The 72,089-nt window shown below is 42.5% G+C and overlaps 1 pseudogene; it reads right to left on the bottom strand.

Moving 5' to 3' along the window:
- Positions 1-2,318: 2,318 nt before the first annotated feature.
- LOC148525480 (uncharacterized) lies at positions 2,319-41,529 on the bottom strand (annotated as a pseudogene).
- Positions 41,530-72,089: the final 30,560 nt, after the last annotated feature.

A 72,089-nucleotide genomic window follows, 5' to 3' on the forward strand; every position in this document is an offset into this window, starting at 1 on the left:
ATCTCCAAGATTTATTAAATCTCCCTCGTAGGTACTTTTTCTTATTTGTTTCCTGTTTTCAACACTTTACCACGTTTACAGTCAGTAGCTGTAAGAATATGATAAGGAGATGAATGTGCTGGTTGCCCTATTACCAATGGTAATATTATACAGTATCATATGTTTTTTTGTAAATGAAAAATATTATTCCTAATAGACATTCATTTTCCAGGTGGGCATCACTGTGCAAAATACAGTGGCTGTGGCATTAACACACCTTCTCAGTTCTACTGTGTAGTCACTGTCCTTACAGGATTTCCAGCCACCTCCTATTCAGGCCCTTTGTCCTTCATTAAAAATGGGTTGGGTTTGGATTGCCGGTGGTCGGGATGCCGCTGGTCAGAAAACCAACAGCGCCATCCCAACAGTCAGAATCCCGACATCCATAAAAAAACAAGATAAGTCTAACCCTAACCCCTTACCTAACCCTCCCTGCCAGGTGCCTAAACCTAAACTCCCCCTCTAGTGCCTAAGCCTAATCACCCCCTCACTGTACTCTAAACCTAACACTCACTCCCTGGTGCCTAAACCTAACCTCCCCCATAGTGCCTAAACCTAACCTACCCCTCCCCGTACCCTAATCATAACCCTCCCTACCTAGTGCCTAACACTAACCCTCCCCCTAGTTCCTAACTCTAATCCCGCACCCTAACCCTCCCCATAGTGCTTAACTCTAATCCTAACTCTCCCTTTAGTGCCTAACTCTAACTCCGCACCCTAACCCTCCCCATAGTGCCTAACTCTTACCCTCCCCCTAGTGCCTAATTCTAACCATAACCTTCCCCCTAGTGCCTAACTCTAACCCTCCCCCTAGTGCCTAACTCTAACCCTTCCCCTAGTGTCTAACTCTAACCCTGCACCCTAACCATCCCTTAACTGGCGATACTCACCTTAGGGATGCCGGCAGTCGGGATACTGGTGCCAGGATCCCGACACTGTCCCGGCACTGAATACATCCCATTAAAAACACCTGGGTACATAGGTATTAAAAGGCTGATATATTAATAATCCCAGTTTTAAATTAAAATACAGTTTTAGTGACATCGCATACAAACACGGCATGGGGCTGTAACCTCCTCTCTTGACTGTTGTTTGACTTCCGCACTTGTGATAATATGGATTTTTTGTGAACTTGTTGTAATTGTTATTTTGCACATAGAAATTTGTGGATGTGCGTTCTGAGTGTAACTACACATAGGTCACATATCAGAAGATTACATTATAGAAGCAAAATAGAACAAGGCATGCCACTTTAACCCAGCTGGTCTGTTTGTGTCTACTATATGGATGTTCCTTTTGGGCCAATATGACCCGTATTATAAAATTACGCTTTTCATTATAATTATACCAAAGAGTTTTTTTTTTTTAAAAACTGTTATTGGGTTAAATAAAGATATTATTCTTTAATAAAATAAATAAAAACAAAATACAAACATTTTGGAAAAATTGTTTAATGTAGGTATTAAGGGCCTGATTCAGCAAGAATCGCTACTGCGATTATGCACGCAGTCCCACTTCGAAAGTATGCTAATGTCTATGTTTGCTATGCTGTCACAGCCCAATATAAGAATGTCCACTTCCCCCTACTTATGTCCTTAATACCTTGCAAGTCTGCAAAAACATCAGAAACATCAAGTAACATCGGAAAAGGTCAGTCATTACTCAGAAATTGCTAACCGTTCTGTATGCAGTGAGAGCTCAAGCTGCGTATGCCATTGCAATGGCTAATTTATGCACTGTAATGGCGTTCACAGGCACTGACACACCTGCATTTCGCTGACCACCCCCCCCATCATCACCCCCAAGTGCTCATTTCCTGTCAATAACTCTGAGATGGGTCTGCGTGATGTCAGCAACAGCAGTACGCTCGCAGTGGTGCCATCGCATGCACAGAAAGCAATAATCGTCCAACTGTGTGCGTAATCGTTCTTGTGATACTTGCTGAATCAGGTCATTATTTGTTTTTTTACAATTTGGGCAGTAATATGTAACATGGGATTTACAAATAGGTTTGTTGCACTTGGTACATGTAATGTTTGTTTTATTACAATTTTCCAGTACAAAAATTTTTATCTGACATGTTTAACTGCTTCAACTCTCCCAGCAGAAGTTCCTGGTTGAGGATCATATTGCAATTTCAGTACATATGCTGTCTTGGGGTATATTTACTGAAGTGTGAATTTTTAGAAGTGGAGTTGTTGCACATAGCAACCAATCAGATTCTAGCTATTATTTTCTAGAAGATACTAGATAAATGATAAGTAGAATCTCATTGGTTGCTATGGGCCACATCTACACTTCTGAAAACCCGCACTTATAAATAAACCCTTAATATCACACAAAGTCGAGATTTTCACATCATATTTCGCTGGCTTCACCCTCAAAATCCAACTAATTATTCATCTACGCTACGGTCACATTTTCAAATGGGTTTTATAATTTTGGTAGAACTTTAATCCATTTTTCCCAGATTTTTCTTACAGCTGCAAGTTTGTCTGTGCATCTTCTTGCAGGACAGCTAGATTTGTCATCAAAGTTTAAGGAATGTGTCAAGCGACATAAATTTTATGAAAATATTGGGACCAGTTTCACTACTCCCCAAGCTTTTCATTGATTCATCATAATTTTTTATATATTCCAGCCAATAATAATAGCCCAACGTAAGCTTGAAACATAACATTGACCAAATGTTGGCGCTTTTCCCCATAAACATGGTGTCTTTCAATATTTGTGGATTTTATTATATAATTTCTGATGAAACTAAATATAACATAGAATGCATTTTCTCTATCATTTATTCCTGCTATTCCATATCCTGTTACACCAGGAGTATTCTTGATGACATAGGCTTTACAGATCTTACCAGTAGGATGTCGAGGAGAATCAAGTTCCCATTTCATTTGACCATCTTTGGAAAGGAGATATGGAGCTGTAGCGACAATTTGATCTCTAATGTCATCCTCATTGTCGGAATCATCACCTTTACTTTCATGACTTGTATGATTTTCTTCCTCAGATACATCTTTGCTATCAGATGCTTCAACAAGCACTTGAATCTCAGCCTCAGTCAAACATTTTCAATAAGCCATAGTGGATATTGATTGTATACAGAGCAATTGCAAACTGAATCGGAGTCACTTCAAATAGTGGACTTGATGCATGATGCATCGTATTTGGGATCTGATGCATCCCGTCACCCTTCCCATGTATGCCTGCATTAGCAATGCTGGGATGGATGATAAACACTGGAAAGGACCATTCTATTAGTAATAGTGGCCCTTTGTGATGGAGGGACTTCCAGGTCTACCCAACCAGAAGCCTCTATGGTGTCCATCTGCGCATCTGAGCTCACATATTAAAAACATTACTGATGTTCCTTCATAATTACCTTAAGGGGATGCAGTTATTGTACCTACAGCTGGCATCCCTGTTGACGAAATCCTGGCACCGGAATGGCACTACTCAGCTAGAAGACTGGCGAAGGAATAGCAACAGTAGTGAAGATGCCTACATTGGAATCTCGACAGCCGGGATACCGATCATAAGTATAGCGGGGCTGGTTAGGTCTTAATACTTATTGAGCATTATTTAGGGTACATAAACCATTTTTATTTTATATTACCCCTTCATCTAAAGTACTGTACCTTTTTTAATCTTTAAATTGAAGTTTAGGATTTTACCTCAGATGTGTAACTATTAAGTCCATTGAAGCACAATAAATGAATGAATGAGGAGAGAAGGAGGGAGGGGATCAAAGAGGAGAGGGGAGAGGAAAGTGCAGATCAGAGAGTGGAGGTGACAAAGGCCAATAAGTAAGGAGAGGGGAAGGGAAAAGCCAATCAGAGAATGCCAGTGACAGAAGCCAATAAGAAAAGGAGAGAAGAGGGATGGTGACAGAAGCCTATAAGAAAGGAGAGGAGAGTGGTGGTGACAGAAGCCAATAAGAAAAGGAGAGGAGAGGGGCAAAGAACCAATCACAGAGTAGAGAGGGGAGGGAATTAAAGATGAGAGAAATTAATGTAATTGATCCGACAGGGAAGAGGAGGTGACAGAAAGATGTTCACAGAGGAGGGAGTGCTGGAGGGGAGGTAATCTGGGCAGCTCGAGGGAGCATGAAATGTAGAAGCAGAATTCAGATGTGTAACTTATTTAGGATATAGAGCAAATATAGAGCAAACAAACCAAGATAAAACTAACAGCCGTCCGTCACACTGTGCAGCGCCCCATGAATTCCACAACCCTGGATGGTGCCCTCAGTCCATTTTGGAGCTGGGAGCTCATGCTCCACTGGAACCACTCTCGCTACACCCCTGCATTCCAGGCTGCTTATTAGCAGACAGAGCACTTCCAATGGAAATCCCCTCCCCTGCTATAATGGCAGCCCTCTCTGGTTTCTAGGGGCTACAGCCCATACAAGGCATGATACAGCATGGATCGCAAGACTGCACAAGCATGCTCCCAGCCGCTGCAAAAAAAATGCTAATTAATTAATTTGCACTGCCACCACAGTACAAGATGCAGATGCCCAGCACAACATAAAGCTGGCCCCTTACCTTTACTCACAGCCTGAATAGTTAGCTAGACAGCAAAAACATGAGTAACATCGAGAACCATCGGAACCATATGCAAAATAAGGGAAGCCGGCGGTCGGGATTCCGTCCGTCTGCTTCCTGACTGCTTCCCTTATTGTGCATATGTCTAATCCTGGCATGGAAATCCCGATGCCTATCATTAGACCTATGCCAGGAGCCCGACATCCGGCTTACCAATCGAAGGTAAGCCAGGCACCAGGCACGGACAGCCGAGGGGGGAGGGTTAGGTTTAGGGCTCCAGGGGACAATTAGGGGTAGGCATCCCCATGGAGGTAAGGGTTAGCAAGGGGAAGGGGGGGATAGGGTTAGGCACCCCCAGGGGGAGGTTAGGTCACCCCCTCAGGGGATTTAGGTTTAGGCGTTGGGGAAGGGGGGTTAGGGTTAGGCACATAGAGGGGGGTTAGGGTTAGACACTAGGGGGTTATGGTTAGGCACCCCTAAGGGAGGATTAGGGTTGGGGGGGAATTAGGTTAGTATATTAACCTTAATGGACGATCGGGATTTCCACCTCTATTGGGCTGTCACTGTCGGGATTTGAATGGCTGGTCATGCGGCCGGTGGTAAATCATACCAATCCCGAACAATAGTGGTTGACCAGACCTCACTCGGGATTTGGGCCATTTCCTGTGTGCAACTAGAACTCTGGCTGCATATGCTGTCGCACAGGCTTAATTAGGCAAGCCCCTGTAACGGCGTCCAAACGCACAGGCACGCCTGCATACGGCTGACCTCCCCCCCGTCAACCCCCTTAAATGGTCACTTCCTGGCAATCACTGTGTGCTTGTTCTGCACATAACCTGCGATAACTTCCCGATCAAAGCGGTGACTTCATGCGAGCATGCGCAGTGCAATGCATATGCATGCGCAGAGCGAAGACATCGATGGGTGTGTGCAAATTCACATCTGTGTTCCTTGTTGAATCAGACCCAAAGTCTCTAGAAGCCTGGGATGCTTGTCCATTTGTTTGCATATGAGGGATCATGATCATGAGCAGTAAAGCAGACTGCACAAAGGTTACAGATAGCAGCTGTTGCAGTTACATTGCATTAATGCATCGCTGAGCTGCACCATTATTTACTGTAGGTATGTACCCTGCTTAATGCATTTTGAAAATGTTAACTAGATATTATTAGCCAGAACCTCTGCTCAGCTTCCTGCTTACTCTGATATGACAAACTTGTGAAAATAAGGGTAACAGCAATTTACTGTAAGTTGGAAGATTTAAAATTAGATAGTGTAACCTGTAAATAACCACAAACTATTTATTTTATTTCAGCTTCCAGGTGATTACTGAGAAATATTTTTCTTACTGTAAAACTTTAATTCCCTTCCATTTTCCTTTATTAAGTTTGATACACTCCTTATTATTATAATACACAAGTATTTATTAGCAGAACATTTAGTAAAGCAAATCCACTGTTTCTATTACTCTCTCTCTTACCCTGAATGAGAAATGTGCGCTACTCCCACCGCTTCTGCAAATTTTTAGCAGCAGCTATGCAAAGATGCGCAAATGTCACAGTCGGCAGCATTGCTATTGAGGCACTCACCCATGGCTTCTCAAATCCAAAAGACTTTTCAAATACAAAGACGCAGCTCTTCTAAATAACCCTATGGTTGGGCAGAAAGGCAGAGGGAACTGAGCTGCAGGAGCCAGTTTCACAGCGTACGGTTTCACAGTCTCAGGCAGGGACACACGCAGGAAAATGTCTGTGAAACGACTGCATTTGAGTCACCCCCTTCCCATTGCCATCCACAAATGGTCCCCCCCCTGTCAGTCAGTTTGCGAATATTCACTGCGCGCAACAATGAAAATGAAACTTGATGCATGTGCTGTGGTGACTCATAGTTTGCACAGACCACCAATAATCACTCAACTGTGTACACATCATCATCATCATCATCTCCATATCTGCATCAGGACTATAATTTAGTTTATTTAGATTTTACCTTTACTCCCTTAGAATAATAATTTTTGAATGAATCTCAATTAGGACACATATCAGTCAGTGGTTACTGACCTTGTATATATCAGGCACTTTTCTCTCCCTCTGCACTTAGTTGAGGAAGCAGACAGAGGTCTGTGAAATGCATTTAAATTGAATAGTGAAAAAGTATTTGATTCTATTTATCTATTGGCATCTTATATGCTTATACATCTATAAAACTTTAATCCTAAACTTATTATACTAATAATTAGGACACAGAATCAGATGTGGCATTTAAACTGGTCTGCCTTATTAATAATTATCAATCCATAAATAACTCTACTATGATGGAGACCAAAAAAATAGCAGCTGTCAGAGATCAATGACTACCAATCAGAAGACTAGAAAAAGTATGCAGGGCCAATTGCACACTCAGCAAGTCCATAGGCCACACAAGACTCTCCCGTACCTTCAATGCCTGGTTAGCCAACCAAGGCTGCTGAACCCAGTGGGTACAATCAGCCAAAAACTATATCAAAGGGGAGTGATCTATTTATCTGTTCACTGACCCACTGGATGAAGTTCTTTCCCACCATGTGAGGCACCAACCAGGAGTTAAGCTCATCACCAGCAAACAAACTAAATTGTCCAAAACTTCAAAAATACTCTCCAAGAAAATATGAACAACCACTTCTGTCAAATGGACCTGATCAGCTTGGAAAAGTTGAGCATCAGTGTAGCATAATCAAAGCAGTCACCATTCTAGCCACAAATTAACTGACATTTTGTCTAGCTTTTTTCACTACCACATCAGCATGTCCACCATGCCACTGTTCACATGGAATGATAGATGACCAAACCAGTGAACACCAAGGCCATCACTGAACAACCAACTCCATCTCACGAGCAATCAAAAACCACAAGTCAAGACACAACCGGGTCCCTAAATTGTTCCCACCATGGTGTATCACCAACACCACTGGTGGTCCAAATTGCTCAGCCACCCTACACAATCTAGGTTAAGGTGACTTCCAACACATATCTCACTGACCCTACCACCACACAATGGAGACCACCATGGACAAAGAGGATGAAAAGATCAAAAATGGTTCTAGCAGCCAAATAAACATAAGAATGCCTTATAAATCACACAGAGCAATCATTCAAATGGCCACCTGTAACAAAATAAGTAAAAGTCATAAACAACCACACAATAAAGAAACAGCAAAGCAAGGAGGAATGGGGAGGGGGAGGCAGACTAGGCCCAAGGTAAAAACCTAAAAAAACAGCTTTGAGTACAGTAGCCAATCAGTCTCATAGCTATCATGGCAAAAAAAGAGCATCATCTCTCTGGGCCCCCTCTGAGAATGGTGATGAGTGACAAAAGTGTTCCCAAGTCAAAACAAAATACAGAGCAACTACAAAAACCCCCACAGCAAATCAGCAAATATATTGCTTATATGCATTGGATTTCAAATGTCCAAGAGCATGGATCTCAGACATTGAAACTGTGAAAAGTGGCATCAGTGGCAACCTCTATCTGAAAAGAATGCATACTGTAATTTTGAGGGGACAAATAGAGCAACTGGAAAAAACTCTGAAAGAACAATTAAAACTGAAAGACAGTAACTGGGGAGCCATCGAGATGCATCAATGAGGCACCCTCAACCTGTGGCTTGACCAACACGTGTGGGCATCAATTTTAATTAACAAAGGAACAGTAGTCAAAATAGTGGAACGCACATATATATTAGCATAGGCACAAAAATAAATCACTAAAACTTAATCTTTATTAAATATTAATTATTAAACTGTATTTTAAAATCAGCAAAGTAAAATTACATAAAACAGTGGTGAAAATTTAAAACAAAGGGCTGAAATGATATCTGCGTCCCACTTGTCATTAATTTGGCTGTATTCATTGGATAACCATTAATCCATATCTTGTTGCTATTATCATACAACAGGTCTCAGCAGATACCAGCTATTGTAGGTTGTACAAGAATATTATTGTTACGTTTTATTTTATTAAGGCAGTAATGTAAATTCACTACCCTATATTTGTTTAAATAAAGATAGATTAATCCCTTGTGTTGTTCCCAGGATTATATATCTTAATTGTGTGCATACAATATCAGTATTCAGCAAGTACCAGATAAATACTCTGATGGACACATACTGTATGTAACTTATTGCTCATATAAACTAGAGATGTGTGCCGACCCCATGTTTTGGTTTTGGATCTGGATCTCCCCTGGTTTTGGATCTGAATTGGTATTGCCAAAACTTCACCTCCATGCTTTGTTTTTCGGTATTGGTTTTGGATCTGGATTTTTTCTTAAAAAATCATAAACACAGCTAAAATCACATAAAATTGGCCTGTTTTTGTTACTACAGTATTATTAACCTCAACAATATTTATTTCCACTCGTTTTCAGAAAATTTTGACCACCTCACAGCTCACTATATTGTTTTCATCCAGTTTAGGCACAAAATTTGCACCAAACTAGCTGGCTGACAAAACTATGCGGCAACAATGGGCGGCACAAAAATGTAGCAGTTCAACTGCCAACTTGGCACATCAGGAAACAAATGTTTTTATTATTCAAGAGAGGCCTGAGTGGGTTGGAGTATGTATGTAGTTGAAGGCAGAGACAGGAAGGGTTTGGTAGTAAATGGAATTTCTTTTTTTATTCTGAAGTAAATGTATGAGGGTGAAGGGGAGGGGAGGAGGGATTTACAAAACAATATTTTACTCATTCACATCAGTCCTTGCCCCAGAAGAATCCTTGAGTGCCATGCCTGCTGCTGGGAGTGGTTTTTATCATCCCAGAAGGGGACCAGGAAAACTACTAGTAGTGCTTTCCACATGAAAAAGCAATTCACAACCTGTACAGGGACTTTAAAAAAATATAGTTAGTGACCTCCAAGCTGCTAATTAACCAGCACAAATATATTAAGGGGTAAATTTAATTTACTAAAGTGATAGTTTTTAGAAGTGCGTTTTAGAAGTGATGTTGCCCATAACAATCAATCAGATTCTACTTAACATCACTTTCTAGAAGATAATAGCTAGAATCTGCTTATTTTCTATGGGCAACATCACTTCTAAAACTCACTTCTAAAAACTCTCACTTTAGTAAAATAAATTTACACCTTAAGGTCTTATGTTCCGTCTTTCTTGAGAATACTGTGCCAACTTCTGCTGCTAGGTATGGATTTTCATCCCATAAGGGGACCAGGAAAACTGAGTTCCAAAACAATTGACTGTAAAATAATCCTTTGCAAAGCTTCCACATTGAACATTTCCCAACCTGTACAGGGACATTAAAAAAATAAAGTTAGTTATTGGCCTCAAAGTGCCACTTAACCAGCACAGATATGTGGACAAGCGTAAGATCTATGATTTAAGGCAGGGGTAGCCAACCCTGGTCCTCGAGAGCTATCAACAGTGCATGTTTCCAGGTCTCCTCACAGAATCACAACTGTAATAATTAACTCCACCTGTGGATCTTTTCAAATGTGGTACTGAGTAATGAATACACCTGTGCACCTGCTAGGTGGTCTGGAAAACATGAACTGTTAGTAGCTCTCGAGAACCGAGGTTGGCTACACCTGATTTAAGGCCTTATATTTTGTCAATCTTGAGAACCCTGCGCCTGCTTCTATGGCTAGGAGTGGATTTTCATCCTAGAAGGGGACCATGAAGAGTGCTTCCAAAAAACAATTGACTGTTAGATAATCCTTTACAAACCTTCCAAAAAAGCATTTCCCAACCTGTACAGGGACATTAAAAAAAAACATAGTTAGTTAGTTGCCTTCAGTTCAAACTACTGTTGTACCCACTGTCCACTTAACCGAAGCAGATATTGTGGACAAGCAGAACAGAGTAGCAAATGCAACATTTAAGATCTAAGGTTTAAGTCTTACTTTGTGTCTTGTGTGCCAACCTGCTGCTGGGAGTGGATTTTCACCCCAGAAGGGATGAAGACATTGCTTTTTTTTTTTAACATACACAGATCTGAAGAGATGTAAATAACTACTAACAGGAAAAAGAGGCAATTTGGAGGCCCTTACACAAAGCTGCCTTTGCTTTACTTGAGCTGCTCACCCACCTTCCAGTGTGAACTCAGAAACAGTTTTCAGCACAAACAGGAACCTTGTCAGTGATCAGCCTGAGACTACTCTCCCAAAATGTGGAAATGATGATGCCCATCAAAATGAACTACACATTCTACGAGAAAAACCTTTACCGTCAATTATGTGCAAAAATTACAGAGGCACCTGTAATGCTGGATTCCAGTGGGAACAAATTAATATTGTGTGAAGAAGATGATGTATATATCACCCCAGATTATACCATCACCCAAGCCTATATCATCATCCCATCCTGTGTTGTGTATAAATTACAGCTGCGCTCCCTGTTAGTTTTGGGATTCATTGTCCACATTAGTGGATGTCAGCTCCATTTTAGTCCATATCATCACCACACCCCCTACACATCTTCTGACCTTGGCTACAGGAGGAGCAGCTGCACTCTGGAATATGGTTGCATAGAGTTGCCCCTCTGCCTCACTGAAATTCAGGTAGAAGGGCCATGGGTAGGGAGTAGGGACACTTTAATTAGAGAACACAGATTTAGCTGCTTTATTCCATTTCTTAAACCATATCCTCTAATTTCATATTTGAAAATGTTTATGCAAATCTCAGCAGAGGCGTTTTGTGATGCCATGGCTAACGCGCGCACACACACAAAACAAACATAACGAATACATTTTTGGGGGGCACTTGGGAGGGAAGGCACCCGAACGAGACACCAGCCTCTTCTTAAATGATGCAGGCAGCACCCCTGACACACACAAAAAAAAACAGATTGATTGATTGAATTGAATTAATTTTTTTTTTGCACTTGAGAGGGAGAGCACCCGAACGAGGCACCAGCCTCTTGATAAAAGACACAGGCAGCACAACATCCCTGTGCAACTATGTTGCTGATAACTGTGGCTAACACGCACACACAATAAAATAGTTTTTATTTTCAAACTGGTGGTGTGACTAACATGGACACACCAAAAATTGTTTTTATTTTCACTGGTGGTGTGGCTAATACGCAATTACGCTCACACAAAAAAAAAAAATTTCACTGGTGGTGTGGCTAACATGACCACACAAATAATTACTTTTATTTTTTCACTGGTGGTGTGGCTAACAGCCACACGCAAACATATTTTTTTTTTATTATTTTCACACTGGTGGTGTACATAAAAAAAAATATATATATTTTTCACACTGGTGATGTGGCAGGCTAACACACTAAAAAATGTTTTTATTTTCACATTGGTGGTGTACACACAAAAAATTGTTTTTATTTTTTCACTGGCGGTGTGACTAACTTGCACACCAAAAAATAGTTTAGCACCCCCTGGACAACACAGCTGAACAGCCAGCAAGCCCCTATGGACTACAGCCAGCCAGCTAGCCCCTATGGACAGGACAATAGCCAGCAACAGCCAGCCAGTTAGCCCCTATGGATAATAGCCAGCCCCTAAGGACAGGACAACCTCAAAGCAGCCAGCAAGCCCCTATGGATAACAGCCAGCCAGCCCCTATGGATAACAGCCAGCCAGCCCCTATGGATAACAGCCAGCTCGCCCCTATGGACAGGATAACCTCAAAACAGCCAGCCCCTATGAACAACAGCCAGCCAGCCCCTATGGACTACAGCCAGCCAGCCAGCCCCTATGAACAGGACAACAGCCAGCAATAGCCAGCCAGCCTCTATGGATAACAGCCTGCCAGCCCCTATGAACAGAACAACCTCAAATATGCAGCACAGCTCCTAGCAAAACCTAATAGTAGTCACAAGTCACAATGCAACACAGCAGCCACACAGCAGTACAGCAAAGCTCCCAGCTCCCTCCCTCTTCACTCTCCACAGATGGAATGATAAATGGCAGCGATCCTGGGACCTTTATAGAATCCTAAACCTGCAAGAATCCGACAGCAGGATTATGACGTTTTGCATCGTTTTGAGATCCGAATCAGGTGGAAAAACCCGAGCCGACTCGAATCTGACTCTGATCCCCTAAATTCGGGTGGGTTCGGATCTCTGAGATCCAAACCTTATCATCTCTAATATAAACAGAAGAGTTCTGAAACAAATGTATCTAGTCTCTGATTCTAATGCTGGCCACACACATAGCGATTTTTTACCCGATTAGGCAGATTTCGATGAATTGTGATGACAAATCGTGAAAAATATGCCCAAATCATGAGTTTCTACTCACGATCACAATGCCAATGCACGTCCCCACTTGTCGTACATTGCATCTTCAAATCTGCCATGCTGTAGGGAAGATTTGCCAATCTGGGACACAATGTGATCCAAATCGTGGGTGTTTTTTACTCACGATGTATCTCACAATTCATTGTACATTGGGGAATTTGACTGACAGGAGCCTGTACATGCCCAATCGCCATCTTGTCCAGCATCGTGGATAGAAGAAGAAGGAAGCACAATAGAGCCTGCACACCTGAAGTCTGGATTGCAGCACTTTGGTGAGTATTGGTACTGTATTTAATGCAACCCCACTGCGCCCACCAATGTGTGCCACCCACCTACACACCAATGCATGCTACCCACTAATAAATGCATGACCCAGCCACCGCCTGCCAGAATTAGGCAGGTGTTTTCTGGGTCATGCATTAACCTCCCACTGCCCACCACTGTATGCCACCCACCCACACACAAATGTGTGCCGCCCACTTATAAATGCATGACCCTGCCACCACCCACCTGAATGAGGTGGGCGGTGGCTGGGTCATCCATAAACCTAACACTGCCCACCAATATGTGCCACCCACCTACCCACCAATGTGTGCCACCCACTGCATAACCCAGCCACCACCCACCGGAATGAGGCAGGCGGTGGCTGGGTCATACATTAACCTCCCACTTGCCACCAATGTGTGCCACGCACCTACTCACCAATGTCATGGGCCACCTAATAACTTCAAAATAAAAAAACAATCTAAATACTTTAAAATTGAATTCAAAATGTAGTTCAACAACAAAAATTAAAACATTACAACAACATCAATACATATCTAAAATGTTTTTTTGTTGTTGTGATACATTTGTTTATGATGTTTGAATATGCCACCATAAACAAATGTATGTCAACAACAAAAAACAAATATATTGCAACAACAAAAATAAAACATATTACATTATAATAAAATACATTCAAATCATGAAAAAAACCTAAAAATACATCTAAAAACATATAACATTCCTGTAAAAAAACCATATTAAAACACAATATAAATACATACAATTCCTGAAAATAAATATATTAAAATACATATAAAAACACATAACATTCCTGTAAAAAAACATATCAAAATACAATAAAATTACATAACAATCCTGAAAAAAACATATTAAAATACATATAAAAAATACATTACATTCCTGTAAAAAAAATATACAAATAAAAACATTAAAAAAAACTTTAAAAAATATATAAAAACATCTGGAAAACTGTATAAATATACATTAAAAATGTACAAAACAATTAAAATTTGTAGATTAATACAATGTTCTTATTATTTTTTCTAACTAGCAATGTCTATGGATAGTGAAAGTGAGTTTGTGACGGGATTCCTAGAAGTCCTCCAGTCAAAGGAGTGTCTATGGCAGATAACCTATCAACAGTACCACAGTCAGTTGCATAAATTGGCATCTTTGGGGGTGTTGTTGGAATACACCAAAAAGTTAATTGAGAATGCTGACCTAAAAGCAGTATGCAGAAAATCCAGAACCTGCCTACTGTCTACATAAAGGAAAAGAGAATAGTAGACGATTCAAAAAGCTCTGGTGCAGGCACCGATGATGTGTACCAGCCATCACTGTGGTACTATCACCTAATAAGCTTCATAAGCGAACAGGAGCCACAACACCTTCAGTTGTCCTGTTGGCTGAGCAAGAGGGAAAAGAGGAGGCGGCAGAAGTGAGTGGACCGTCTGTGACAATTTTGGTAAGTAGAGACACAGTTCTTAAACCAAAACCTTTTAATGTTTTTGTAGCCCAATCCCAATTGTCCACTATAGTCATTTATCTCACAGAAAGTCCTCCTGCCATGGCACCGCACCTGGTCCATCGAAACAGGCCAAATACTCCTCCCTCACTTCTTTGGCATGTGCTGTCAATGTTGTTGGATTTGGTGGTGCAGACACTGATGAAAACTGGGCAATCTCCTCCGGATGTCCTGCATCTTTTGGTCTAGTTGGGACTGGTCCTCATTGTGCATTTTTCCTTCACAGAAAGTTATGCAGCACACAGCATGCCATCATGACCCAGTCTATCTTCTCCACATGTAGGTTTATGGTGGTGTGGAAAATGTGGAACCGGTTACTGAGTATTCCAAAATGCATTTTCCACAATGCACCGCACCTGGGATAGACAATAGTTGTAATGCAAAAGCCTCATCTGCAACGAAAACTTAATTTAGGCCGTGCTTTGTCTTGTCCAGTGATGGCAAGTGGAGGGTTTTGTTGGTGAGTATCTGGTAGAAAGCAGTCTGTTTGAAGGACCACCATCAGAAGCACGGCCATTTTTGGTGACATCCACAAACAAATATTCATAGTTGGCATTCACCACTGCCATGAGATTGATGCTGAAGAAGCCTTTGTAGTTGTAGTAATATGATCTGGTGTTGGCAGGTGGGTTGATGCGGAAGTGTTTTCCATCGATGGTTCCTCCGCAGTTAGGGAAATTCCAACATTGTTTAAATTCTTCAGCAATGCTCTTCCACTCTAACACGGTGTTAGGAAACTGGAAAAATAGAAAAAAAAGTTTTAAAACATGACTATAATATTGCTTTACTTTTTTTTTCCTATATAGACTCCCACCCAAGATCCTGATTTGTCCACCATGCCGGACCTTTTGCTCGGGGACAGCGAGGTGGAAAACTTGACCCCAATACCACAGGCTCGTCTATGAGCTTCTAATTAGGTCACTCAACAGCAATTTGCATGACTCCACCTACATTGCAGACCCACTGCTTTATTTGCCTGCCCCAAGTGCCTATGTCAGGCCCCCCCTAGCCCAGTTGGAGATTACTCCCCCACCCAGCACCCCTACCACAAGCCAGAACATTTATAATGCTCTGCTGGAGTTAGAGGAAGATTTGCCGTGTTACTCTTCATGTTTTTTTCTTTGTCTTGCCTGTTATCACTCCCAATAGGTGCTGGCTGTATGCTATATGGTGGTGATGACACTAATTGGACAAGGTCACTATACACATGGCGCAAGTACAGATTGCTGGAAGCCGGGGCCACAATCTGTACTTGTGCCATGTGTGTATTGGCCTCTTCAATCTGGTGTCTGACCCACCTTAAAACATACAGCAGGCTACCTAATGGGATTGATAAAATTTGGTGATAATGCTGTTTTGTACAATTTATTTACATGTTTATTTTATATATTACAAATAACATTGTGTACTGTTGTTGCCACACAAATGTTCATGACTGCTATGCAGCACAGTCTTGTTAATGCAGCCTTATTGGCTGTCTCAGTTATTATAAAGAGTTAAATTGAAAAAAAAACAGAAAAAGAACAAAAACTTTAATCTTTCACAAGAAACAAATGTGTAGTGTGATTTTTTTCTTACCTTGCAATACTAGTACTGCAGCACTTCAACAATAAATGCAATTTGATAGATGCGCTAGTATTTAACTAAATAAAATCTATATGGTGCTTAGCTGACCAATGCATCTAAGATGAAGTTCATGTGCAATAAATATCTATAGATATGGGTATGGAAATGTCAGAACTGATATCAAAAGAAATAATATATAAACATAAATAAACACAATGAAAACAATGACAATTATTATTAAAAATGTGTCTATAACATGAAATAAGGGTGTTTATAGCTCTTTTCATGAAAATATGCATGTTAGTCCAGGTCTCCTGTATCACCTTGATAAAGTCAACCTGACAAAATGCGTTGATGTAAGAAGGACCCCATACTGATGTCAACACAGAGTGGACATGGGCACACGAGGCAGCAAGAACTCCCAACTTAAACAGTGGCTCTCTGCTTAGAGCCTGGGAGAGGACCTAGTCTGGACGAGTGAAATCAGAAGTCAGACGGGCCATTTACACAGCAGACTGAGCCCGTTCTGACTGCTGCAAGACTCCAGCAACCATCAGCTCATACCGCCGCTAGGGAAAGGTAGGTTGAGTTAATTAGCCGGTGCTCCAGACACAGCCTCATTGTCAGTTACGGGAGACCTGGACTAACGCATATTTTCACAAAAAGAGCTATAAACTCCCTTGTTTCATGTTATGTATTGAGTCCACTGTATATTCAGACATTGCCAGTCCTAGAGACATTTTTAATAATATTTTTTTATTGTTTTCATTGTATTTATTTATGTTGATATGTTTTTTTTTATATCAGTTCTGACATTTACATACCCATATCTATAGATATTTATTGCACATGATCTTCATCTTAGATGCATTGGTCAGCTAAGCACCATATAGATTTTATTTAGTTAAATACAAGCGCGTCTATCAAATTGCATTTACCATATATTTTAGTCAGTGTTTCTGATTAAACTAATAGACAGCTGCTCACACAAATAATGGGAGTGCAAGATACCACAAATCCAGCACTTTAACGATAGCCTTGCAGGTCTCTGGAATGATGACGCCCAAGGACTGACGTGAAATGAGTGTCCCCAGCTTGGGTGACCAACACTCTATATCGATAGGGATCCATCAACATAGAATTCAGGAACAGGATAGAGTGCAGGTAGCACACACTTGCAGGTAGAAGACACCTTGTAAAGTGCAAGCCAAATACAAAGAGCACAGAAGCAATGAACAGGTTTCAGCAGGTATACACCTAGCATCACTAGTAGCAGAGCAGAATTTGCACAGGGTTAAAATGTTTAATTTAAATTTCCCACCAATCTTCTGTTGTTTTGCAAAACTCACGATTTATCATGCAGAATCTCAAGATGCGTACGATCCAATAGATCGTGAGATTGGAAGTTAAATTGGCAGCTTTTTTGACCTAATCATGCTCACGACTGCCGGGGAGCTCCCGGGGAGAGTTCACGGGAAATCGTACATGATGTTGTATCGTGAGCACATCGCTATGTCTGTGGGCACCTTAATTAGTTCTATCTCTGTATGAATAACTTCAGAGAAATATGAAGCATCTTATGGTGCGTACACATGGTCAGATAACCTGTAGATTTGTACGATAATGATCCTATTGTTATCGTTAAAATCTGACTGTTCCTGACTCCTGCAAACAACCAAATGACCAGGGTTTTTGGTAGAAAATGGGTATAAGTCACCAACCTTATTCATCAATGAGCAGATCAACTTTAGTTTGTTCCTCCATGGTACTGTATGCCAAGCAGAAAAGAGCTTCCATGTTTGAAATTTGTTGCTTAGGATCGAATTCAATCAGATACAGTATTTACAGACTCTTTGAAAAAGCCCCCATACTGTGGTGCGAAATGCGTCAGTGCTAACTACAGGACTCACTGTGTATACTCTCTGACACCTGCTGTTTCCTGTGGAGCCCGGAGATTTGGCTGCTTTATTGCTCAGCTGGATGCATTGCTGCTGTTGTCCTAGTGGAAACTGGGCTTATAAGGAGATCCACAAGATCGTGCACACCTGTCTATTGTGGAGCCCTGGAGACATAGACATTGTACTGCACAGCTGACACATTGTTGCAGTTGAGGTTGAGGTTGGGCACAACACATGAGTTACAGGACTGTACTTATCTGACAGAAAGTTGATGCCTGGTGCCTCTGTTTGGGGAAGTGCCTCCCTTTGTCTCCCTCTGTCCATATATTGTGTTCACAGCATATGATTATACCTCAAAGCCAGCATTGCTATTACAGATGTCCACAGAACTCCACAGTACCTTGATTGAGTTCTATTGAACTAGCTATGGGACTTCAAACATATTGCATCAATTGATGTAAAATTACATTCTTCGAGTATCACACATTACAATTTCCATACTGATAATACCAGTTTTTTAGGATCCACCTCCTTTAGGTTTTATTATGCATTGTAGTGTAATATTGATTTATTTAGCTTATAATAATTTTCTGTAGTTAATACTATTATTGTCTTATATGTGATATTTTATGACCGGTCATATTGTTGTTTTAGGATATTAAATTTCCTTTTATATTTTGACAAATTATATTGTGTTTTATTTCAGTCAGGTCTTCTTTTCATTCCAATTAGTGCAGAAAATACAATTATCAGATACAGTAATTTACCATGCTGAGAAGATTGTGGTAGCCCAGCGCTATACAATTACAGCCCCTTTCCTTGTGCAGTAAATTATCTACCAGTGCACATTAACAGTTATCGGTTAACACTTTAGAGGCATCCGTGATCAGGGCATTTAACAGTAATTTCTGTTCAAGTCTCCTCAAGCTTTAAATAAATCTTGTGTTAATTAAAGATTGCGTGCTATATTTGAATAGCCCTGGCAGATCAATAAGTATTTAGCTGCTGCTAAATTAATCTGTTCCTTAGTGTCTCTTAGGCATCTTGACTATTGGCTGAGCTGAGCCAGTGTTATAGCAATACAATCTTTAAAACGGTGACTTCTAATTTCTCACCTAGGAGTGGACCCATGTCCACAGCAATATCCATAGATTTAATTTATGCAAAATTACTGATTCTTGCCTACTGCAACTACTGTACATTTTTCATGCAAATTTAATAGACATTGCAAAAGCAAGGAGGCAAGACGCTGCCTTCAGATGCCAATCAAAGAATAAGATGAGGAATGCCACTATGATGGGAAAAATAGGAAGCAGATTTGACATTTTATAGCGATGGTAGGAGTTTGTAGTATTACCTCTGAAAAAGTAACAAGTCACCAGGGCTATAGCTAGGGTAGTGCGGCCGGTGCCATCGCACAGGGCACCACAGGTCAGGGTGCGCTGTTTGGGTATGTCAAATTTCTGTTTATTATCATTCTTGCTTGTAGCTTCCTCTTATTTCATCCTCAGCATCTCCTGGTATCTCATTTCTCTTCCCCTGCCCTTCCCCATGAAGCCATGGCCCTTTTTTGGGTGCATTATGTCCTTTTGAAAAATGAGGGGGGCACCAATGCTCTTTCTGGTACAGGGCACCAAAAAGTCTAGTTACGGCTCTGCAAGTCACCAATTATTATCAAACTTCTATAAATATCAAAGATTGTACAATAGTTCAATGAATGATCGCTGACAATCACACGTTGAAGAATTGTAAATTAAAGAACAATTTCAGAAAGGTGTAATATTATAGTTGGTCAAAAGATGGAAGTAAAATGATAGCAGTAGAGTAGGCACAGAACACATAAGAAGCTGCACAATAAATCTGCAGATCATATGACTGGTGATGGAAACAATTACAGAACAAACACAGTGGTGTCAATTCAGAGGAATAAAAATACACTATGACTTCCTGTAGATCTAAGTGAGAGGAAAGGGTGGGTGTGGAGCTGGACTGAACACACTAATTTTAAAAAATAATAATAGGCACTACCATGCTAGGACTTGTAGTACCATGCAGGAAGATGTAATGCAGGTGCACACTCTAAGCACTAAGATTCGTGATTTGATCTTGGTTTTGGCAAAACAACCCTCAATTGTTTTGGTTTTATTTAAAATTCATAAAAATCATAAAACTGCTAAAATCATGTAATTTGGATCTGTTTTTGTTCCTACAGTATTAGTAATATCAATAATAATACTTTCCAGTAATTTTCAGTCAACTTTGACTTCCTCACAGCTTACAGTACTGTTTTCACCAATATTCACCAATATTGGCCAAAGGCTGCAGCGAGGTTGGCTGGCTAAATGTGGCATATTGAAACATAGTGGCAGAGCAGATAGGATGGCAGTTTCATACCTTCCAACCATCTCAATTTCAGTGGGACCCACTTTTTGGGCACGGTCACGCTGTCCAGCCATGGGCTCTAGTTTACAGTGAGTAGGGGGATGTTGGGAGGCACTCAATGATGTGTACATGCTAGGATTTGGTGGGGGCTGCCCAGCAACTCCGGTGCACTGGTCAAGCCTCCAGCAAGATGAGAAACTGGGGTGTGACACAAAGTTCCACCCCCAAAATGTCATGCTTGGGGGAGTGGCCATGGTGTTACAGAACCATGAGCTCATGCCTCCTTTCCAGTACACATGCGTCTGTTTCTTCTGGCTATAGCATCTGCCCATAGGCTATCGGATTTATGGGGCGCTTCCCCTTTTTCGATATTTCATCAGGATAGGGCTGGTCTTAGAACACATCCAGGTTTCCTTCCCAAGGTGGTTTCTCACTTCCACCTGAATGCAGAAATTGTGGTTCCGGCCTTTAATTCACCAGACCTCTCAGTAGGTGAGGCATCTTTGGATGTGGTCCATGCTCTAAAGATCTACATGGACTGTACTACTTCCATCAGGAAATTGGACTCCCTCTTTGTCCTACTGTATATAGATTCCCCAAGAAAGGATGGCCAGTTAACAAACAGACTCTGGCCAGATGGATTTGCATGACTATCTCACAGGCTTACATGCAGATGGGCCTTCCTGTGCTGACTACAGTCTCTGCTCATTCTACTCACTCTGTGGGTCCCGCTTGGGCAGCCTGGCATGGCGCCTCAGCTGAACAGATATGCAAAGTCTTCTGTCCACACCTTTCTTAGGTTTTATGCCTTTGATACATTTGTCTCTCAGGATGCTTGCTGCAGGTGTAGGGTTCTCCTATCAGTTCAAGAGCATTACCGCCCTTGAAACACTGCTTTGGGACATCCCCAATGTCTCTATGTGGAGCCCTATGGACCCAGAAGAAGAAAATGAGAATTATGGAAAAGCTTACCTTTAATAGCTCTATTTCTTAGTTGTCCATAGGGTTCACAGGGCACACCTGGCTCCTAAGGATTTCTTCTCTGTGTGAGAGTGTGATTCCTCAGTGTACCAGTCTTCTCTCCTATCCTGCTCCTGCTTTGGGTTTGTTAACATGGCTGAGGTGCTCTCATGCTGTGGGCAAGGTGTGGGGGGAGGGACTGGGGCATCCTGGGATTGAGGGTTTTGCTGTTGGTGTCTGATCCTCCAGGTCCCACCTCCACCCCAATGTCTCCCTGTGGACCATATGGACTTTGAAGAAAGAGTTAAAAAAGGCAAGTTTTACCATAACACTAATTTTCTTTACATTCTGTCCAGAAATAACTTACTTAAAACTCACCATGTACTATACATTTTCTTTCATCAAAACACTCCATTGTATTTTCTCTAAGGATACAACATCCTTAACTCTCCCTGCATCTCACCTCTCTGTGCTCAGCCATATTGATTCACTCCCCTCCTCTAAAATCTCATGAGCTTTCTTTTCATCATACATTTACTATTACAACCTCATTGTGTCACCATAAAAGAACTTTTACACACATCCTACAAATATATTTACTTCACTCTCCATCTGCTTTTATTAGCTGATGACATATCACCAAGTCCAAGCCCCACACACATACAGCGGATTTATTATAGGATTAAAATCTTCAATCAAAAAATATGGTAGTTGCTCAATCAGCTTAATGATATAATACAGGAGCTTGTAAAGGGCGGGGTTTACACTGAACACAGAAAAAAGGAATTTGCCCCCCAGCACACTGCAGCTAAATCTAAAATACTTGAATCCTACATGATAATAGAAATTCAGAGGTATTGGTTACATACATTTGCAAAGCTGGGCTGACGTCAAGGCTCCTCTATACCAGCATCCCTAACATTAAGGGGTTCACATCCGAAAAGCAAGGCACCCCAAAAAATTCCAGCCAAGGACCATTCCCAGGGCATCACACGAAAAGGGAAAAAAGGTGATAGTGAAGTGTAAAAGGATAGATGTGTAAAGATAAATCAATAAGTGTTAATGAAATATAAAGGAATTAAATGCCATAATTAATATACAAATGAATAGAGAAGTGAAAAAATATTCTTTGTGAATTAGGTGGTGATGCCATATATTTGCAAATGTATGTAACCAATACCTCTGAATTTCTATTATCATGTAGGATTCAAGTATTTTTGATTTAGCTGCAGTGTGCTGGGGGGCAAATTCCATTTTTCCAGGATTAAAATCTTGCAAACCTCATACACCATGTGTCTTCCATTGACCCTAAAAATCAATAAATGTGCCTTATGGAATCCATACTGTGTCACAACTTACCATTATTTTCAACAACTGATCACCTCTCCACAACTGCTGTCTCCAATTTCTATATTCACTGCTCCTGAGACTGCTGCTTCACACCTTAACCAAATTCTTTAAAACGACCTTTATGAAGTGACTCCAGCTATCCATCACACCTCACGTAAAGTGAAATGACAGCTGTGGCTTTCCATAGTAACAAAACACGTACAAAACTCTCAAGTAAAGTAGAATGTCAGTGGCATAAATCTTACTCCTAATGACTTCTTCACATACTTTATAGAAGGAATCCAACCATCTCTCATCCTAACCCTCTGTCTCTAGCTCATTGTCTACCCCATCTGCTTCACCCCTGTCTGTCTGCCCCTACCCTTTAGATTGTAAGCTTTAACAAGCAGGGCCATCTTCCCTCATATGCTTTTTAATCTTATATTGTTATCTACTCTATACTAGAGATGAACAGGTTCAGTTTCCAGAGATCCAAATCCACCTGACTTTAGCAGAACCGAGTCGGATCCAAGCAGGCTCAGAGTTTCCCGCCTGACTCAGATCTCAAAACCGAGGCAAAACCATAGAGTCGGAAATCTTGCGGTTTGCAAGCTATCGTCTCTATGATCAATGTAGTATATAAGGGACCATGCGATGGATGCCATTTCACTCCGGCTGTGGAGACTGAACAGGAAGGGTGGGTAGTGTAGGACTGGGAGAGGTGCTGGTGCTGTCTGCTGTGTCCTGGGCTGGTGACTGCTGATCCATTCTGGGCTGCTGGTGGTGCTGTCACTGTGCTGTCTGCTGTGTCCATCTGGGCTGTTGCTGATCCATCTGTGCTGTCTATGCTGTCTGCTGTGTCCTGGGCTTGTGTTTTTCATGTCTATCGTGTCCATCTGGGCTGGTGCAGAACTGCAGATATATCTGGGCTGGTGCTGTGTCCATCTGGGCCCAAGTTCTGGACTCAAAAAACTAAAAAATAACAAATAAAAATATACAGTCAAATAAAAATAAACCAAAGTGTCTTTTATTTTTATCTGTGTGTGTGTGCCTGTTAGGCTTAACCACAGTACCACACAAGATCCAGCCAGCAACGCAAGTTTCAAGCAAGTGCTGCCCGACTCCAGTCGTGCTAAAAAAAAAAATCAATAAAAGTGTCTTTTATATTTTTCTGTGTATGTGTGTGCATGTTAGGCTTAACCGCAATGCCGCACAAGATCCAGCCAGCAACGCAAGTTGCAAGCTAGTGCTGCCTGACTCCAGTCGTGCTAAAAAAAAAAAAATCAATCAAAGTGTCTTTTATACTTTTCTGTGTGTGTGTGTGCGTTTGTGTTAGGCTTAAGCGCAGTACCGCACAAGATCCAGCCAGCAACGCAAGTTTCAAGCTAGTGCTGCCCGACTCCAATCATGATCAATCTGTGCTCTGGGCCCAAGTTATGGAGCATAAAAAAATTAAAAACAATTGTCTTTTTCTAGTGTTGCCCGACTCCAGTCATGATTAACCTGTCCAAGATCTGGAGCTGAAAAAAAATTAAAATATATTGTCATTTTTTTGTCAATTTGTTTTTGTGTGCGTGTCAGCCACACCTGGCTGTCACTGTCATCATTGTAGGAGCACAGGGGTGCTGTGCTCCTGTCTGTCGAGGGGCTGCTGCCCAAAATAATATATAAACAATTTTTACTGTGTGCATGTTAGCCATACCTGTCATCGGCGTAGCTGCACAGGGGTGCTGTGCTGGTGTCTGTCAAGGGGCTGCAAGAATATTGCAATGAAAACTTCTTTTTTTAAGTTATTGGGTTACAAAAAGTTTTTATTTTAATCTTAAACATAGCAGAAATGTTATACTAACAGCTTATAAAGTTATATGCTCTAAAAAACTAAAGCCTATATTTATTTGCAAACCTATATAGATTAGAGTAGACATCCTAAATTCTATAACTGTTCTATTCAAAAACGTAAACAAAAGTCAGGAGAGGCCTCAGAGAACATGAAAAAAGATGCTCTAGTTGCTGTACTTCAAGGGATTTCTCCATCATGTTCATTCACAAGTTTTCTATAAAGCAACATGTGAATGTTGAAAGTTACAGCCTTCAAAGTGTCTGGCTGTAACACCCACCTTTGCCAGGAATTACCAAAGATTATTACAAGCAAAGGGCTCATCTGTCCGGAATCTGTCTGGGAATTCATGGATCATATTTGGCTTGATTGCAGTAAGACATCCAGTGATTCTGTCACTGTGTTCTATAGCCGACTTTATTCTTACCTGATTCGCAAGCTGAAAAATGGAATAGTAAGCACAAACAACATGGAGGCCTCTGTTATTCCGCTGCCTGCATGCCAACCAATACTTCCCTGACTACACCCACTGGGGGGACCAAGTCTTGATAATGACCATCCCCATCTGTTGCTAGGCCTTCTTCCAAACCATCCTGGACTCCCTGTGCAAAAAGGCTGAGCAGTGTATAGAAAGAGGAGCTAGATGTCCCCAATGACATTTTTTTTTCTTCTATAATAGATGATGTGGAGAGATAAGAGCTACAGATGTTGGAAAAGGGGCTCCCACCTATTTGGCTTTCCTCCAGAGAACAGAGCTCTGTTCCTCAGTAAGTGTTTATGCCTGAGCTAATAGGTAGGTAGTCTCTGTCTGTTGGTAAACACCCTTCAGTAGATGGCAACCCAAAATAACAACAATTATAATAATGTGTCCACTGATGATAACTAGCCTAATCCCTTTACTGCAACATACCCCATATGGCCAGCTCATAACATGACACCCAGTTTGTAGCCTATTCTACCTTATGACACTAATCCAGTTGCCATGGTTGATCAATCAGCCATGTGTGGTCTACCCAACCTTTGGCTTCTACATTCTAGCATTCACATATTTAAGAAGTGGTCAGTGGGAACAATGGCAATTTGAAGACCACTAACTAACACTGTTTATTGTAATGTCCCTGTACAGGTTGGGAAATTCTGTTACAGAACAGAAGGTTTGCAAAGGATTATTTGAGTCAATTGTTTATTTAGTTTTGGAAAGCATGCTTCCTGGTCCCCTTCTGGCATGAAAAAAAATCAACTCCCAGGAAGCAGGCATTACCCATTTTATGCGATTGCAGTTGTTTTTTTAATTTTTAAGAAAAAATCCATATCCAAAACCAAAACACGAAAACAAAACATGGAGGTGAGGTTTTGGCAAAACCAGTCCAGATTCAAAACCAGGGGAGATCCAGATCCAAAACCAAAACATGGGGGTCGGTGCACATCTCTACTATATACTCCTTACAACAGCACCTAAACCTTGAATTTTGCCATCCTGCTACTGTTGCAGTAATGTTTATATCAGTGGCATAAGTAGGGCAGGGCTGCCGGGGCATGTGCCCAGAGCACTGTAGAACAGATGGTGGGGCACCACCAGCCATGATACGGGCCCATCCGAGATAACCAGTGTAGCGCTGACCACAGTGTGTGTGGTCAGTGCTACACATTTACACAGGATTGGTGCTAGGCTTCCCTGAGCCCAGCACCATCCTATGCTGCACAGACGAGCCCCTTGCCTCCCCCTGAGTACTTACCCAATAGCACCAGGAAGAGGGTGGGAGGCGGGCTCAGGCTAGTGCATTTTTACACACACATCACCGCCAGTGCAGCGGCGATGTGTGGGTTAACCAGCAGCCAATGAGAGTCAGTCAGACTCTCATTGGCTGCTGCTGCTGCACACACATTGCTGCCTCGCAGTGGCAATGTGTGTAGTATTCAACAGCCAATGAGATATAAACAGACTCTCATTGGCTGCTATGCACACTGCAAGAGTTGAGCTGGAGCTCACTCATGAGCTCCATCTTCCTGCTCCTGCATTTGGCAGTGGAAGAGACATCATTACATCTCTCCCATAATGCAAAGCGCACCAGACCGGGAGGACAGACGTGCGGTGGCGGGAGCAGTGGCCGGAGCCAGAGCGTGGATTCAGTTAAGTGTATTTTCTTCTTTTTTTTACTTGTATTTGTCTGCAATACTGGGGCACTATGGGGGCCACTACCGGGGGAGTGACTACTGGGGGCACTGCATCAGGGGGACCACTACTGGGGGCACTGCTGAAGGGTACATCTTCTTTGGACTACTACTTGTGGGGCTACTACTGGGGCACCACTACTGGGGGCACTACTGGCGTGGACCTCTTCTGGGGGCATTACTGGGGTGGGACCTTTACTTGGGACTACTACGGTGGGCACTGCATCGTTAGCGTTGTGTACATCTGCCGTGTTACTGCACACTGTTAAAGTCTTTACATAATAAATGCGCATGGATACATATATATATTTAGAGATTTTATATATTTTAAAATGCAAGGTTTGGTCAGTGCTGAGAGACAAGTCCTGTGGACATGTCTGTGACTAGTAATTGGAATACACAAAGATACTGTGAGGTGCAGATGAGTGTTTTAAATAAACCATTGTCTTTAATTCTGACTATCATTGTATGCCTAAAAGAACTAGCACTTTCTTTCCAAATAGGCTTAAGAGGCCTTTGATTACATTGTGATTCCATTAAGTGTCTGCTGGCCATCTCTGATCAGAACAACTCCATTGTCTGTCATTTTTTAGTTCAGACAGAAGTAATATCAATAATACCAGTTACTGGATAAAGCTATATAATATATATATATATATATATATATATATATATATATATTTATATAAATATATATATATATACATACACATAAAAGATCGCATGTGTATCCACAATGCGTGCACATATACACAGTAGCTATTGTAAATGAAAACACACACAGCACATGTTTGCACTGTACACAACCCCTGCACACAGCGCACCTTTTATGCTGCGTGTAGATGCACAACGGATACTTACATATAATCATAAATATACATGCACTCATAAAAGGTTCCTTAACACTAAGTTTAATATAAAGGGTTTTGTCAACTAATAACTATGGTTTAAAGTGTATATATGATATGTAAGGTATGCAATATAATAGACATGGCATGTTTCTTACTATACTAATACCCTGTTTATTTCCAGATATCCGAATCTATCAACGAGAGAGTCGCATCATGCGTTCGGGAATTATGGATCATAGGGAATTATTGGTTAGAATGTAAAACTCTGTATGTAATGTCTTTAGTTAGTTTAAATTAGTTAAAGAAAGACAATGTAATCTCAAGAGACTGTTGGAGAATTGGGACATACCCCTAGTGACAACATATGAACTGTCCTATGAACTACAGAGTACTACAAAGACAAAGAGCAAGAACCAATGGAAATATGTTTGTCTGTCTACATTGTTGTTATCATGATCTGTAAAGGTATATAACCTGTGTCCCGTTCCCAGCCAGTAGCCATTCTCTTGGATGATCACAGATCCCAGGATTGATGACTGTAACTGGGACCGGTGCGCATGCGTATGTATCAAGCTGTACCTTTTGTATTTAATTGCTCTTTGCGCTAATTGTCTAGATCAAAGCGCGTAAACCTTTTTATTCTTGTTTTAATAATACTTTGTGCTTTGGAACCACATGATTACTTTGGACAGCAATTATTTCTTGTGTGACAGGTAACACTAAATAGCATCTTGCGATTATTTAGGGGTAACGACAATACGGTATTCATAGTTGCAGGCTCATAGTTTGGAGGTCCCGCTACCCGATTTTACACGGTAACACGGCTCTCGCTTTCTCAACAAAGGGTGGAAGGCACCATACGCAGGAAGAATGCACTCTGTTCGAAATCTGCTACCATCTAGTGTTGAGAAACTCATTATTGTGTGATTTCAAGGGGGCGCTGACTAGGACCTGGGAACGGGAGAGAAAAGTCTGTTTCTTTCTTTGTTAGGTTTGGCGCTAAAGTACGTCTTGCACAATAGTGTATATGTGTTTCTTATATTGCTTCCATATGTTTGAACAATCAGTAAGATAACATTGTTGTATTGATAACGTGATTTAATTGTTTAAGGTCTCTGAATCATACTGCCATATTAGGACAAAGTTTATTTTTCTGCGCAGAATAGGTGTTTGAAAGAGAACGTGTGCTTGTGATGTGAATAGGAGTACTGTGTGTTTAATTTTGTGACTGGGTACCATGTGTCGGGCCCTAAGACTTGGTAGGTGTCTGACGAGGCAGCAAGCTACTGGGTGGGTACACTTAGCAGGTGAATTGCAGCAAGGACAGGGATTTTCTACCTTGGAGAAAACAAGTAGGTTTTTGAAATTCGGCCCTCATATAGTGGTCGCAAAGGTCCAGTGATCAGTTAGGTTCTCTGGCCATTGCGGCTGGACCACACGGTTGCGCAGACCGTGATTGTGACTGGGGGTAGTGGACAAAATCACTGGAAAGGCTGAGAGTTATTGGAACTCTTAAATGCTAACAGTGGAAAGTACTCGAAAAGGAAGCTAAGACAAAGCTTGTGTGGATTCGTCTGGAGACAGAATAAGCGCATAATGCATTATTTTGCTCCTCATTGTGTGTGCTGGCATTAACGGTTAGCAGGTGGTATCACATAACAGGAAGAAACCAAGACAGAGCTTTTGCAGAATCTGTCTGATGGCAGGATAAGCACATAGGCATATTCTGCTCCTCTTGTTCATGCTGTCCCCAGCGCTTATCGGGCCGGTTGTGCACAAGAGAAGGAGTGCATGAACGTAGCTCTGGGAATCATTCACCGGTCCACATTACCTAGTGATAAACTGTTTAGCTGTTTCCCAGATGGGTGCTAGACAATCACTGGGAAGGGTCGACGATGCGCTGCTTTTGGAAGGGCCAACAGGTTCAGCAAAGCATATAATGTATACAAAGTATGGTACGTATGCTACTGTGTACTGTAATGTATGGGTTAAGATGACCAGAATGTGTGTGAAACCTTTCCCTAAAATTGGCAGTTTTGATGCGGAGGTGTTGAATAGTGTTAGGGATAGCATCTGTGTGGTGAAATCTCTAAAGAAATGAGTAAAGTATAATGATTGTTCAAAACTATGGCAGCATGAGGGGAACATGTGGCTTAGTGCCGTGCACGCGACGCTAAACAGTGCCACGCCCATGATGCAAGGGAGCACACACGCAATGCTAAATAGCACCATGTGCATGGCAAGGTAGCGTTGCCAAAGGTGCAGGCATTAGCGCAGGTGGACCTCCACCACCCTATGTGGCTGAAGGTTCCGGTACAGCTGATACCAAAAATAATAAAAATGTAACAAGTAACTTGTACCCTATCCTGAGCAAGTATAAGGAAAATGGTTATGAATCAGATGATGAACCTGTTGTAGTGTCTGCCAGTTCTCATGCTGTTCAAATGTTAGCTATTTCACCACAGCAAGCACAGGGAGTGACCCCACTAGGTATAGCAGCAGAGGTGATACCATCTGCTGTAGCGCCACCAGCGACAGCTGCAGTTGGTGGAAGTAATATAATACGTAGCAGTAGTAGACTGAACCCCACAAGTACCAAGGCTAAAGGTAGCAATTTGGTAGGTGTCCATCCTGTCCGGACAATAACAGTTCCCAATGGGAATCAGATGCAAATGGTGTAGTGCCTACAAGTGATGTAACTATGCATAACCCATGGACAAGAGCAGAGATGCATTCTATGTCAGACTTTCCCGACCCTAGAAAAGAATTAGCTAAATGCCAAAAATTTGTTAAGGATTTCAGTAATGCTCACGAGCCAACCAACAGGGATTGGTGAGCGTTATTACTGGCATGTCTTCCATCAAATAACGACATGAAAAGATTCATCACTGCATGTGTATTGGATGGAGACGATCCCTTAACTGATGAAAGTAACCAAGATAACATTTCCCGCATAGTCACCCAATTGGCCGTATATTTTTCAGTAGTAGTGAACTGGAGCAAAATTTTCACCATTAAACAGAAGGAGAGTTATTCTGCAGCAGATTTTCTCACCTGAGCACTGCAGACTATAACACAGTACACTGGGATAGAAGACATAAAAGACAACACACACCACAGAGAAGTAGCGGTCATGGTACTTATGGATGGTCTTAAAGACAACCTAAAGACCGGGGTTCAGACCTTCCAGCCTAACTGGAGGGGAATCATGGTAGATGCTCTCAGGGAATCTGCTATTGAACATGATAAAAACATCCTCACGAAAAGAGAAACACAAAGTGAAAAGTTAATGGCTGTTAGCATTCAAGCTTTGGAAGCAATGTATATACAGCCACAAGAGACATGTAAACCGGCGCAACTACATCCTCTCAGTACATACCATCCTGCGCAGCCATACATGCATCAGCAACAAAACACATATCAACATATCTCGCCTCAACATACATACCATAAGCAACCACAAACTCTTCATGCACCCCAACCCACACAACAATAACCTTTCAATACATACAACCCATGCAAATGTTACAACTGCCACCAGATAGGACATAAAATTAGAAACTGCAAGGAAAAGAGGAGGGGCCACCTAACCAGAGGGCACCTAAATACCCACAGAGGTCAGGGCAGTTTCAACAGTCACCAGCACACATAGTGGCAGTAGATGCTTTACTGGAAGAAGATAGTCAGTGCTAGGGGTCAGGTCATACCTGTAGTCCACAGCCAGTCAGGTTAACTGAGAATACTTGGGAAGAACCTACAATGACAGTTGATTTAGCTGGTACTAACCATACTTTTCTTGTAGACACAGGGGTGACCAGGTCAGTGATAAATTCTCCATTAAATTTCCAGGTTACTGACAAGACCATACCAGCCATGGGGTAACGGGTAAAGTGTAGCATTATCCTTTAACCAAATCTGCAGTGGTTACTGTCAGACCAAAGCAAACCAAACATTCTTTTCTCCTGGCAGCAGTGGCTCCTATTAACCTACTGGGAAGGGATTTGTTGTGTAAAATGGGTTGTGTCATTTACTGTACCCCTGATGTGATCTCCCAAGGAAGGTTGCGCATGAGGTAAGGGATATATTGGACACCCCACAAAGAATAATGTTGCACTCTACCGTTCTAGAGCAAATTTCACCCCAGGTAAAGGAAAGGTTGTTACAAATACCAAGGTCCCTCTGGACCAAAGATGGACAGGATACTGGATTGATGGAAAATGTAGCTCCCGTAATGGTAAATCTAAAAAGTGGTAGACAAGCTCCAAAAATTACCCAGTACCTTTTAAAACCAGAAGTAGAGATAGGGGTTTATCCCACAATTGAGCGGTTATTGCAACATGAAATTTTAGTCTGTACAGCAAGTGTAGCCAATAGTCCCATATTTCCATGGAAGAAGGCTGGGGGAGGGGCTATAGATTAGTACAGGACCTTAGGGGCTTAATAAAGTAGTTGAGAGCCAATTCCCCATAGTGCCAAATCCAGCTGTCATCCTTATGCAGATTCCACCATCCGCACCCCATATCACTGTCATTGACCTGTGCTATGCATTCTTCTCTGTCCCTCTTCACCCTGACTGTCAGTATCTATTTGCATTCACATACAGAGGGGTACAATACACATGGACATGATTGCCCCAGGGCTTCATAGATAGCCTCAGTATTTTCTCTCAGGCCTTACACGACTGTTTGCAATCTTTTCAACCTGCCAATGGATCTGTTCTAATTCAATATGTAGACGATTTGTTGTTATGCTCTGATTCGTTTATGTCATGTTTAAATTATACTAAACTGTTGTTACTTCATCTCTCACAAACAGGGCACAAGGTTGCAATGGACAAATTACAGCCGTGCCAGATCAGGGTCAATTATTTGGGACACTGTCTAACCCAGGGGCTACGACATTTGACAACTGACAGAATACAGGCCATACAAACCATAACACTGCCGCAAAACCAACAGCAAATCCGTACCTTCTTGGGAATGTGTGGATACTGCAGAATGTGGACCCCAGGTTTTTCTATTTTGGCATTACCATTGCAGGAGTTAGTTTCATCATCAAAACCCGATCGTGTCACACACACTGAGGAGACAGAGCAGGATTTCCTTAATCTTAAAGACTGTCTGACAAGAGCACCTGCATTGGGAATACCAGATTATGAAAAACACTTTGATTTATATTGTATGGAAACTGATGGTTGCACAGCAGGTATCCTCACACAAAAAATGGTAATGCTAGCAGACCTTTAGCATCACTCCCAACATGTTTAAGAAGTGTAGCTGCAACTGCTTTTGGTAAACAAGAGCAAAGATGTAGTATTAGGTCATGACATGATTGTTTAAACACCACATGCTGTATCTGCTTTGTTGAATTCTGCCCAAACCAGACATGTTTCTTCAGCTAGGTTCACTAAATGGGAACTAGCCCTAACAGCACCTGCAAACATCACCATTAAGCGGTGCAATACATTAAACCCAGCAACATAGTTACCATATGTGTCTTGAAATACACAAATGGTGGAAGGAGAGTCTCTGGTAGAAGGTGAGTTTTGCAGGGACATTGATACACATGATTGTATGGATTATTTGAATCAGACCTTTACAGCAAGACCAGACATATGTGATGCACCCTTAGAAATTGCAGATTTGACATTATACATGGATGGGAGTTGTCATAGACAAACTGACACAGGTGAGTTTTGTAAAGGTTATGCTGTTGTAAATGATGAGGATGTTATAGAAGCCAGACCCCTTGGTCCACCTCACTCAGCCCAGATGGCAGAGCTAGTGGCACTAAGTTGGCAGAAGGTAAATCGGCAAACATCTACACTAACTCTAGGTATGCCTTTGGGGTAGTACATGATTTTGGGGCTCTATAGCATCTTAGAAAATTTATGACAGCAGCAGGCACACCAGTAGCACACTCACGACATATCAAAGGACTGTTGACAGCTATCCAGCTACCAAAAACTGTAGCTGTCATGGAGTGTAAAGCCCACACATGCGAGGAAGATCCGGTGTCACTGGGCAAAAATAGGGCAGACGAAGCTACCAAATGGGCAGCAGCATTGGGGTTTAATATGCCAGTTGATCAAATGATGGTTTTTCAGACAATTGATATGCAGAAGTTAATTGAGATGCAAAATTTGTGTTCCATTCAGAAAATGTACTACTAAGACAAGTCGGGAGACTGAAATTATGATGGTGGTGGGCAGTAATAGTATACCAAAGTAAAGGAAGAACTGTATTACAATCCTGAACTAGAGTGTACCATCAGATGATAAAATGTGAACAAGTCTAATCAGACATAATAAAAATGTATTGTAAATGTTCCATCCAACATCCTAGATAATGTCATCTCAATTCCCCCACTCTTCCCTTAAAGGTTTGATGAGTTCCCACATCCTGCCGATGGATTGTATGGATCCGCAGATGGCATATAAGGGTAGTTTTACCCTCCTTGAGACGCATTATTAATGGTTCAATGACCAATCTGTGTCACACCGTTCGGGACATTTAAACAATAATTTGTTATGTCTGGTTAACTAGTTTAAAAGCAAAAGGTGATAGTGTTAAGTTTACTATCAAAGGGTGGGCTGTCGAAGCCGGATGATTGGCTGAGAACAGATCTTTAAAAATATCTGAAAATGCCATTTTTGCATTGTCTGCACGCCACCATTTTGTGTTGTCTGCATGATGCCATCTGGCGTAGTCAGTGTACTATCATTGTGTACGGCGCTATTTAGCATTGTGTACATCTTCCGTGTTACTGCACACTGTTAAAGTCTTTACATAATAAATGCGCATGGATACATATATATATTTAGAGACTATATATTTAAAAATGCAAGGTTTGGTCAGTGCTGACAGACAAGTCCTGTGGACATGTCTGTGACTAGTAATTGGAATACACAAAGATACTGTGAGGTGCAGATGAGTGTTTTAAATAAACCATTGTCTTTAAGTCTGACTATCATTATATGCCTAAAAGAACTAGCATTTACATTCCAAATAGGCTGAAGAGGCCTTTGATTACATTGTGATTCCATTAAGTGTCTGTTGGCCATCTCTGATCAGAACAACTCCATTGTCTGTCATTTTTTAGTTCAGACAGAAGTAATATCAATAATACCAGTTACTGGATGAAGCTATATATATATATATATATATATATATATATATATACAGTATATATATATACAAACACATAAACGGTCGCATGTGTATCCACAATGCGTGCACACATATACACAGTTGCTATTGTAAATATAAACACACACACAGCACATGTTTGCACTTTACATAACCCCTGCACACAGCGCACCTTTTTACACTGTGTGTAGACGCACAACACATACTTACATATAATCATAAATATACACTAATAAAAGGTTCCTTAACACTAAGATTAATATTAAGGGTTTTGTCAACTAATTACTATGGTTTAAAGTGTATATATGATATGTAAGGTATGCAATATAATAGACATGGCATGTTTGGTACTATACTGATACCCTGTTTATTTCCAGATGTCCGAATCTATCAATGAGGGAGTCGCATCATGCGTTCTGGAGTTATGGATCATAGGGAATTATTGGTTAGAATGTAAACCTCTGTGTATGTAATGTCTATAGTTAGTTTAAGTCAGTTAAATAAAGCAATGTAATCTCAAGAGACTGTTGGAGAATTGGGGCATACCCCTAGTGACAACATATGAACTGTCCTATGAACTACAGAGTACTACAAAGACCAAGAGCAAGAAGCAATGGAATTATGTTTGTCTGTCTACATTGTTGTTATCATGATCTGGAAAGGTATATAACCTGTGTCCCGCTCCCAGCCAGTAGCCATTCTCTTGGATGACCACAGACCTCAGGATTGATGACCGTAACTGGGACCAGTGCGCATGCGTATGTATCAAGCTGTACTTTTTGTATTTAATTGGTCTTTGCACTAATTGCCTAGATCAAAGCGCGTAAACATTTTTATTCTTGTTTTAATAATACTTTGTTCTTTCGTACCACACGATTAGTTTGGACAGCAATTATTTATTGTGCGACAGGTAACACTAAATAGTGTCTTGCGATTTTTTAGGGTTAACGACAATACGGTATTCATACTACTACTTGGGCTTACTACTAAAGGCACAAAGTGCACTGCACTGGGGAGACCACTAGTGGGGGAACTAAAAGGGAATAACCACTACAGGGGGGACTGTATAAGGGGCACTGGATATGAGGCTTACTTCTGGGGGCCTGCATAAGGGGGACTACTATTGGGGGAACTATATAAAGGGCAAAGGAAAGGGGGTATCACTACTAGGGGTACTGCATGGGGGTACTACTGCTGGGGGCACTATATAAGGGCACTGCATAAGGGGGACCACTACTGGGGGCACTGCATGGGGGGACCACTACATGGGGCACTGCATAGTGGGGTGTCAGGGTTCAGCCTAGCATCGGCTATCTCTTACCTCCGTTCCAGCTTCCCCTGACTTCCTTGTGGTCAGACACCTTGTGCAGTGATGGGCGAGATGCTGAATATTCTGCCTTAGGTGCTTTCCATGGTCGGCTGTGTGTGTGGTCGGAGTTACCATCATGGGCACTGCCATGACAGTTTTTCTCATATGATAGTCCTCCTAACCAATGGTAGCATGATCTCAGTCAGCTGATGCTGTGCTCCAATTATCTGCTACCGCTGGGTATAAATCTGCCTCCAGAACTCCAGGAAGTTGCTTGATCAACAATTGTCACTCCTAGTACTCTAGTTGAGGTCTGTTCCTGGCTGCCTTGGATTCCTAGCCTAGTTCCAGTGTTTTCCAGTGAGCAGCAGTGCGATCTACATCTCCGCCTTTGTGCCTAAGTTCCAGTGTTTTCCAGTAAGAAGCAGTGCTAATACATCTCTGACTATGTGCCTTAAGTCCAGTTTTCTCCAGTAAGCTGCAGTGCGATCTACATCTCTGCCTGTGTGCCTAAGTTCCAGTGTTTTCCAGTGAGCAGCAGTACTAATACATCCCTGCCTGTGCATGCTGTGCTTGAGATTGCAAACTACAAGGTTATCCTGTGTGCCTCACAGCTGCACCACTGTGCAATCTTCTCCTTGTTTACTAGCTACAAGTGTTCCATGTGAGCAACAGTGCTAATTACATCTCTGCCTATGTGACTAAGTTCTAGTGCTTCCCAGTGAGCAGCAGTGTGACCAACATCCCTGCCTGTGCATTCAATTATCAGTGTCTCCTGTGAGTTACAGAGCTATTACATCCTAGCCTTAATGTTTATATGACCTGTGCCACCCTGTGTTGCAAAGTGCGTCCACATGCCATCTCTCTGTGTATCCCTTGTGTTTTAACCCCTGGTGCAAAGTGTGTCTGCATGCCACTCCTTGTCTTTCCCTCGTGCACCACCCCGCAGTGCAAAAGTGCATCCATATGCCTGCTCCCTGTGTATCCCTTGTGTGAGTTAACCTGTGGTGCTAAAGTGCGTCTGCACAGGATTTCTTGTGTATTCCTCTAATGCCATTCTGTGTGATAAAGGGCAACCACATGTCACTCCCTGTGTCTTCTCAAGTGCCACTCCCAGTGTACCTCTTCAGGTGTGATTCCAGTGAACCTCTCAGTGTTACTGCTAATACCTCTCTAGTGTCAACCAGCTGTGTTAAAGTGCATCAGTACTTCATTCCAGGAATACTCTCAAGTATCATACCTCTGTGTAACAGTGCCTTGGTTAGGCAATCCCCCCAGGCCACTGATATCTTGAGTCTCTATTCCCACAGATCATGGATACCTGGTCAAAAGGACCACTACCTGCCTGCAGGGTGCAGCTAAGCCCATATCCCGATTGGAAGGGTCACTGGCAAACACCTCCCTGCAGGTTAGATTCCGAACCATTGACCAGGTCTTGCCAATGTCCAAGGTCCGTGAACAGGGAGCTCTTGTATCCAGGTCTCTCACCCCGAGTTCTTCCCAAAATCTATACCTCAATTCTGACAGGGGGACCACTACTGGGGGTACTGTATAAGGGGAAATAATAGGGGGCTGCAAAATGAGGACCACTACTGGGGGGCCTTGCATAATGGGGGTACTGTATAAGGGGAACTAATGGGGGGCTGCATAAGGGGTACCACTACTGGGGGGTACTGTACAAGGGGCACTACTGGGGTTAAGGTGCATATGGAAAGGATTGTTCAGAGTGATGAGAAAGGGGTGTGTGTCATGTTGACACATCCCATTTTTAAGTGACCACACCCATTTTTTGCTATGCACACATAGGAGGGGGGGCTCCATTTTTAAATTTACCCTGGGCTCCAAATACCCTAGTTACGCTACTGGTTCGTATACCATGCAATATCTGGGACTGTATGTCACTGTTTTCTTGTTCTGTTCAACTGTTTATGTACTTTGTTAGGCACAGCGGAACCCTTGTGGCACCATATAAATAAGGGATGATAATAATAATAATAATAATAATAATAATAATAATAATAATTGTACAAGGAGTCCCAGGTCTAGTAGAAACTTCTCAAAAGCTGCTAGATTAGATGCTGCTTGTATTAAATTATTATCTATTAGTTAACCATTAACCCCACATCTGCTACCACTAGGGATGTGGGAAATAGCCTTGGGTAATTCTTCAGGGACCGGAGTTTATTTTTTATTTTAGAGGTCCAAACTTTCCAAGGAATTCCAGCCATGAGCTGACCAGATTGTGGCTGCCACTGTGTTTCTTTGCTATTGGGTCACATCAGTCCTCTGGCTGGTTCAACCTGATGTTGGTATTGGGGGGGACCCCACACAGTCTTTACCCCATTTTCCCATTCCAGCCAGGGCTCAGAGGTCCAGGGCTGTATAATGTTTTGGGGGAGACCCCACACATTTATTTTTAATTAACCATGTATTTAAGTTTTTTTACACATAAAAAGGCCTTTCAGCCCACCCATGCCCATCTATGCCGGCATAATTACCTGCTGATCACTACGGCATGTTATGCACTCTTACAGCCTGCTATAACTACAAGCTGCATTTGAGGTTACCCGGTTTTCACAGACCTGTATCCAGGGTCATTCCCCTGTAGCTTGACACCTAATGGGCATGGAACTGGATAGTGGGTTCCCTCACTGATGCTGCACACAAACAGCGACTGTCTTCAATTAACTGTGGAGCCGAGAGTTTGCTACTGGCTCACAGACAAATTCTAATAAATGTTATATTGGTGAGGTTATCGGAGATCATTTGCAAACTGTTTCTAATTTAGGTAATTTCAGTATATTGCACAGTTACTTGATAAAGACCGTGGATCGGTCTATCAGCACTTATTTAATTGAAAGTGTTTTTTGAACGGAGTGACATTCAGGGGTAAATTTACTTATAATCAAGTCTGATTAAGTTTTTATTTTTTCAACTCGATTTGCATCGCTGAAACTTGAGTAAGTTTAGCCTTTTGAAACTCGGAAATTTCCAAAGTAGCAATTATAGCTGAGAGTGAGTTCGCTGATGGTGAAGTCGATCTCTCCCCCGATCTCTCCCCCGAGATTTGAAGGAGGTTTCTCACCCGAGTTTGCAGTGTCTTTTCTAAGCTTAACTCTCCTGAACAAGCAGCAAAACATATCAGTGAAGTATGTGAAGGCTGCTTGTGTGTTATACCTGTAAAAAAGTTTTTTTTTTTAATATGACATAGGGTCCTTCACAAAAGCATAACCAGCCCTAGGCTGCTCAGCCAGTCCTGGTTCCTAAAAATACGGGGAAAAAATAAATAGGTTCCCACCGCATGTTAGGAACCAGCACCTGGCTGCTGAGCCTGTCCTGGTTTTAAAAAATAAGGGGTGTTATGCCACAACCAAGAGACCTTATCACAGGGTCACCCCAGCCACAGCATTAGCAGCCAGTCAGCCCAAGCGATTAATCTCACGGTTGGTGGGGACCCCTCAATAAAAGGGTCCCCCCACTCCCAAGCACACCAGGCTTAGTCTGAAGCTTGGGATTCTTCCCCGCACCCCTGGGCTGTGGGTACGGGGATAATAGTAGTGTCAAATATTAGAAACTATTGTTTTTTACCGTGAAAATACAGGTGCTAGCATGCCTGCTCTTTGGCACTTATGGAACTATAAGTGTCAGCAGGCGGCCAGCGCCGGTACCCCTGCTGTAAAAAAATAGTTAAGAAAACACAAGACACACACATCAGAGTAAGTACATTATTATTAAATACACCTACCACACTCACACATACTTACCTGCTGCCAGCTGGTCAGTCCCCTTCTCCAAGTAGTAATCCAATGGGTGTACCTGTAAAAAAACCCTATACTCACCTCCGTCCTTGCGCTGGTCTCCATAGCATCCCCGGGTCTTGGCAAAATAACAAACGGACAGTAGCGATGCATGTCTGACCACATGCATCGCTACTTGGCTAGAGACTGGAGACTCCCATGTGTGAACTGTCAGAAGCCGGATTCACCAGTCAATCAGAAACCGCTAACTGTAGTGCCAAAGGGCTAGACTGCTGTCACCTGTAGTTCCACTTTAAAAAACTATAGTTACATTCTTTTCACCACTATTATCCCTGGACCCACAGCCCAAGGATTCGGTGAAAATATCCCAGTGGCAGAGATGCCGGAGGGATAGCAGGAGGCACAGGTGGAGAAATAGGGTGAGGAGGAAGAGGAGCCAGCAACTCATTGCCAGAGAGCACAATATGTGCTTTTCTTATGAAGAGAATTGTGCCGTGGTGAGAGACATGGTGCCTGTTTTCCACTGTGATTGTAGAGCAGGTTCACTACACTCCCCTGGCCAGAGAAAGGCTATATGAATCTCTATAACTAAAGCTGTCAATGTTGTGAGTGCCTATAAGCATAATGTTATCAATGTGAAAAAGTGTTTTAATGATATCAAGAGGGTGCTCAAGGTCACGATGGCCAAAGAAATTAAGGAAGGACTGGGGTGGTTTTAGATTCTGACTCATTATACTGCATTTGAGGAGGAACTTAAACAAGTGATACCACCAGAGATCCTACCAGAGGTTCACATCCATGACACCGATCACCATGCAACCCCGGAATGTTCTGGTGAGTACCCCTAAAATTGAGTAACATACATCTTTGTGTGACATAGTCATTCTGCTTTATATTTGTGGTAGCCCAGGAGAGCCTAGTCATCTATGGCTAGAGAACAACACATCACAGCATGCTGTGACTTTGTCAGGCCAGGGAGAAATGTGCAACTTTAAGGGCATGCTAGGATGTGTTGTGCCTCAGCAGCAGGAGCCATGCTTATTACCCACACTAGTGCTTAAAGCAAACAAAGAATGTTTGTATGTATTAAACAGTACCTTGGAATAGTCATGGTTACACTGTACACTTTAAAAGTAATCCAAATTTTTACTAAGTACATCATACTATTTGCTCACATTATTTATTGATATCTCACTACTTTCACCCCTATTTCAGAGTTCAAAGGCCCTCTCACAGCAATTCAATAAGCCCTGATTGTACCCTTTGTATTTCTGCCTTTATTATTATTCCAGGGCTTTCATATATCTTGATTGCATTAATATAATGTTTCGCTAAAAGGCAAATCCCCCATCCCCTGGGTGCTCTGACCCCAAAATTTTGTGACAAGTGCATTTTGTCATGCTTGCACCTTTCGACTCCCCCTCTCCCTTATTTTTTTCCCCTGACAAATTCACCTGCACTGTTCTCTACTACAGTTTCATTTCTGGTGGCCCACACATGTATAAATCTACAGCCAAGACTCCTCAACAAGGGGGAGGTGACATTTCGCGACACTTCACTAGAGGCACAACATTTTCTCAACAAACGGGTCCTTCCTCTACTCTTCTTGGAGCCATGGAGAAGGACGGTTCCTGATCACCCGTTCCATCTACCAAAGACATCTTAGCTCTTCATTCCCTTATCACAGAGTTCAAGTACTCTCTCGAAACAAAACTAGACAAAGTGGTCAAAGCTGAAGTTTCCATCCTTGCTGCAAGAAACACTAAACTTGAGTTCCAAGAAGACAATCAACATTTTTTAGGTAATTTACAATATTTTACTGTTTCCCCCATGATCACTATGCAAGTAACATTACTACATTGAGTATATATTTATATTTACAGTTCATAAACAGTGATATCACAATTTCAGCATGTATCAGGTGCACTCATGTTCCCTACAGAAAAAAGGACCCTGTACTTGTACTTTATAGGTTTATAGAATCACCAATGGGTTTCTTCAAATGGTCTTAACATTCCATGCCGATTTCTCCTTCTCTTCTACATGGCCAGGTTACAGTTTGTGGGCCCTTCCAATAAGATTGTCATTATGATATACTGGTGATGTTATAAATATGTATAATGTATATATACTCAAAGCACCACAAAATTGTTTAACACACTATAGAGCCTCCAGTTTATTATGCCACACAAAACCCTCATGGGGTGCAAAGCTATGCACCTCAGTCGAGGTACACTAATGTTTTTTCTTGCCTAGTAAACACACTTCAATAGTAAATGTAAGATTTTGCTCCATTTATTTCACGTCATATTAATTTATGAAGCAATTGTTTTAATTTCTAGTTTGTAGCATAGCTTAAGGTTTAAAAGGAACAACTATTACTGATGCACTAAATTTATCTATCTTGAAAAATAACATTTATGTATTAGACCAATAGCAATAATAAATAGCCATGAATATTTGTATTGTGTGGTTTTACCTCTCCTCATGTCAGTATGTTTTGCAGTACCTTCATAGATTCTGCTGTTGGCAGTATTGCTGTGTTTTCAATCAATGTAACCAACAAGATCAGTCACAGAGAAGAAAGAAATAAAGTAACAATTCCTCTGTGAGTTTTACATGTTGGATCTACAGTGAGCACAAATACTGTACATTGAATAAGACAGCTCTGATATACAATATAGCTTTTATAAGCAATGTGGGGCAAAGTGTATAAAAGAAAATAAATAAAATGATTCTCTACAAACAGTACTGTATTGGGAAATGAAGCTTCATACAAGAATAAAATCTTTGAGTGAGGCTGGTCCTAGTTTATAACAAGCTTTAAAGTACAATGTAGCATAGAAAAAAGGTAATTGCACATATGTTGTATATAAAAAGTGTGAAAAAATAAATATACTGTTATTCTCTATGTTTTGGGATTGTATTTGCATAACCTCTGCTGCTAAAGAAACACAGAGGGACTGATTTAGAGCTGAAAATAAAGATGCTATATGTACTGTATACAGGGCCAGGCTGCCCATTTGGCATTTCTGGCAAATGCTAGAAGGGCCAATTGCCAGATGGGCCAGGCCAGCGTCATACCCTGGCTGAGCAGCTCCACCTCACAGCCGTCTACTCAGCCGGAGATACTGAAAAATGGCAGCGAGCCACAAGGCCACGCCCTGTGACTTGTGGCACAACCCCGTGAGGAGAGGCCACACCCCCTTCGAGGGGCTGCCATGGCCCTTCAGCAGCCCCAATCTGTTCCTAATTGTATGCACATTCTTATTTGCACTATTTTATAAATTACACAAATAGAACTGATTCTGAGTTACATGTTACTGCGACTGTATTAGCGTCATTTCCCATCATCGCTTCTATGACTTTATTATAAACCCTACCCCTGACTATGCAATGACTGAGATGTCCTGTTGATTTATCTTTAGATGCTATAATACCCCTTGGTGCACCACCATCAGTCCCATCGCGACTCCTATCCTATGATAGGTGCAGATTCTCAGTTAGTGTATGGCCTCCAATGTGGGTGATTTAGGGTCCATGTATGCATCCACTTTGGCATCACACACATGACACTCCCATAACATGCCCGTAAGATGGGCAATTTCAATGTGTCTGAATAGCCACCTCCCTGTCCCGGAATGCCCAGCACATTTCCAATACATTTCTGAAACCCTGGGGTATATTTACTAAAGTGCTGGTTTTTAGAAATGAAGTTCTTGCTCATAGCAACCAATCAGATTCTACTTATAAAATATCTAGAACCTTCTAGAAGATAACTGCTAGAATCTGATTGATTGCTATGGGCAACAACTCTACTTCTAAAATCCTGCACTTTAGTAAAAATACCCCCATATGTTTCAATAGAAACTGCATTGCAATGGCAACTCTTACCCTTCTCATATAATTGAATTCACCCCAAAGAAGGAGTAAATAAATGTGCATGAATTGTCACTACTATAGTAGCAGCCCTGCTGCTGTCTATGACTGGACTCTCCGAAGACAACGGTGAATTCAAGATGAAATTCCACACTCAGAGGAATGATGGAAGATCACTCTTTTTTCAACTGCAATTGATATATGTATGCTGTATGTGGATGGAGGAAATTGCATCATCCCCAATCACTTTGTTATACAGGAAATGTTTGTTTTACAGGAAATGCCTTCACAGCCATTGTTCAGCATGACTATTGTTAGTAAAGATGCACTGCCCTGTGGTGATTTGTCTAAACCATCCAAGGGATTCATCGGGTTGGCAGCCTGCAGCCTGTGGAGCTGCCTGGAGCATCCTTTGGAAGCCCTTAGTATGCTCTGAGCAAAGCTCTATTTATAAGAGCTAGAAAAAGTTAGAAACTAAGCTATAGCCATGCTTGTGGTGCTAAAACATTTTAAGATTAGATAGAAGGAAGATAATTAAAATAAAGATAGTATAAGGAAGAAAAGTATCAATAGAGTTGTTGCTCCTTCTCCTGTAATACGGAGTGAGGTGGTAAGACCTTAACACTGACTGGTGTTACCTGGTCTTTTCTTTTCCTAGAGGTGGTTAGATTCACTGTTTCTTCGTCGCTGCCTGTGCTCTGGTGTGTAGCATCTTGGTGTCCTTATGCTGCACTCTCTGTGCCTGTTGTCTCCGCACTCTCCCCACTGCTTAGATGCATGTGGAGCAAACAGAGGCAGCTTCCAGTATGGCTTGTGCAGCCAATTTAAATGCAGGGGTTCTCTGCTTTCTCCTTAGTGAGCACACAGTATCACAGTATCCAACCAGTTTCACCCCTCTGGACTTCATCAGGGATCCATCTGTAGGATGCTCCAATCAGCATGCTTGTGTGCCAGTGAAGGTGCAGCTCTGGGAGCACAGTTATGCCAACTTGAGCATTGCTTAGGGGTATGGGTGCAGCACAGGGTACAGTGGCATCCTGTTATGGGGCTGCCCTCTTAACAGCTGGAGCCTGCAGAGAAGGTATTCATTTTGGTGCAGGCTATACTGCCTTCCCTCCTTCCCATGCAATGTGCTGCCTGACAGTTATATATTGTGCAAAGGGAGCCTAGTGACACATAAGTTGGCTTCTCTCACTCTGTATTTTTGCTCCAGTATAAAGTAGAAGATAAATAAGAGTGGAGACAAAAGTTGGGGACTATAGATTCACCAGGCCATTGTCCAATTGCAGTCTGCCTATTGCCCAGAACTGCATTATAAACAGGTGCTGCAGTATAGGATTTTAATTTATTCTCTAGAGTGACTGTGGTTTATGGAAATCCCTGTTTTATCTGTTATCATGAGCTGAGCTTCATATAATCCAGTATTTCCAGAACAAGGCTTTCTTACATATTCTATAAAGCAGAGAAGAGAAAGGAAAGGGCAGCACAGAGAGAAACAGTCGGGAAGCCGATGGACGTAATCCCGACCACCGGCTTCCCGACTGTCTAATCCCAGCAAGGGTTAAATGACAGGCATTGAAATCCTGACGCTTGTCATTTTCCCTATGCCGGGAGCCCAATACCCTGCTTACCGATCGAAGGTAAGCCAGACGGTGGGCGCGGACAGCTGCGTTTAGGTTTCCCGGGGGGGGACTTAGGCTTAGGCACCTGCCCGTGAAGTTAGGGTTAAGCTAGGGGAAGGTGGGGTTAGGGTTAAGCACCCCCTGGGGGAGGTCAGGGTTAGGCACCCCCGAGGGACTTAGGTTTAGGCGGCGTGGAAGGGGGAGGTTAGGTTTAGGCACTTAGTGGGGGGATTAGGGTTAGGCACTTAGGGGGGAGGTTAGGGCTAGGCACCCCGAAGGGAGGGTTAGGGTTAGGGGGGGAATTAGGTTAGTTTATACGTACCTGAGGACGATCGGGAATTCCTCCTCTGCCGGGATGCCGCTATCGGGATTAGAACTGCAGGCCATGCGGCCGGCGGTAAATCATACTGAACCTAGCACAGAAAAGAGAAGAGAGTAAGCAGTGGGTAGGATTAACTTTGTTGATTAACCTCTTTGTTGCATGTATATTAAGTGGCTACTTCTTAGTTGGGGGTTAAGCTGTAAAAGCAAATAACTTTGCCCTTGAACAATCCAAGTTGCACTGCAAGGAGTGTGAATACCTTTATTTTATATTTTTATGCAGATTTATTACTGGCTGCTTCTTCAAGTTGCCCACAAATGCTGGACAGCTTTATTTCTACACTGCAATTTAGTTTTGAGTTTGGAATTGCAATGGTGGAGCAGGGCTCTGTGCCACTTCGCACAGAAAAAAAGAGGATGAATCAATCAGTGTTAATGAAATGAGAAAGAATTAAAATGACATAAATAATATACAAACAAATAGAGAAGTGATAAAAGTATTCTATGTGAATTAAGTGGTGATTTCCTGAGAAAGGTCCAGCCAGAACAAACCCGGGGGCCCCACTCCCAAACACTCACCCCAAAATAATTATTGCTCAATAATGGTAGCACCCACTCTGGGTCATATAATTACAATTGGTGTACTGCATGATAACAGTACATATATAAGCTGAGAGCTAACTTACCTTGGAGGTACCCCAAAAACCCTCCACATGGCACTATAAGGATCAGCACATCCTCCTAATGCTGACTCCCTTAATGCCTCTCCAAACTGCAAAAAAATATGGTAGTTGCTCAAATCAGCTTAATTGCATAACACAGGTGCTTGTAAAGGGCAGGGTTTACACTGAACACAGAAAAAAGGATTTGCCCTCCAGCACACTGTAGGAAAATCAACAAAAATACTTAAATCCTACATGATAATAGAGATTTAGAGGTATTAGTTACATACATTTGCAAATATATGAATAAGCGCCAGGCCAATCATCAAGGCTCCTCTATACTGGCGTCCCTAACATTAAGGAGTTCATGTCCGAGAAGCAAGGCACCCCAAAAAAATTCCAGCCAAGGGCCATCCCCAGGGCATCACACGAAAAAGGGAAAATGGTGATAGTGAAGTGTAAAGGAAAGATGTGTAAGGATAAATCAATAAGTGTTAATGAAATTAGAAAGAATTAAAATGACATAAATAATATACAAACAAACAGAGAAATGATAAAAGTATTCTATGTGAATTAAGTGGTGATGCCATGAGAAAGGCCCGCATTGCAATTTAGCGTCGCGGATGTATTCTCTGGCAATGCGCTCGCAACGCTAGTTTGCGTCGCTTGCGCATTTTTAAGCCACGCATCCCCTTCATGCTGCCACAACTTTAAACATTCATAATACTTAACTTTTCCTTTCGGGAGTGCATCAGACTGATATGATCCCGGACATTATCCAATACATCTTTATCAAAACTACCAATTCTGGGAAACGGTCTAACACTCTTCATCGTAATTTTAAACCATACATCACAATACCTTATTGCATAAGTACCGTACTTAGTATGCATAATACGACTGTGTGAAGTGATGTGTAAGGGACACTACTACTGTATAGTTAGAGTATAGTGGAGGTAAGTATTAGGTTCAAGGATAGACTTAGGGTTAAGGGGAGGGTATGGGTTAGCCACTAGCAGGATAATTAGGCTAAAGGAGGGGAGGGTTAGGGTTAGGCTACAGGATGGGAGGGTTAGGGTTAGGCTGTGGGAGGGGTGTGTTAGGGGGATGGTTAGGGTAATGGTTATAATACCTATAAATATCTGTTGGAATTCTGACTGTCGGGATGCTGCTGTCGGTATTATGGCCATTGGCATCCTGAATGTCGGGATCCCATACCCAAATCCTCTAATTGTGCATGTGTTTTTTTCTTGAGTAAGTTTTATTTTATAGTACTGTATACCTTTTTTGTTATCAACTCTACAATACCCCTAATATAGTTAAAGTGCATTACTATTCATTAATGTGAGCTACTAAGGAGCAATTACATGTTACCACTTAGAATGACCTTGTCAAGCTTGTCGAGCAAGGATTTATAACAACAGTTGGCCACTGTGTTCAGATATTTTAAATTGGCTCAACTAATAAAAAAATGCATAAAATATATGAGGAAAATTGTAAATTAAATCTTGACTAACAGGCTGAAATAAAAGATTTTTTAAGTAAATATAGAATAATAAAAAAAATGTATTTAGGTCATTAGGGACTGATTTCTGTTGGGGTGGGCTCTGACCCTGCAACTCTTTTTTCAGCAGACAAAACAAATTTAAATTAGGTGCTTTTTAATATAATACATTTTGATTGACTATATGTGCAGTGATGCGGCTGTCCTGACAGCTGCAAAGGTAAGTACATTAACCCTAACCCGGAAGCGAATGTTGCCGGCAATTGCAAATATTGTTACAGTTTGCAACTAATCTTGCAAAACTGCAATAGCCATTGTAAATATGTCCCTAAAACCTAATATCGGCAATTAACAAAATGTAATAGTTTCAGTTATCAACTTTTTACATTGCGAACATATCAACTTTGTGCAGATGTAGACATGTTCGTTGTTGACAACGTGACTGTCGACATGCTAACCGCATGCCATTTTATTATTTGTATTCATAATTCTGAAAGTCTTGAATTAATAATTAGCTACAGTATGCCCAATTTCATATGATTCAACAGTCACTCCCTCATGGTAATTATTCAAACTTCCATTACAACAGATATAAAAAATATATGTGAAAAAATGTTTGAAATTAGGGACCATGTAATTAATTCTTGCCTTGTGATCGATTCATTTAATTTTCTAATTTGATTTTTACAAGTTATTTGACCTCCATGAACATAATTTATTATGCCACCAATGAAAAACTGAATCTATAATAATAAATAATACTTGATTTTCTGTGTTGGATTGATCAGGTTATGTATAATAATATTATATAGCTACCTTACTATATTATTTTACTTTCCCTCATGAAAAAAAAAAAAAAATTATATTTTTACTTTAAAGAGTGTGTTTACACAATGCGGTTCCCGGCCAGAGAGTAACATATTTTACCACGGATAAGATGTACTGTGATTAATCTGCAAACCACATCTATAAGAAAGGAACATATAAACATGTAACACACAAGTTATATGTTATCATAACAAATAGTGAAATGTGCAAATAAATATGTTGTGTCCAGGGCCAATGCTACCATAGGGCAGCTTTGGCAGCTGCCCAGAGTGCTGGCCACCAGAGGGCGCTGCACAGTCCCCTCAGAAAAAAGTCTCTTTCATCCTTCTTTTATAAGTGTCTTATCAGCCACTGCTGCCACCAGGAGCGCATTGGGCACCGGGAAAGAGGACAACTTCCTGCTGGGCTGGTCCAATTATCCCCTCTGCTGGGCTGACCGATACAATCTGCTCCACTTAAGTATTTGCGTTCCACTCTGGGATGCAAACCGGAAGCTCCCAGCTCCACCATTACTGTGCGGAATCACCTCCCTCAACCTCTGCTGCCTGCCATCACCCCCAGTGTCTCTGTTGATTGGTCGGGGGCCAGACCATTCCCTGGGGCTGTGGCAGACAAGGTGGACCACGCAGGGACAGCTACACCTGTGCCTGGGAAAGATAAGGAGCCAGAGGAGTGGGACATGAGTGGCAGGGGCTTTCCCAACACTGGTCGTGTGAGACTGCTGTCAGCGCTGAGAGAGGGATGGCGCCTGCAGTGATCTGATTTAGGTGGCCCCGGAGTGGAGGTAATTCTTAATCAGCTTCTTCCGGCAGGGTCCTTCCACTTTCATCCTGCTTGCTTATTCCCACCACTACAACCACCCTGCCCCCTTGCTGCTCCACAGTGCTACTACCAGCCTCACCCACACTACTGCTTCCACAAACATGCCTCTGCTCCACCATTACTACTACTCCTATTTTTCCCCACTTCCCAATACTATGCCAATCCTGCACCCTGATTTGCACTTCTACTCCCATCCAACCCCCTACTTCCCACTACTACTCCCATCCTGTCCCCTGATCTGCACTACTACTCCCATCCAACCCCCTGCTTCCCAATACTACTCCATCCTGCCCCCTGATCTGCACTACTAATCCCATTCAACCCCTTGCTTCCCACTACTACTACTCCCATCCTGCCCCCCTGCATCCCACTACTATCACTACTCCTATCCTGCCCTCCTGCATCCCAATACTATCACTACTCCCATCCTGACCCCATTAGCAGCGGAGTGTATGGAGATCATGCTTCAGGAGCTGGTTCTGATGGGGGCAATTGGCTATCCAGCCCTACCCCCCTGACCTCACAATACAGTACCCACCCAAACTACCATCCCCGCCTCTGGAACATACCTGTAACCCACACTGCCCCTGGCCTCTGAAACATAACCTACCCCTTGGCCCCTACACATACAGTACCCTCCAGCCCAGGGACATATACTAACCACCAAACCCTCCCAGCCCCAGGGACATACACAGCTCAGCATCATTTTTTATTGTGGTGACTGATGTTTTGTTTTTTTATGTGGGGGATAATGAGATTTTTTTATCCTGCCGTGGGTCAATGTGTGTTTTTTTCTGTGGGGGCCAATGTGTTTTATCATCTCTTTAATTTGGGATACTCATTAATTACACAGGTTCTGTGGAGAAATGGAGACTTGAAGTCAGCCAGACACAGAACCTGTGTAATTCATGGGTGTCCCAAATTAAAGAGATGAATGTAACAGCATGCCAGATTCAACCCCCAGTTACTGGGTACAGCAGTGCTGGTGTCAGGCATTTTTCTATGGAAAGTAATCGCCATCCCCTATGGATAAAAATATCCTGAAGGGCCAAATGAGAAGGATCCATCATAATTGTACGGATATAAAAGACTATAAGGAACAGGCCTCTAATTTAAAATATTAATTCATGTCTAAAGGCTATAAGAAAGAGGTCTTGTATGGGTGTATAGTAGATTTAATGGGAGTAGAGAGAAATTAACTTTTAAAATAAAAGGAGGAAAAGATAAGTAAATATATCACCTTCCCATTTATCACCACTTACAGTAAACAATATAAATACATGGAGAGATTAATAAAGAAACATTCGCATTTCTTATCTAGAGACCCCATATTAAAACCTGTTATTTCTTCAAAACCACAATTTATATAAAGTTAGGCTCAGAAGGCTTAGAATTTGAAAGATAAGGTGGTTCGAACTGCCATCCCACCAAAAAGATCAGGCTGAATAATGGGCCTGATTCAGAGCCGCTCGTAAGCAGCCACTCGTTCATTCCGAGCAATGTTTGCCCAACTGCGCATGCGTACGGATCGTAATACGCATGCGCGAACCAGTCAGTGCGGCCGAAAATCGTTTGTTCGCTAAATAGCGAATGCCTGCTATTTTGAGTGACAGAAGGAGGCGTATGTGGGTGGTAACAGGGGAAGGTGCTTGAAAACGGGAAGTGGAGATCCGAACGCAGGCGTGCTTAAAGGTCAAAACGGGCGTTTTATGGGTGTGCATAATTAATACAGCAGCGTCATTGACCACGTCACTGGGTTATTTTATAGTCAGAACTGCTCGCAAGATTGTGGTAGGAAAAACCAACCACAAGAATAGCGAGCAGTTCATACTCTGGTCGATGTACTCGATTAATCTAATAAATAGCGGACATGGCGTAGGACGCGAGCGGCCAGGGGGCGTAGTTATTCAAAAAACGACCGCAAGTTTTGTTAGCTCGTTCAGACATAGAGGCGTGAACAGACCGCAAAGAGCGAACGGTTCATTTGAATAGCCACCCCTTTTTTCTGAACGAACGACCGCAAATTGCGTACGGCTCTGAATGAGGTCCAAAGACAACAGGGTTTCATAGAGGTTTTCTCTGTTCAATGTGTAGAAACCACAATATACAATCCAGTAAAATGGAATAAATGACATCTACCATATCTAATAGAATGTTCTTGTGGCTTAAAATATATAGGCCACACTACAAGGCCCTTAAAGGAATGATGGGCTGAACATTTGAGAAAAATTACAGTAGGGTTTGAGAACCATTTAGTGTCAAAACATTTTAAAGAAAACCACAATAAATGTGCTGGGCAGTTTATTACCATTTGTGTCAAATATGGTTTTAGGAAGGATATGATCTGTTTTTATGATTTTGGTCAAAATAGTGTTTTATACTGATAATTATATTACCAAGCCAAGTCAGACATTCTATTGTATCAGAAGCTACTTTTGTTCTTGGATACCTCTCCACAGGAGGCCCTTATAGTCTCAATAGACATTGCAATGAGTGAAGTACTCTGTCTTCAGTTCTTCTAAAAAAACAATTTAACAAAGTTTATCAACTTCTTTTTTCTCATGTGGTCTATGCTTTGATCTAGAAAGCAGTTGATACCACTCTACAGCCCGAGTCTATTTCATGTGTACTGTATAAGAAAATGTAACCTAGGATATACAAGGGGGAGTTGGGTCAATGTAGTGGAAGAGAACTGATCTGAGAGCCACTCTGCTGATCCAACCAAATCTGCGATCCGATCCATGGATCGGTGGAAAGTGCTGATTGGCTTTTCGTCAGTGGATCAAGAAAATTCAACATGTAAAAATCCCTGACTCACTGATTCCAAACATTTTTGGGTTGGGATCTGGGAATCAAGATTTTTCAACATGTTGAATATCCTCTATTCCCAAACATTGTAGTCAAGGAATTGCAGCAAGCAGTCGCAGATGTTTGGGCCCTTTAATGCTCTGATCACCTGCAATACAAAGAGCATAAGGAAACTCTACCAGGACAGGGTCCGTGTGAGCCAGTATGTCAGACTGGGGAACACAGGACTGTCTAGCCAACAGAATTTGCTGCGCTAAATAAGAAACTGTTAATAAATAAATAAATAAGAGGATAAGCCCGGGTAATCAGTACCCACTCCCCTCCCCTCTCAGAGCCCCTATGGGCAGCTAGTCTGTTTCTCCACATTCTCACCCGGCTGTGGATGTCTCCTCATCTGGCCATAAACTTTGTATGGTGCTCTCATCTAGTCATGGAGTCCAAGGTTTCTGGTACAACTGGGCCTCAACCAGTTTTAATGAGTCAAGGAAAAATGAAACAAAATCACAAAATAAACACCTTGCCTGTACAGCACTAACTAAACAAAAGTCTTTTCTGACTGTCAACTAAAAAACATTGGAAGTTTTCAGCAATTATTGTTCCCTTGCATCAAGTAGCAGATTTTCTCTCACAGAAACTCTGCCGTCCCTTTCCCCAGATAGTGAATGTCCAGACTGACAGTTTTATCACATGCTTACACATGTGCAAATACTAATCAATCTACTCTTAGGCTAGAGGCCCTCAAGACCTGAAATGGGAATACATATATGGATACTACCTCCATCCATAACCCCAGGAACACTTGGCATCTATCAAAGCCTAAAAGCTCTTAAGCCATTCAAACACTACAAACATTTTCCTGGGGTTTTCAAAACATGTAGGTTAGAAACCGGGGACAAATATACCTGCCCTCAAAAATTATTCCAGTGCTCTTGTCACATTAGATTATCTCCTTTCATGTGTCTTATTTGCCTATGTAAGTTGCACATCTTTTTAATAGTCACTGAAGTTACTGTAGGAAAGAATTTTACTGAAGAAGGATGTCCTAATACCTGTGATACTTCCCTAAATGTCACTACTGCCTATCGTATATAATCTCTATGTGACAGAACAACGGGTAAACATTTCTAGTAAATAAAGAGGACACAACAAACATCAACATAAACACGTAAGTAGCTGACTAAACGTTATTCTTACTATATGTACTGTATAGTCACAGATGTATTTGCCAATGTTATCTTCCAATATATTTTGTTCTCTACAAATTCTATACAACATATTTTAAATTCTTCGTTTTACTATGTACTCAAAGTCCAATAAATAAAATAATAATCATTTACGGTGCGCTATCAGCCTGAGAGATGGAGGCGCAGCTGGCTGAATACATAGTGCTACTGGTAGTTTCTATTGCAGTTGCAAAGAAGATCGAAAAGAAATAAAAACACTAGTTGTCTGACTACCAGCGACTGGTAAACTGGTAATACAAAATAATAAACACAAAAACTATAGTAAAGATAAGACATAAAATAAAGATTGACTTGCTAGTCTTAATAGATAAACTAATCATAATGCATTATTAATTTCAATTAAATTAAGACGAGGCACAAATACCCCAAATAGACAAATTGCTGTATTTAATTACTGGCTTTTGTCCAACCAACAATAATTCCAATGGGCTTTAAGCAGTCTTTGTATATAGATAATACATTTCAAGAGAGGCATAGGCGGTGTTAGTAATCATGAGAGGGACAGTAGTTCTGAGTGTCCAATAGATAGTAGGCTTGCGAGCAGGACCCTCGTACCTATTTATGTCTTTTACCCAGTCTTGTTTTATTACTGTCCTAAGACTGTTTTGCTTTCAATTGTAATGTGCTACAGAATATGCTGGAGCTAAGTCATTTTACATAGATATATATATATATATATATATATATATATATATATATTACAAAAAGAGAGCCAGCACATCAACTTAAATGCAAAAGAAGTTCTTTATCAAAAAGTAGAATAACATGAATGTATACAAGTGCGTTCACTCACATAACCTAAAAAGAGGGGAGACGGTGCCATAAATGGATCAGGGTGGTAACAATAGCCAGTAAAGTCATCCCATGGGGGAACGCACGTCACACAGCCCGACAGCTGTTTCAGCGTACTGTATATGCCTTCCTCAGTACACCGAAACAGATGTTGGGCTGTGTGACGTGCGTTCCCCAATGGGATGACTTTACTGGCTAATGTTACCACCCTGATCCATTTATGGCACCGTCTCCCCTCTTTTTAGGTTATGTGAGTGAACGCACTTGTATACATTCATGTTATTCTACTTTTTGATAAAGAACTTTTTTTGCATTTAAGTTGTTGTGCTGGCTCTCTTTTTATATTCTGCAACCACTGTTATGTACCATGCACTCTGGATTTTTCACTATTGATGTGTGCAGCCGGATTGTGTAATATATATATATATATATATATATATATATATATATATATATATATACAGTCAGGTGCATAAATATTGGGACATTGATAGAATTTTCATATTTTGGCCTCTATTCACCACCACAATGGCTTTGAAATTAAACAAACAAGATGTGCTTTAATTGCAGACTTTCAGATTTAATTTGAGAGTAATTACATCCAAATCAGATGAACGGTGTAGGAATTACAACGGTTTCTATATGTGCCTCCCACTTTTTAAGGGGCCAAAAGTAATGGGACAAACTAAACAATCCTAAATCTAACTTTCACTTTTTAATACTTTGTTGCAAATCCTCTGCAGGCAATTACAGCATGAAGTCTGGAACGCATAGACATCACCAGACACTGGGTTTCATCCCTGGTGATGCTTTGCCAGGCCTCTACTGCAAATGTCTTCAGTTCCTACTTGTTCTTTGGGCATTTTCCCTTCAGTTTTGTCTTCATCAAGTGAAATGCATGCTCAATCGGATTCAGGTCATGGGATTGACTTGGTCATTGCATAAAAAATTCCACTTTTTAGCCTTAAAAAATTATTTGGTTGCTTTTGCAGTATGCTTCGGGTCATTGTCCATCTGCACTGTGAAGCACCGTAAAATGAGTTCTGAAGCATTTGACTGAATATGAGCATATAATATTGCCCGAAACACTTCAGAATTCATTCTGCTGCTTTTGTCAGCAGTCACATCATCAATAAATACAAGGGAACCAGTTCCATTGGCAGCCATACATGCCCACGCCATGACACTACTACCACCATGCTTCACTGATGAGGTGGTATGTTTTGGATCATGAGCAGTTCCTTCCCTTCTCCATACTCTTCTCTTCCCGTCACTCTGGTACAAGTTGATCTTTGTCTCATCTGTCCATAGGATGTTGTTCCAGAACTGTAATGGTTTTTTTAATGTTGTTTGGCAAACTCTAATCTGGTCTTCCTGTTTTTGTGGCTCACCAATGGTTTACATCTTGTGGTGAACCCTCTATATTCACTCTTGTGAAGTCTTCTCTTGATTGTTGACTTTGACACATATACACCTACCTCCTGGAGAGTGTTCTTGATTTGGCCAACTGTTGTGAAGAGGTATTTTTTCACCAGGGAAATAATTCTTCTGTCATCCACCACAGTTGTTTTCCGTGGTCTTCCAGGTCTTTTGGTGTTGCTGAGCTCTCCGGTGCGTTCTTTCTTTTTAATAATGTTCCAAACAGTTGATTTGGCCACACCTAATGTTTTGCTATCTCTCTGATGGGTTTGTTTTGATTTTTCAGCCTGATGATGGCTTGCTTCACTGATAGTGACAGCTCTTTGGATCTCATTTTCCGAGTTGACAGCAACTGATTCCAAATGCAAATGTCACACCAAGAATCAACTCCAGACCTTTTACCTGCTTAATTGATAATGAAATAATGAGGGAATAGCCCACACCTGTCCATGAAATAGCTTTTGAGTTGATTGTCCCATTACTTTTGGCCACTTAAAAAGTGGGAGGCACATATAGAAACCGTTGTAATTCCTACACCGTTCACCTGATTTGGATGTAATTACCCTCAAATTAAAGCTGAAAGTCTGCAGTTAAAGCCCAACTTGTTTGTTTCATTTCAAAGCCATTGTGGTGGTAAATAGAGGCCAGAATATGAAAATTCTGTCAATGTCCCAATATTTATGCACCTGACTGTATATATATATATATATATATATATATATATATATATATATTAGAGGTGAGCGGGTTCGGATTTCTGGAATCCGAACACCCCAGAGCCTCCCCCATCCGAGGCAGGTCCGAGTCAGGCTCGAGTTTTCCCGCCTGACTTGGATCCGAAATCGAGGCAAAACGTCATCATCCCGCTTCCGGATCTCGTGGGTTGTGGATTCTATAAAAGGTCCCCCGCATCGGCGTCAATTTTCACTCCAGCTGTGGACAGTGAAGATGGAGGTTGGGAGATAGGGCTGGCTGGGCTGTGTTGTGTTGTGTTGTCCATAGGGGCTGGCAGGGCTGTGTTGTGCTGCTGTTGTCCATAGGGGCTGCCTGGACTGTGTTGTGCTGCTGTTGTCCATAGGGGCTGTGTCCACTCCAAAGTCTATAGGGGCTGGCTGGGCTTTGTTGTGCAATGTCCCATAAAGGCTGTAGTCCTAAAGGGGTGATTTAGCATTGTCCAGGGGGTGATCTGCCCATCAGGACTGCTCCCCCAAGTGCAAAAAAACAATTATTATTATTGTTTGTGAATTGTGTGCAGTGTAGCCCCACGTGCATCAACAAAGTAGCAGTGCCAAGTGTGTGCCTGTGTCATAAATCTGTTAAAGGGTGGTGTAACCCCCATAGTGCACTCACAAAAAATAAAAAAATCTTCTTTTCTGTGTTTTTTTGAATTGCGTGTGCAGTAGCCGCACATGCATCAACAAAGTAGCAGCACCAAGCGTGCCCCTGTCTCATAAATCAAGGGCCAGCTGGCTCATCTTTTAAAGAGTGGTGTAACCCCCAAAGTGCACTCCAACAAAAATAAAAAATTCTTATTTTCTGTGTATGTGCCTTAGCCACACGTAGATATCAATATAACATAAATGGAGGACAACAATGTGTCCGATAAAAATAAAATAGGGAAAGATCAAGAACCACTTCCTCCTAGTGCTGAAGCTGCTGCCATTAGTCATGACATAGATGATAAAATGCCATCACCGTCGTCTGCCAAGGCCGATGCCCAATGTCATAGTAGAGGGCATATAAAATCCCAAATGACAAAGTTCAGGAAAATTACCTTTAAAAAAACATTTAAATCATCTGAAGAGAAACGTAAACTTGCCAATATGCCATTTACGACACGGAGTGGCAAGGAACGGCTAAGGTTGATCCCTAGTATGTTCATGACTAGTGGTTCAGCTTCACATGACGATGGAAGCCCTCCTCCCACTAAATAAATCAAAAGAGTTAAGCTGGCAAAAGCACAGCAAAGAACTGTGCATTCTAAGAAGATATCACAAATCCCCAAGGAGAGTCGAAGTGTGGTGGTGGTTGCGATGCCTGACCTTCCCAACACTGGACGGGAAGAGGTGGCTCTTTCCACCATTTGCACGCCCTCTGCAAGTGCTGGAAGGAGCACCCACAGTCCACTTGCTGATATTCAAATTGAAGATGTCACTGTTGAAGTACAACAGGATGAGGATATTGGTGTAGCTGGCACTGAGGAGGAAGTTGACGAGGATTCTGATGGTGATGTGGTTTGTTTAAATCAGGCAGCGGGGTAGACAGTTGTTGTTCGGGGATGTAGTCTGGAACCCAACGGTCTAAATGCTGATCACCGGCTTCCATACTGCTTTATCCCGACTAGGGACGAATGACAGGCATCTACATCTAGATGCCTGTCATTTCCCGACATTGGGAGACTGGTGACTGGCATCCCGATCGAGCGGATGCCGGGCGCCACAGTGGACAGCCACATGGGGGGGTTAGGTTTAGGGCTCCTGGGGGGGACTTAGGCTAAGGCACCCCACGGGGAGGTTAGGGTTAGGAAAAGGGGAGGGAGGGTCAGGGTTAGGTACCCCCGGAGGGAGGTTAGGCTTAGGCACCGCCGGGGGACTTAGGTTTAGGCAGCGGGGAAGGGGAGGGCTAGGTTTAGGCACTTAGAGTGTGGGTTATGGTTAGGCACAGGGGGTGAGGTTAGAGTTAGGCACCCCTAAGGAGGGTTAGGGATAGGAATAGTTAGGTTAGTATAGTAAATACTTACCTTTAGGACAATCGGGATTTCTTCCTTTGTCGGGCAGCCGCTGTCGGGAATTGTGGCTGGTGGTAATACATATCACACCCATTGTTCGTGGGATGAAAAAGCCCATCATGGTCATGCCGGGGCAGAAGACCAAACATTCCACCTCTTTGGTCTGCCAATATTTCTATCCAAATCTGGACAACAACTGTCTTGCCATATATACCATATGTAAAGGTGAAATAAGTAGGGGTAGGGATGTTAACCACCTAGGAACATCCTCCCTTGTACGTCACAGCGCGTTCATAAAAAGTTACTGTCGAGTTCAGAAACTTTGGCTAAGCCCGTAAGCAGTCCAGGGACACGTAAATCCCTTTGTCCTGTTGTATCCAAGCGCCTGCAAACCACACCATCAACTCCCTCCTTGTAAATTTCCTCCTTAGCCAAGATTGGAAGTAGTCATGCAGGCCATGTCACTGGCATGACTGACTCCTCTCCTATCCGGAATTCCTCCGGAGGATCCTGCATTGCTATGCCTACTGCTGCCACTGCTTCTGTTGCTGCTGGGAGTCATTCATCATCCCAGAGAGGAAGTAGGAACACCACTACTTCTTTCAGTAAGCAATTGACCCTCAAACAGACCTTAGCGAGGAGTATGAAGTACGACAGCAGTCATCCTGAAACAAAGCGGATAACTGAGGTCTTGGCTGCTATGTTGGTGTTAGATGTGCATACGGTATCCACCATTAGTGCAGTGGGATTTAGACAATTGATGGAGGTAGTGTGTCCCCGGTACCAAATCCCATCTAGATTCCTCTTCACTTGGCAGCCGAGACCGAGAATGTACAGAGACGTCAGAAAAAGTGTCCTCAGTGTCCTAAAAAATGCGGTTGTACCCAAAGTCCACTTAACCATGGACATATGGACAAGTGGAAAAGGGCAGACTAAGGACTATATGACTGTGACAGCCCACCGGGTAGATGTATCGCATTATGCAGCAACAACAACAGCATCACCAGTAGCAGCAACTCAGAAACGTCAGCTCATTCCAAGGCAGGCTACGCTGTGTATCACCGGTTTCAGTAAGAGGCACACTGCCGACAACCTCTTAGAGAAACTGAGGGAAATAATCCCCCAGTGGCTTACCCCACTTAGACTCTTCTGGGGATTTGTGATATCTGACAATTCCACCAATATTGTGTGGACATTACATATGGGCAAATTCCAGCACATCCCTTGTTTTGCTCACACAATAAATTTGGTGGTGCAGAATTTTCTGAAACAGAACAAGGACGTGCAGGATACGCTTTGGGTGGCCCGAAATATTTCAGCAACTGCCTGCTGAAGACTGGAGTGCGAGCAAGCACACTTGAACCTGCCCTGCCATCACCTGAAGCAAGAGGGTGTGACGCGGTGGAACTCAACCCTCTATATGCTTCAGAGGATGGAGGAGCAGCAAAGGGCCATTCAAGCCTATACATCCACCTATGACATAGGCAAAGGATGGGCTATGCACTTGACTCAAGCACAGTGGAGAATGATTTCCGTGTTGTGCAAGGTTCTCCAGCCCTTCGAACTTGCCACACGTGAAGTCAGTTCAGACACTGCCAGCTTGAGTCAGGTCATTCCCCTCATAAGGCTTTTGCAGAAGCAGCTGGAGAAAGTGAAGGAGGAGCTAAGATGTAGCGATTCCGCTTGGCATGTGGGACTTGTGAATGAAGCCCTTCGATTTGCCAGGATTCCAGGGTGGTCAATTTGTTGAAATCAGACCACTACATTTGGTCCACTGTGCTCAATCCTAGGTTTAAAGCCTATGTGGTGTCTTTCTTTCTGGCCGACACAAGCCTGCAGAGGTGCAAGGACCTGCTGGTGAAAACACTGTCAGCTGAAGCGGAACGTGACACATCAACAGCTCCTTCTTTATTTTCTCCCGCAACTTGGGCTGCCAGGAAACATCTTAGGTATCCTAAGCAACTCTTTGGTGGTGATGCAGGGCAGGCAGAACCAAGTTTGGACATCTGGTCCAGACTGAAGGACCTGGCAACAATTTCTGACATGTCTACTGTCACTGCATATGATACTGTTACCATTGACAGAATGGTGGAGGATTACATCGGTGACAGCATCCAAGCAGGCAGGTCAGACAGTCTGTACCTGTACTGGCAGGAAAAAGAAGCAATTTGGAGGCCCCTGTACAAACTGGCTCTATTTTACCTAACTTGACCCCCACCAGTGTTTACTCCGAAAGTGTTTAGTGCAGCCGGGAACCTTGTCAGTGTAAGGCGTAGGAGGTTGCTTCCACAAAATGTGGAGATGATGTTCATCAAAATGAATTATCAATTCTTCCAGGGAGACCAGCCTCCACAACGTACAGAGGAACCTGTGGTGGTGGATTCCAGCGGGGACGAATTAATACTCGGTGAGAATGAGGATGTACACAACACTGAAGAGGGTGAGGAATCGGTGGATGAGGAGGATGAGGATGACATCTTGCCTCCATAGAGCCAGTTTGTGCAGGGACAGATTAATTGCCAGCTTGTTTTGTGGGGGCCCAAACGAACCAATCATTTCAGCCACAGTCGTGTGGCAGACCCTGGCGCTGAAATGATTGGTTTGTTAAAGTGTGCATGTCCTGTTTATACAACATAAGGGTGGGTCGGAGGGCCCAAGGACAATTCCATCTTGCACCTCTTTTTTTTCTTTGCATTATGTACTGTTTGGGGCCTAGCTTTTCAAACTGCCATCCTGTCTGCCACTGCAGTGTCACTCCTAGATGGGCCACATTTTTGTGCTGCCCACTCGTGTCGCTTAGCATTGTCATCCAGCTACCTTGGTGCAACCTTTTGGCCTAAAAACAATATTGTGAGGTGTGAGGTGTTCAGAATAGAGTGGAAATGAGTGGAAATGAATGGTATTGAGGTTAATAACAGCATAGGAGCAGAAAAACCCATAAATTCTGTGATTTTAGCTGTTTTTATGCTTTTTTTTTTAAATATACAGATCCAAAACACAAATTCCAGAACCCAAAACACTGAAGGGTGGATTTGGCAAAACCAATCCAGATCCATAACCAAAACACAAAAAGTGGCCGGTGCACACCCCTAATATATATATATGTATATATATATATATATATATATATATATATATATATATATTTATATATGTTAGAGATGTGCGCCAACCCCCATGCTTTGCTTTTGGTTTTTCAATCTGGATCCCCCCTGGTTTTGGATCTGGATTGGTTTTGCCAAAATCTCACCTCCGTGTTTTGTTTTCAGGTTTTGGTTCTGGATTTTTTCTTTTAAAATAAAAAAAACAGCTAAAATCACAGAAATTGGCCTTTTTTTGTTCCTACGCTATTAATAACCTCAATAACATTAATTTCCACTCATTTTCAGTCTATTCTGTACACCTCACACCTCACAGTATTGTTTTAAGGCCAAAAGGTTGCACCTAGGTAGCTGGATGACTATGCTGAGAGACACAATTGGTCGGCACAAACACGTGGCCCATCTAGGAGTGGCACTGCAGTAGCAGACAGGAAGGCAATCAGTGTTATGGTGCCCATTTGATATAGCACGGACCTGGGAGATCCATGCTACATGCATCTGTGTGATTGACACAGACCTCGGACCGGTCAGTGAGACCCATTTGTGCTGCTGCATATTTCTATTACACAGATGCACGTACGGACCAGGACATCCATGCTACTTGCATCTGTCATTGACACAGAGCACTGATGGGTCTGTGAGACCTGTCTGTGCTGCCGCCATACAAAAAAAAAAAAACCTGTGTAAAAAATAGAAAAAATGACGTGCCCCCCCAAGAAAAGAGCAACCAGCCTCAGTGCTGAGTGTGCTTAAATGCAAGGGAAAAACAATGTAGGGGTACTTAAGCACATCCAGCATCAGGCTAGTCAGAACCAGCCCTGATTGCCAAGATATGGGGGACAAACGATGTAGGGGTCCCCCGTATTCTGCTCAACCAGCACTGGATTCTGATCCTGTCCTGGTTCTGGAACTACAGGGGAAAAAAATTAGTTGGGTTCCCCTGTATCTTCCAGAACCAGCACCAAACTTTTTCTAGCAGGGGGCTAATGCCACAGCTAGGGGAGCCCTTTCACCGGGCACCCCAGCTGCAGCATCAGCCCTGACCACTAGTCTGCCCAGGCCAGGGATCCCTGGATTGCTGGGGATCCCCCCAATAACGGGGTCCCCCTCTCCAGGGCACTCCAGGCCCAGGCTGATAGCCCGGCGCTATCCCCGCCACTCCTGGTGGCTGTAGGTAGTGGGTGTGATGTTTTGGTTTTGACTCAGGTGCTCAGGTAATGGGAGAGGTAATTGGAGGAGGCAGAGGAATCCAGCAGGGTTTGGAGCAGATTAGGTGAAGCAGGCTTAGGCAGAGATTCCAACCGACAGGCAGACAAGATCAGGAACTCTCTCTCAGCTTTTGCTGAGAAACACGTTGCACTGGCATTGCAAGGGAGCTCTGAACTCCCTTAAATACCCAGTGCTCAGCCGTGACTGTTTAGAGAGTGAGCATGTGACACACCAGGATTTGGGGACTAGGTCACATGGCCAGAGCCAAGATGGCAGCGCCCATGCCAGAGTGGAACAGAAGCACCACCAAGCCCAACCAGCCCAGAGTGACAACATGCCCATACAGGACCACACACAGCCAATGCTCCCCACCAGGCAACTGCGCCACTGCCAGACACCCCCCGCCATAGCGTCCTCACAGATATCACCCACCGACCATCATGCCGAGAAACCCTGGTTGTGACAGTACCCCACCCTTATGGGTGGCCTCAGGACAGTCACCAGGCTTTTCAGGATGGGAAGCATGGAACTTCCTGATGAGTGCGGGAGCATGGATGTCCTGGGCATTGGTCCAACAGTGTTCCTCCATGCCGTAACCTCTCCAATCCAGGAGGCACTGTAGTCGACCCCTGCGGACATGGGAATCCAGAACCTGAGAGACGTCAAATTCCACACCTCTATCTGTCTGGATACGAGGAGGAATAGGGAGAACATTGCAGAACTTTTTCAGGATTAGGGGTTTGAGTAGGGAAATATGAAAGGAATTTGGGACTTTTAAATATGAAGGCAGCTGAAAGTGATAAGCCACAGGGTTGATTACTTCTGTGATGGAAAAGGGTCCAGTGAAACTTGGGGTGAATTTCATTGATGGTACTCTGAGCTGAAGGTTCCGGGTAGACAACCAATCCTGGTCTCCAACTTGCATGCAAGGCACCTTCCTCCATTTCTTGTCTGCCTGAAGTTTATAGCGAGAGGACGCCTTCTCCAAATCAGCATGCACCTGAGCACAAATTGATGCAAATCTCCATACAGTATCATCCACAGCTGGCACATAAAAGACAAGCAGGCTTCAGAACTCAGGAACTCGAGGGTGAAGCCCGTAAACAACCTGGAACGGAGCTTGATTTGTGGAAGAATGATAGGAGGCATTATGCGCAAATTCAGCCCAGGGCAGCAAATCGGACCAATTGTCTTGAGATGAAGACATAAAGATTCTTAGAAAGGTCTCAAGGTCCTGGTTAACTCTCTCTCTGTAGATCCATTACTTTGTGGATGATAGGCTGTGGAGAAATTCAGTTTCACCTGCAGAACAGAACACAGAGCTCTCCAGAATCTTGTCACATATTGAGCACCTTCATCTGAGACTATTTCGGTGGGGAGGCCGTGAATATGAAATATGTGTTGGATGAATAGATGAACCAAATCAGGAGCAGTAGGCAATTTATTTAGAGGTACATAATGGACCATCTTCGAAAATCGGTCTACTATGACCCAGATGGTAGTGTAACCCTGAGAACTCGGCAAATCTGTTACAAACTCCATGGAGAAGTGCTTCCATGGACGCATTGGAATAGGCAGGGGTAACAACTCACCAGCAGGGGCTTGACGCAATGATTTATGCCGAGCACATGAAGTACATGAAGAGATGAACTCCAATACATCAACTTTCATCGATGGCCACCAGTGGGCTCCTGCATGACCTGAAAAGCATGAGGAGTGAGCCCAGGTGAGAAGCTGCTTCCTTAACTCTGGGGCCACAAAGGTTTTCCCAGTAGGTGGCTGCAACTGTATGGTGGCAAACAACCTTGACACCAGCATTGGGGTACTGTGTAGAATTTCAGAATTGTTATCACAGGAGAAAGATCTAGACAGAGCATCTGCTTTCTGGTTAAGGGCTCCAGAATGGAAGGTCAGAGTAAACTGGAAGCGAGCAAAGAATATTGCCCATCGGGCCAGACAAGGACTCACACACTGGATATTTTTGAGGAAGAGGAGGTTCCTATGGTCGGTGAAGACAGTGAAAGGAAACTTAGCTCCTTCTAACAGGTATCTCCATTCTTTTAGTGCCAACTTTACTGCCAAAAGTTCTTGTTCTCCTATTGCATAGTTCCTCTCAGCAGGAGATAATTTCTTGGAAAAGAATCCACATGGGTGAACTCGGTTGTCTTCATAATGCTGGGATAAGACGGCTCCCACTGCCTCAGTTGTCGCATCAACCTCCAAAGGGTCTATTCAGGTCTAAAACACACACTGAGGAAAAATCCTCACAAAGGCGCTAATGTGACTAACAAAATAAACGGTTAAACACAAATTATTAATATAAATAAAATCCCACTTGAATCATAACATGCGATTACTGTATTGGTAGCAACTACTAACGGATAAGGAGCTTGGCCTTATCAAGTGTGGTTATAACAGATACAGCAAAAAAGAAAGAGCGCTAACCATTAACAGTATCACAGTTTATTAATACCAACAATTCACTATACTAATATACCAATAAGAATTGCTGGTCACATAGACCTAATCACAATATTGCAAATATAAATACATAGATAGATAATTGAAAAATAAAAAATAGGAAACACAATATATAAAATCACTATTATATACGCTGCACATAAATGACCCAATTGAAATAATAACCACTAATATAGTAGTGGTACTGTGCAGCATATGTACATTGGAATACACATCAAATAGAACACCTACAAAAAATAAAAATAAAAACTTCCTTCTATTAAAGAGTTGATGGATGGTGTTCCACAGCCAACAATTAAATATTCCAAGGCATAATGTCATAAAAAATATTGATAAGGGATAATAATTCCTTGGTTCTCTCTTGCTCTCAAAGATTAAGTTACAAGGTAAGATATTAATGAACCGGATCAGCAGCATATGATTTACAATGTTGCAAAACTAGCAACAGTCAATAGGCCAGCCAGCTGAGTGCAGTATAAACTTAGATTGAAACAGTGTGCCGCATTTAATGAATAACATTAATTCAGCAGATAGTCTGAAAAAAGTTCCATATTCTTTTTAATCAATCAGAGTAATTCAACATAACCGGCAGGCAAAGCAACTCCCAGGGTAATTATTTGTATTTACCTTCCGTATAGGGCTCAATTCCACTATTAGCATGGAAGAAACTTTTGGGCTAAGGCTTGTTAGATAAATGCAGCTTACCGCTACCGCATGGGGAAACTCCAGAGGTACAGTTCTCAGTCGATCAGATAGCCCATGTGAGGGCTTCCACATTCCACTTGAGCTCTGATGCTAAAATCTGAAACTGTATGGCATACTGGCTGACAGGACGGGTTCCTTGTTTCAGTGTCATAATACTAGATGAGGCTGATACAGTACGTCCAAGCTCATCAAAAATTTTCCTGAATGATGTTACAAAGTTGGTATAGTTATCCAGCAAGGAATCTGAATGCTCCCAGAGTGGGGAAGCCCAAACCAAGGCTGAGCTGGACAACAGCGACACGATGTAGGCCACCTTAGTTCTAGCAGTGGGAAAATTATCAGGCTGTAAGGTGAAGTGTACATCACACTGATTCAGAAACCCATGACAAAGTTTGGTGTTGCCATCAAATTAACTAGGCATAGGAAGCTATAACCATGGGGATACCCTGTAACCTGTATTTTCAGACACAGGAGCAGGTGTAACTATTGTTACACTAGAGGTGGACAAAGAGGTTTACAGATTATCATGTCATTTACATTTCTTGCAGGAACTGAGCCATTTGATGCTGCATAGCTTCCAGGTTTTCCAAATGGCCTGCAATGCCCTGGAATAAATCTGCTCCAGACTCCTGTCCCGTGGCTAAGTCCATGGGGCCAGAGCAAACTGTGAGGTTCTGGTTTTGTTGTGGACACACCAGGATTGGGGGACTAGGTCACATGTCCGGAGGCAAGATGGCAGCGCCCATGCCGGAGCGGAATGGAAGCACCGCCAAGCCCAACCAGCCCAGAGTGACAACATGCCCATACAGGACCACATACAGCCAATGCTCCCTGCCAGGCACTCGTGCCACCACCAGACGCCCCCCGCCATAGCATCCTCACAGGTATCACCCGCCAACTGCTATGCCGATAAACCCTGGTCATGACAGTGGGTTGATTGTGTGGTGTGGTGTAAATAAATAATAGCAAACATTGTCTTTACAAGTAGAACTGCAGGTCCCAGCAAGCCTGCCCCACATGCTGGTACTTGGAGAAGCACAAGTACCAGCATGCAGGGCATTAAGGCCCCATTAGTACCTGTAGTTCACCTGTAAAATATGTTTAAAAAAAACACAGGACACACACACACCATACACAGTATAAGTTTATTAAACATACATGCAGTCACACATGTACACACACATGTACACATACTCACCTATGTATCCCTGTAGCTATCGGTCCACTTCTCTGGTAAAGTATCTAATGGTGGACCTGTGAAACTACACCATACTCGCCATCTCCTATGCGAGGTTCTGTCTTCTTCATTCCAAAGTAGTCAACCCACGGACTTGGCAAAAAAAAAACAACTAAAACCCAGATCCACTTATTTAAGTACCGTTCTATAGAACAGTACTTCCCAAATGAGAGCTTAGCGGCTGGATTTCAGCATGGAAACCCCACTGCTAAGCATTCATTGGCTGATAGAGGTCATCCCCCATCTCTCAGCCAATGAATGGCTCCCTCCATTGTAATCAATGGTGGGAACTGCAGGGTAAACTTTAATACCCTGTGGCTCTCCATTGACTACAATGTGTGTCTGAAATGAATTGGTGGGGGAGGAATGCTGTTGAAATTTCTGTGACCTATTCTGGTGAAGAGGACGGTAGCAGTGAGGTGATTAACCTGGGTATCATTCTCTGCTATATGCAATACATCTTATGTTGTGCCTTTCTGGGAAGGCCATTTACGGTACAAAGTAATTTTTTATGATCTGTTGTTTGTTAATAAATGTGTATACTTTTAAACACCATGATCAGTTTTTTATTGTTTATATATTGAGAAGATCTCCTGGGTATAACAAAGAAGACCAGAGGAACAAGTAAAGCCCACTTACCTTGTAAAGGAGAATAGTCCAAATTGGTGGAATTTTCTCCTTTATAAGGTAAGCGGGCTTTACTTGTTCTTATCTCTTTACCTTGACAAAGGGGCATGTGAGCCCCGAAATGTTGGTGGTGTGATGTAAGGTGTCACAACATATAAACTTTCTACAGAGCTTCCTAGTGCCGCTGATTGACCTCATTCATATATATATTTTTATATATATATATATATATATATATATATATATTGTTGAATTTTTAAATAAACCTTTTAATACATTCCTGCCTATAAACCTCTAAGATTCACCTGCCTAGTACCTCTAAGACAAAACCTGCCTGTACCTTCTAAAACCACAAGATGTCGCTATTTTGATTATACCATTAATGAAATACTGAGACAGTTGAATAGCGGTCCAAAGCGCTAAAGATTATTATTCAGGTAAAAGTACAGATGTTACAACGCTATGATCTAATAATGAGCGCAAATAAATTGTACAAACATTAGGTCATAAGGTACAGTTAAAATACATGAAACGGTTATTAAAGATCAAAATACAATGAGCAATATGAGACAGAGAGACAGAGAGAGAGAGAGAGAGAGAAAAAGACACATTAAAATACAATGAGAGATATATCAATGTCTGCTGAGAGCACATGTTCAAGATGGCTGGTGATGGTGTGTGTGTGTGTGTGTTTGTGTGTGAGGGGGGGGTTGGGAATGCTTCCTGCCCTATTGTCCAAACCGCATGGTCTACAAACAAACTCCATTATGAAGCTACCTCATTGAAATCTCCCATAATGCCATAGTTAATTAAATATGCACGCTGGATATCATATGCCAACAATATTCCAACATGTACAACACATGCTGATTCCAATATACCACAATACCATCCTACAACAGACCTCATCCAGTAGTCACTAGACCATGGGGAGGGGGAAGGGCCGAAGCACATGTTTTTCCTTTGTTTGCAAGCCTCATGATCCCTAGGCAAACTTCACCCTGCACCAAGCTGCAACTCCGCAAATCATACATTCATCAATGACCACAACCACAACAAAGACAATATACCTATCTGACCCACACAGCACCACAACTGGGCAGAATCACAATTTCCCTTGTTCACCCCACATGGAGGCAAGCCATCTCCAACAAACTGCAGACAACATACCCATCTGACCCACACAACACCACACGGCAACCACCCACGACCATTCAAAGCTGCCATCAATTCAACCTCCACGATACAACACTGACACCACCCTATTATCACATTCATGAGTATACAGAACACACACCAAGCCTATCTCTCCCGAGCAGAGATATTGTTCAAGCACATGGCAAGGCCCTAACACAGAACACATGGCAAGGCCCTAACACAGAACACATGGCAAGGCCCTAAAACAGAACACATGGCAACTCAATCCACCAGCATCAATCATTTACAAATATTACAGCAACTCCATAATCAATCCCTTTCCTGCATGCTGATAACAGACTATTGTACCCTACAGTGTAGATGAAGAGTACAGATTAGATAACATATCATCCACTGTATGCTAACACAGACTCATGAATATCCTTAGAAAACTACAAACCACACACCATGCTAAGCTAATAACAGATTAACACCAATCATAGCTACAGACACCCAAATAGGCTAAATATTGCACATTTTATACTTAGCTATAACCCAGAGGAACTGAGACCCATTTTTCCGTTGTCTTGTGAGGGAGCGAACCTCTCTCTTCCTTTCAAAATCTGCAAGTGTGTCTGCTAAGCTGTGTGTTCTCAGGATGTGCATGCTATGTTCCCGCCCCCTTTTATCTGTGAGGTCATCTGAAAGGGAGTATCCTTTTGATTATCTGAAACTACTGTTAATTAGGTTCTACTCCCAGTTAGCTAGCTCTATTGATTAGACTGAAATAACCAGTCCTTTTTTACAAAAATGTAAACAGGCCTACACCATGTTATTGTCTTTTGGTAAAGGTTAGAAATCTGTTACAGGGCATTTATTGGACAATTCCAAATGGATACAAAAGGTCTCCAACCTCCTTTTGTATCCCCCACATGCAAATCTAAGCTGCTATGGAAAACAACATTTCAAATAGATATTCTCTCTAACATTCATATTTCATAGCGCATGTTCTGATCTTCATATTGATGTCACCGGAACGCTATGGAAACAGAGTAGATCAGTACGGCTCCACACACAGTCCAATTGTCATTTACTAAGCCATAGTTCCAGAAAACATTCATTTTTTTATATACTGACATTGCGTTTAAATTATCCTTTTTGCGTTACGGGACCATTGCTTTTAAATGTATGTATGCGGGGAAAGCACCACTGAATTGCATTGTGCGTCTGAGGGTCGGTGGGGCACTCAGCGAGCAGCACTAAGCTGGAAGGGCATCTATGTGTGTGTGTGGCCATGCCAGTATGATTTTGGGAAGGATCACTAAAAAACTGACTGTATTCTGTTTAACATTGTGTGTATGAGTTGTAGGGAATTTTGCTACTTTTCAAATATAAGTCTGTGTGATATTATAAAGTCCACGCATTATGGGCCACATGTACACACACATATATATATATATATATATATATATACACATATATATATATATATATATATATATATATATACACACACACAAGCACACATGTATTTTTCTGATGTTTTTAAACTGCAATTGCAAAATGTGTTTATACAGTGAATTTAATTCTCATACAGGAAGGAGGCTTCCAGCTGTGCTGTCGGAGCCTCCCTGTTTAGTCTGCCTGTTTTGGGTTGAAGATGGGCTTTGTATAGGGTACCAAATGCTAATAAGTTAGTGTTTTTGTTAAACACTGTCTGCCTGTATTTGAGGAAGGCTGACTATGTACCTTTTGTTTACAAAATAGTGCTGTGAGATTTTATTTCTAAGATGGAGTCTTGGCCCTTTACAAGACAGCATTGCGCAGATTCCAATTGCAAACAGATTCTGTCTTCGCCAATTATCCGGTTTTGACAATATATATATATAAACACGCATAGTATATATTAAAGGAAAACCCTCCACTTATGCACATATAGTGCTGAAGCATATATATATATATATATATATATATATATATACTTGTAGACTGCATGCATCGATATAGATGCAGGAGGGAAGTGTGGGTGTTGTGGAGGAGGGGTCGAGGGGTGCCCTCCAGAGATATCAGTGTAACGGGCCCTGAGATTTCTGTTGCTGGCCCTCATCACACCACCCCTGTCACACCAGCCCCACTCCCCTATCAGACCAACCCTCTGTCACCCCACCCCTCTGCCATACCACCCCTCTGTCACACCACCCCTCTGTCACACAAGCCCTCTGTCACACTACCCCTCTGCCACACCACACCTCTGCCACACCACCCCTGTCACACTACCCCTCTGCCACACCACCCCTCTGTCACAACACCCCTCTGTCACACTACCCCTCTGCCACACCACCCCTTTGCCACACCAGCCCCCTGTCACACCTATCCCATCACACCAACCCTCTATCACACCAGCACTGTCACACCAGTTGTCACCACCCCTCTGCCACTCTGCCCCCTGTCAAACCAGCCCCCTGTCACACCTCCTCTCTGCCACATCACCCCTCTGCCACGCCACCACTCTGCCACACCAGCTTCTTCCACACCAGCCCCATACACACCACCCCTCTGTAAAACTAGCCCCATCACACCAGCTCCCAGTCATACCACCCCTCTGCCACACCTGCCCCATGTCACAGCACCCCTCTGCCACACCAGCTCCATCACACATGCCCCCATCACACCACCCCTCTGCCACACCTGTACCCTATCACACAAGCACCACCCCTCTTCCGTACCACCCCTGTCACACTGCCCCTCTGCCACATCAGCCCATTTTCACACCACCCTCTGTCAAACCAGCCCCCTGTCACACCACCCCTCTGCCACACCAGCCCCTTGTCACACCACTCTCTGTCACACCACCCTCTGTCACACCAGCCCCCTGTCACACCAGCCCCCTGTCACTCCACCCCTCTGCCACACCAGCTCCCTGTCACACCACCCCTCTGCCACACCAGCCCTGTCACACCACCCCTTTGCCACACAAGCCCTCTGCCACACCAGCCTCCTATCACACCACCCCTCTCCCACACCAGCCTCCTATCACACCACCCCTCTGCCACACCAGCCCCCTGTCACACCACCACTCATCCATGCCATCTTTC

This window comes from Taudactylus pleione, unplaced genomic scaffold, assembly GCF_031769625.1.
Source record: "Taudactylus pleione unplaced genomic scaffold, aTauple2 ptg000108l, whole genome shotgun sequence".
Lineage (NCBI taxonomy): Eukaryota > Metazoa > Chordata > Amphibia > Anura > Myobatrachidae > Taudactylus > Taudactylus pleione.